Below are 55,222 nucleotides of genomic sequence, written 5' to 3'. Positions count from 1 at the left end.
AACACGGTGGAAAGCGGAAAGGTGAGAAAATGGATAGGAAACGCAGTGAAATTTGGACTCATTTCAATTTAATTGATAGTTCAAAGGCAGCGTGTAGACTGTGCAAGGTTAAAATATCCCATCGATCAGGCTCCACAAATAACCTGCACAGGCACATCAGAAAAGTCCACCCATCAGTACAATTTGAAGAGAAAAGACAAGCAAGGGAACCAGCTATTAATGAAGGTGCTAGTGTGTCTGCAACTGTTGCTGCTGCTGCAATGTCACAACTGCCTAGATGTACAACCCAGAGCTCTATGAGCCACTTTATGCAAAAAGCTATAAACCAGCAAAACAGAACACAATTGACGAGGAACTGGGTAAAATGATTGCAAGTGATTTTCAGCCATTTTGTGTTGGCTGTGTGTTGTCGCAACATCTGAGAGAATCTTCTCCACAACAGGGCAAATATTAACAGAGAGGAGAAACAGGATCAACCCCTCAAAGCTGAGGCACTTGGTTTTTCTTCATGCCAATCTTCGCGAAAGACAAGTTAAAACTTTTACCTGGGTGCTGCTTTCTTCTTTTTGTTTTACAAATTTTAACTTATAATTTGTTGTGTGGTATTCAAAGCTTACTTATGTTGTTTTACTGTAAATAGTTAAAAGCTTATAAATATACACATTCAGAGATTGGAACTTTTTGTTGACCTTGTTTTGATATGGGTCTTTGTACTTTGTTTTTATTTTTGTAGAACTCCATGTTGAGTATGTTCAGAAGAATATACATAAAGCCATATAAATAATAAATATTTGATATACTGTCTATTTTTTGCATTAGTAATTCATTTTACGCATAATATTACGTTATTTTTGGTAGTAAATTAATTTAAGCAACAAAAAAACTGAGGAGCCATTTGGGAGCCGAAAGAGCCGGCTCTTTTTAGGGAGCCGAGCCAAAAGAGCCGGCTCTCTAAAAGGAGCCGGAATTCCCATCACTAACGCACAGCACTGCTGCAGGCAGAGTAAGAGCGTTGGGTTTTAGTGATGGGAATTCCGGCTCTTTTTAGAGAGCCGGTTATTTTGGCTCGGCTCACTAAAAAGAGCCGGCTCTTTTGGCTCCCAATGGCTCCTCCGTTTTTTTTTGTTGCTTAATTTACTATTGTTTTACTAATTTACTTTGTTGCTGATTAATTAATTTACTACCAAAAATAATGTAAAATTATGTGTAAAATGAATTACTAATGTAAAAAATATACAGTATATCAAATATTTATTATTTATATGGCTTTATTTATATTCTTCTGAACATAATCAACATGGAGTACAACATGGAGTGCTACAAAAAATAAATTACAAAGTACAAAAACAAAAACACGTCTCAAAACAAGGTCAACAAAAAGTTCCAATCTCTGATTGTGTATATTTATGAGCTTTTAACTATTTACAGTAAAACAACATGAGTAAGCTTTGATTACCACACAACAAATTATAAATTAAAATTTGATATTGGATATTTTAACCTTGCACAGTCTACACGCTGCCTTAGAACTATCAATTAAGTTGAAATGAGTCCAAATCTCACTTCGTTTCCTATCCATTTTCTCACCTTTCCACTTTCCACCGTGTTGTTTGTTGTAGCGCTTTCGAGCTCTCTCTCCTCTCCCTCCCTGTCTTTCCTATTCGTTTGCTGCTCACAGTGGCTGCTGTGTCTCTAACTCCACCCTCTTCTCTTCACTGCAGCGTGTGTCACCCTCCCCTCCCTCTTCTACCACGGATCTTGACCAATCACGTGCGGCTTTGACCGAAGGGGGGGGGGGGGGGAACAGGAGAAAAAAAATTCGGCTCCTATTAGGAGCGGCTCCCTATGAGGAGCCGGGTCCCGTCGTTCACTTCAAAGAGCCGGCTCTAAGAGCCGGTTCGTTCGCGAACGACACATCAGTATTGGGTTTGTCTTCCCAGCTTGTTTGGGGGGAGAAGCAAGCCGAAAGATGCTCCAATCTACCTTGGTTGATATAAAGAAGCCTCCTCGCTAAACGGCATCGGCAAAGAGTTGAGAGAGCTCAGAGTGCGACAGACAGGTTAGCGATTGTGACACGTCCAAACGACATAACTTCTAATAGAAGTTGCAAGAGTTTAAATTATTCTGTGACAAGGAAGCTTGTTCCCAGCTGGTTTCATTTAACGAGGTCAGAAATCAATAGTGTCGTTTCGAGATGAGAGAAGTCACACACGTACCCAGCAACGACGGTGGCTGCCTGTATTTGTCATTTTAGCCCGCACAAGCCAAAAAATAACGATTTAAATGTTTCGTTTACCGTTAGATAAATCTAATGTGCCTAACAGAAGAATCTCATTCAATGGTAATGCTTATATGGGCCATTCAACCAAATTGGTGCCATTTGCGTCTCCAGGCAATTTCATGAAAATACATCTTTATAAAGCGTGTGGACATTGATCTGTTCTGTGTTTATAGTTAATATTCCATTTGCGTAAATGTCATGGCTATAGTGCCGTGTTTGCTAATTTTATGCTACCCTCCACCCCCCTAAAAAAAAAAAGGTCCCATTCATTGGAGGAGAGAATAATTTTGGAATAGCTGTCCACTGTGGTGACCCCTGTACCAAAAAAGGTGAAGAAATAATGATTGAACATCAAATCATGTGTGCCACAATTATGTGACGTTTTGAGCAGGTTAAATGTTAAATTAACTCAGTGGTTCTCAATTATTTTCTGTCATGACCCCCAAGGAAGAGGAAAACATCCCCCCCCCCCCCGCACGGCTATAAATAGTATCATTTGTCTATAAAATTGTTATAAGTACACCTTTGCATAACACTGTTTCCTTATTAACGTATAAGAGAATAAAAAAAAAGAAATATGGACCAACTTACAACAAAGAATAGCTTTAGTAACTGGAACAGAAAAGATTTAAAGTGCATCTGAAATTCAAAAATAACATTGAATCCTTAATTTAACAATACATATTTTTTGACTGACCATGTCAAACCATACGATACTGAAAAATAAAATGACATAAACTCAATAGCTAATAATGCATTCAAACTAATCACCAACATTATCTCAGAGCACAATATTAAAAAAAACTTTAACCAGCAAAACAAAAATATATAAAATAATTTGTGCTTTCTTTTTTTAAATCGAAGATGATGTCTGTATTAATGGCTACAATGAGCACATTTTGCAATGCACAGCTTTTCGAAGGGAGGTTTGAAGCAGGACACAGCAACTCTCGGCTCCTGCTCAAAGCGACATGATTGTTGGCAATACAGTATTCGGCACGTTTTCGCTGAAAAAAACTCAAGCAGCTTATCAGCGTGATTGGGGTGTAATGTCTTTAAGTGACGCCTTAATTTATTTGGCTTCATGCTGTCCACTACCAAAATTTTTAGACAAAGTAAGCACATCGATCTTCCCTCGTCTGCCACCGCAGGCACATTAGGGGTGCTCACACGGCACACATTTGCTCCGACGCTGCACCGATGTATTTTGTTGCGATATATTTTACACCGCAGCAAATTGTGTGGAGCGTTCACACGTACAAAGCCTCTGAGCGTGTCAGCACCGGCACAGCGTCGTGCAGCCCCACTTGCGTTCACACGGCAGTTTCTGCAGCGGAGCAAAACGACAGAAAACAAATGAGCTGTCGTGTTGGTTCTTTTTAAAACGTATACACAACTCAAGTGACTATTGGACAGGCACGTCCTTCTCCTTCTCGGTCTCCGTGCCTTCTGCTCGAGAGTGACCGCCCCCGAAAACGTAAATCAACGATGACTTCAATGACACTCAGAAAAGCAAACACGGAATGCGCCAAACAGAAAATCAAGAGAGGAAATCACAAAATAAATTATATGGGGGGCGGGGGGTTGTGAACACACAACAAAGGAACAAACTACACAAACAACTCCGAGACAGTCCAGTCTCCTACAAAAGGAAAGATGTTACGAGCCAAGTCTTGTGTCGTTATTAAACAAACACATGACGGATGTCCGACAGAGCGCGAAAGCAATGCATTCTCACCGTACGTAATCAACTCTTCACAAGCATTTGCTTCGGAGCAAATTTAACCCAGTTGTGTTCACACGTGCAGATTTACATCGGTGCTGCTTCGCAAACAAGCATTTGCTCTGGAGCAAATTTTTAAACCACCTCCGTGAGGTGGATCAAATTTGGTCCGGTGTAAGCTGTTTTCCGGGGCTACGCTGGAGCTAATTTGCACGTGTGAACGCTCTACTGGGGCAGCCCCGGCGTAGCACCGGACCAAATCTTGCCGTGTGAACACCCCTATTGAAGCCAAGCTCTACATACGCCTCATCATATTTCCTCCGTGAGAATGCTCCCTGCGTAAATTCTGCCAATGAGAGCGCCACTGCCCCCTAACGTTGTGGAGGTACAACTGCAAGTTATTTTAGGACAGTAAAAAAATAAAAAAGCATGGTCCCCGAGGTCAAACGCGACCACCCTGTCAGGGCCTCGTGCCCCACTATTTGAGAAACACTAAATTAACTACAGTGTATTGCAGTGGTCGGCAACCTTTGATCCTTGACAAGTACATATACTTTCTACTCTTTTGTCAACATGAGTTTGTTATCCAGTTCAACCTCCAGGGATGACGATGCAACGTAAGACAGAGACGTGAATAGAGAGGGGTAAAATTAAGGGCGGTTGCAACCCACGTAGCATCATTTCTAACTGCAACAGATTTGAAGAAGCAAGATACTCCCACCCTAACCATTGCCTTGTTTAAAAGAAATGTTTGACATTGTTGACTACAAGAATGATTCATGGTGAAGTGATGTGAGCCAAATAACCGTGTGGCTTAAAATAAAACATACAGACTGTTTTTTCACTTTCTATCATAAGGTAGTTTTGCTTTTTTTTTTTTTTTAAAGTCAGTTCACATCGTTTTGGTAGCATAAAAGTCGATCTAATGCTAGAATGGCTGTAGTTAAATAAAAAAAACGTGACGCAACACAATGTCCTACCAGAAATGTTCACTTTAAATTTGCATAATCATACAATGTATAAATAATAATAAAAGTTAAACTGACCATGGAATTAAAAATAATGGTCAATAACAATGAGCATTCAAGCTAAGTCTTGTATGACATAGTTCTTAACTTAAAAGCCTTTATTTCAAACCCTGACCTCCAAACACTGCAGGACAAGAGCTAAGTCAGGAAAATATGGCGCGAACATGAAAATGCCACACAGGATGCCCAGAGCCTGGATTCAAACACCCTATCTGAGAACTGTGAGAGAAATATGCTAACCATGAAACCACCTTCCTATAAGATTTTCTGTTATTTATATTTGAAAAGAAAATATGTATCTTTCAAATTGAAAAATAAATCCTCCTGGAAAAGATCACAAGCTACAATTAAAAAAAACATAAGTTATTCGTTTTAAGTGCAGCGTTTTAAGGCTTTTCGTGGGGACGGTAAAGCCAACATTAGTCAGGAATTACCCTTAATTCACTCCCAAAGACGTTTTTAAACGTCTTTTCAGACTTGGTCCAGAATTGGCTGGTACTGAATGAGTTAAGTAAGTCGCATTTTGAAGTGTTATTTCCCTCTACCATCCATATGTGCGGCGAGTGCGGTTTATGGCAACGTATGGAACTGGTTCATTACTGCGTGTGCTGAACCCCGGTTATTGTCGGTTCAGTTGATTGGTTGAAACACTGCCCCCTAGTGTTGTGGTGTAAAACCTACATTTGTCATCTGTTTCCAGTTCCTCGTCGTCTTTGTTGGCTTGTTCTTGTGACAAAACCTTGTGAGTCGTTATCTCCCCCCCGTGATTGCTTTCGTCCATCGAGGTGGCGCAGCTGCGGTGGAGCGAGTGCGGTGGGAGCTGAGCTCACTGCATGTTTTCTGCGGTTCGTCCGTCTGCAGGAGGATGGCGTCGAGTTTCTACCGCATCACCTCTGCCGCCGGTCCCCCGACCCCCACTTACGCCGAATGCTGTCGGCTCTGGTCCGAAGACAGCAGTGAGAAACATCACTAAGCGACCCGGGTACGTTTTGGCGAACGAGTGTTTTTAGAATGAGATCTTTGCAGATGTGAGAACCAAGGCTGCAAGAGGCGAGTGGCTTCCTGCGGCTCGGCGGAGGCCTACTTAAGATCCGGGGTCAGTTCTCCGTGGAGGCTCCCATCTAACGTTGGACCATTCAATCTTATGGTGGCCTTTCATGAAACGCGTTATCGGGGAAAGCGGCTACAGCTTTTCAGTGTCGCGTCTGTCGCTCTTTTGCCTTGTAGCCAAGGACAATGAATCGTGACGAAACCGTATTTAGTGGGCAAAGAAACGAACGCGGTAGTTATTTGAAGATAGCGATAGCAACATAATAGCAAAGAATGTTGACTTGCGTATAGTAACATTTAGGATGCATTCTAGCGGGTTAGCTGTTAGCTGCCACAGCAACTAGCTACGGCTATGGCCTCAAAATGGTGAAGATTTCGATTCCTAATAGTTAGCAGTTATGCATGGGCCACAACAGTTGCTAGTTAATTTAGCGTTGTGAAACGAAGCGCACATAATTACATGTTCGGCCAACTCATCAGTATATTTGGTGCATAGTTTAGTTCAGGAAATAGATGGAGCCCGGCTTGGTATGAAATTGTATTATTTGATAGCAACATTTTAGCGACATTCTTCCAAATGTATTCATTCAAGAATCCGTATAACATCGCTGTGTTGTGATTGCCCAAAGAGTATATCGTCAACAATCAAATTAATTTTGTGTTAAGCAAACGTGACTGACGGAAAGTCCCTTTTCCTGACATTTCCTGACGTTTAGATGCTCTACTTTTCCCAGACCAAAATTGTGTTGTTAAGTAATCATGCATTCACAGCCTATGAGCCTACTTATGTGCAATGTGATGATTTTGGCCAGTTAATCAACCTGCATCACACATACTAATTCTGTGATTGTTTTGTGTCCCTCCAGGTGTTCATGTTTATCTCTAAGAACGCGTGTAACCCACAGAAAGCTCACCATCCTGATTACTGCGTCAACTGTATCAGTGGACTCTGTGTCATTTCAAAACTCACCTCCTGAGCACTGAATATTTAAGAGGAAGAATGACAGAGGCGTGGCAGCAGCAGCAGCACACGGTGGCTCCACCTTCTGTAGTACACACACTTCCCCAGACGACGGACACTCTGGCCTGCACCGTGTATGGCGTTGTCCTCCAACCAGATTCGTCTCTGCAGCAGCAGCAGCTGGGCCAGCAGCATGTTGTGCAGGCTCAACAGCCCTCCATGCAGTTAGCGGCTGAAAGAGTGCATAAGTGTGGCGCCTGTGGACACGACATATCTCACCTGGCCAATCCCCACGAGCACCAGTGCATGGTGACCCAAGACAGGTCTTTCCAGTGTACACAGTGCATGAAGATCTTCAGCCAAGCCACGGACCTGCTGGAGCATCAGTGTGTGCAGGTGGAACAGAAGCCTTTTGTTTGTGGCGTGTGTAAGATGGGTTTCTCGTTGCTCACTTCCTTGGCCCAGCATCACAACTCCCACGGCAATGGAAACAACCCAATGAAGTGTTCCATTTGTGAGAAAACGTACCGTCCCGGATCCGGAAACGTCACTCCCACCTCATCGGCGGCCAATCCTCAGCAGCCCTCCACCGGAGAGACTTCTGGTGGTGGTGCGGCAATCAGTGCCTCATCCCCACCTACTTTTGAGGCCTCTGCGCCAGATAGGCCGTACAAGTGCTCTGTGTGCCATAAGTCCTTCCGGCATTTGTCCGAGCTGACTCGCCACGAAAGGGTACACACAGGTGAGAAGCCGTACAAATGTGACACGTGCGATAAAAGCTTCAGCCAGTCTTCACATTTGGCTCACCACCAGCGCACACACAGCTCTGAGCGGCCATATAAGTGCGCTGTGTGCGAGAAGAGCTTCAAGCACCGTTCTCACCTCGTGCGCCACATGTACGCCCATTCAGGCGAGCACCTTTTCAAGTGCAACTTGTGCGAAATGCACTTTAAGGAGTCATCGGAGCTCCTGCACCATCAATGCCAGCCAGAAGGAGAAAGGCCTTTCCGTTGCGGCTCCTGCGGAAAGAGCTTCAAGCGTCCGTCGGACCTGCGGCAGCACGAACGCACTCATTCCGAGGAGCGACCGTTCCAGTGCGAGGAGTGCCAGATGAGCTTCAAGCAGCAGTACGCTCTCGTACGCCACCGTCGCACTCATAAGAATCCGGCGGAGCGCCCTTTTAAGTGTAATCTCTGTGACAAGGGCTTTCTTCAGCCATCCCACTTGCTCTACCATCAGCAGGTGCACGGCATGGAAAGCTTGTTTAAGTGTGCATCTTGCCAGAAGTCTTTTAGCCAATCCGGAGAACTGCTGAGGCACAAATGTGGAGGTGAAGTAGAGAAGCCCTACAAGTGTGACGTGTGCGGCAAAGGTTACAAAAAGAACTCCACTCTGCAGCGCCACCAAAACACTCACTGCACAGAGAAGCCGCTGAAATGCTCTCTGTGTGACAAGCGCTTTGTGTCCTCATCGGAGTTTGTCCAGCACCGCTGCGACCCGACCCGCGAGAAACCCCTGAAATGTCCCGACTGTGAGAAACGCTTCAGGTACTCCTCTGAGCTGCAGCGCCACCGCCGCGTCCACACCGGGGAGAAACCTTTCAAGTGCGCCAGCTGCGACAAGAGCTTCAAGCAACGCGAGCACTTGGCCAAGCATCAGAGCGTGCACTCGCGGGAGACGCAGTTTAAATGCGTGTGGTGCGGCGAGCGTTTTGTTGACCTCGCAGCTCTGCAGGAACACACGGTCCAGCACACCGCCGAAGGTGAAAGTTTCCCGGAAGCGCCCTGTATCCCATGACCGCCGTGATTCTCCCGCCTTGGACAGCAAACGGAGCGACTGGTCACAGCCTCCACATTCACCTTGTTGCTTCGAACGCGCGCCCATTAAAGACGATTCCTCATTTGTAGTACAGCATCCCTTGTGTTAAGACTCAATTATCCTTCCTTGAGTAAAAGGCGAAACTCAGAATCAGGAATTCATCAGTTAGAGTGAAGGTAAGGAGCAAAAAAAAAAGGGGGGGGTTGATATAAAAGGTGGAGAGAGCTTGCTTTGATCGGGAGTGTGTGTGTGAGAGAGAGATTTTCTTTTTGGTGTTGCATGTGATGTGATTGCATCTGTTTTTTAATTGTTTACTCTGTTGCGGCTCGCAAGACAGCTGTCATATGTGTTGTATGATGTATTCTGCTCCTGATATGTCATTGTGCCTTTTTTTATTTACATATCTTGTTTTATTGAGTTTGATGTCCAGTAAAAGCCGACTCCCTCCCATCCACGCACAGCGTCTGCCCTGTGCAGCGGTGTATGTTGTTCACATACTAGACCTTAGATAGTATCGTCTGTGCATGAATATTTATCACACTTAATATCACAATTGTATGATAGCTTTGTTTTATTTAGAAAAACACAAGAAGGGGGTGGGGGGAAGTGGATTTGTGTAAAATGTATAGCCTATAAAACGTGTCGTTGCATCTTTGTATGGAAACATGACATTTGGTAACTAACGCATACCTATCATGTCATGAGAACACTTGAGATGTGCAATAGAAATGCACAGTGTAATATTTATAACTACTGATTTGTTGCATAGTCTACCCTGTTCTTATAGATTGTGTTTATGCGCTCATGTAAACATTGAAAATGTGTAGTGATTTTGTTACTTTTTATTTTTACTATTGAAAAGCTTGCTTATATTTTGCAAGGATTTAAGTTTCCGTTTGGATTACGACATTTAATCTGATAAAAGTATCATATTGTTCACTTGTAAGAAATTAGCACATTACTGTGTGGTAGATGAAAATTAAGTCCTGGGATTTATGAAATCCTCCCAGGATTCCTCATCTATACGTGAGTACTTGACTCCACACAGCCTCAAGCTGCAACATTATGTGTGTTCTGAGGATAAAAGTGGGAAAGTGTATGAGTTAGTTCACAGTGTGACATTTCTCTTCCAAGTCAAACTTTTTGCAGTATATTTACAGAATGATCTGATGAATTGCGCTGTCATGGATAAAGGGATTGACTGGCAGAGGGTGATCACACTTGAATTTGGCTTGAACTCCAAATGATATCGTTTAGACTCCTGTTCATATTGTACACAGACAAGAAAAATAAACCACATTGAGGAATATCGAAGTGTGTATGCATTTCTTGAATGTTGATGTTGTCATTTTTATTTGATTTTATCATTAGAAATCTGTGTATACTGTTGTCGCATGTACTTTTACAATCAGTAGTTTCTAAACGCAGAGGTAGATTAAGTTTACAATGTATCATTTTAACTTACTTTTGCACATATACGGATTTCATTATGTAAAATATCTTGTCACACACCTTGCAGGTAAATAATTTCATATTAAAGGGTGGTTCAAGGGTGTCATATACCCCTGAGCACCTTGATGATTTTATGCCTTGCATGTCCATCCATTTTCCGATCCGCTTTATCCTCACAAGGGTCGCGGGCGCTGCTGGAGTCTATCCCAGCTGTTTTCGGGCAGTAGGCGGGGGACACCCTGAACCAGTTGCCAGCCAATCGCAGGGCACAGAGACCAACAACCATGTTCAATCAGCCTGCCATCCATGTTTTTGGAATGTGGGAGGAAACCGGAGTACCCGGAGAAAACCCACGCAGGCCTGGGGAGAACATACAAACTCCACACAGGAAGGCCAGAGCTGGGATCGACCCCACGACCTCTGCACTGTGAGGTCGATGCGCTAACCACTGGCCCACTGGGCCGCCCCTGCCTTGCATGTATAGACCGTAAAATGCCCTTTGAACCAGGAGAAAGAAGGTCCTGAATGCTGATTTGATGGCCTTGAATAAATGGGGATTGGACTAACAATATTGCTTTAAAAAAAAAAAAGTAGGTCTTGAAATATATATTTTTTCATTTCATATTATGGAACACTTGAAAGGCTGAGTAATGTGCCATGACTATTACATGTTTGAATACACTGTATTAAAGCACCTCAACTGGGACAGCCATGTGTGACTGAAGCATACCTTTCAACAACGTGGGGTGACACAGCAACCAATGTGAGCAATCACCGAGGTTCTCGCTGTTGCCTTTACCCATCACAAAGAATTTGGAGATGATTGATCACAATTCACGGAGAAACAACGATCCATTCTCAATTACACCTGTGGACAATATACCGTTTTCAACCAACGTGCGTGTTTTTGGATTATGTAGGGAATTCCGAGTAGTCACAATTGCACTGATATAACTTGCAAAGTCCACACAGGAGGAAGGTCGGAGCGGAGAACCAAGGACAGATGCTGCCCAGGAATGTGGTTGGTAAAGACTGTTGTCAATATCTGCCCGTAGGGGGCGACACTGTTCTTGCATTCGGGTGCTGGCTTCGTGACCTTACCCAAGTAACCCAACATCCAAAGATTTGGAAGTTATTAATGCACGTTGAGTGTAGGTGTATTTTATATACACAGATGTACAAAGCTTTACAATTTAACTCCAGTACAGTTCAGTATTATACGGAGCCCCTAAGGCAGGGGTATCAAAGTCAAATGGACGGAGGGCCAAATAAAAATTTTTGCTGCAAGCCGAGGGCCGGACTGATCGAATGTTCATTTAACAATGACCACATATAGTTTATTGAACCAAATTTAATCGACTGAAAACCTAACAAATACATTCCAATATGATCAGATAAATAAAGCAACATTTTCTTATGGCTCTGTCAGTAAACTTTAATTTTCAACAGGCACAAAAAACAAATTTCCCTTGTATAAAAATACCCATAACATGAATGAAAGAAGCCGGTATTATTCAAGGCACCATCCATATTTTCTCTTTTAGCAAAAGTAGGCTAAATTTACTTCAAAGACAAATAATAGCAATTTTCGATCATTCACTCAAATAAAATATTTTTAAAACATCATTGGATTGAAATACACTAAAATAAAGTACAAAAATGTATTAACCAAAAACAACACTTTCTTCAAGGAGAAGTAACATGCAGTTAAAGCCAATATTATACTTTATTTTTTAAACTTGAACTGAGTAAAAACTCTTAATATGTGATTGCACAGTAATATTCACTTCTTTGAGGCTGAGGCTGATACTTGGTGGTGTCTCATCTTTTCTACAAGTTCATCAATATTTGGGGTCAGGCTCTGAGCTGAGCAACTCCTCAAAATTGAGTGAAGGTGTTCAGCGGTAAGTCGACTTTCGTTATGATGTTTTATTCACCTTCATCAAAAAAAAAAAAGTTGTTCACACAGGTATGTGCTGCCAAACATCGACAACGTTTGAGCAGCCTGGATGCGCAGCTGGGCCATTGTGTCGGGGAGGAAACGGGCAAATTGCGCAGCACCCACTGCCGTATCTTTTTCATGCACTATGTAGTTGTGTCATGCATTTGATGTAAAGCCAAAAATTTCTGTCACGCTTAGGCTGGAGTCCACTCCGCGGATGGAAATTGACAACTGGGCAAAGTCAGAAACTTCAGCGTTCTCATCCACAGCCAAGGAATATGCGATGACATATTTTCCGTTTTTCACAAGCTGCTCTTTTAGATAAATGGACAACTGCTCTACTCGCTCGGCAATGGTGTTTCTACTCATGCTCACGTTTAAAATGAGTTGCTTTTTTTCGGGGCAAACTTCGTCACAAACTTTAAGCATACAGTTTTTAATGAAATCCCCTCCGTTCGTGGCCGGGCTGATTTAGCGATCTCTTCTGCCACAATAAAACTGGCCGCGACAGCAGCCTGGCTTTGTGATTTGGCTTTTTTTAACAGAGCCTGTTGAGATTTGAGGCTTCGTTTTAATTCCTCAACCTTCTGTAGCCTTTGTTGCATGTCCATATTCTTGTTTTTGTTCGCGTTTCGTTTCATGATGTCATCTCAGATTACACTCTTTCAATACCGCCACACTTTCTCCGCACAGAAGACACACAGGTTTTCCAGCTACGTCCGTGAACATAACACCGTACTCCGACTCCCACCTTGTTTGAAACCCCCGGTTCTCAGTGTCCAGCCTCCGTTTTACCATTTTTGATGGGTATCTGAAAGCTAACGTCACTGTTATGCGAACGACTGCTGCACTAATAAATATTGAAATAAAGCGGCCGACTGCTTGGCGCGTCACCGTTGCATTGTGGGAAATGTAGTATTGGTGCGTGTAAAACATCTGCGGGCTCCAGGCTTGCTGCGGTCTGCGGGCCGGTTCTAATAATAAATCAATATCATCCCAGGGGCCACTGAAAACCTTCTCGCGGGCCGGATTTGGCCCGCGGGCCGGTATTTTAACATGTGCCCTAAGGGGACATGCTTCCATATCCCCTTAGGGGCTCCGTAGTATTACACATACAGTATGTTGAATGTATTACCTGTATCTGCACGCAAACATTTAGTTCCGTAAGCCTCATATGACAACCCTCACACGTATTTAATATAAATAAACAAAATGAAGAGGTGTTCATCCACAGACAATGTGGCGCTTTTTTGTTATTCGAAGTTCAAAAAAAATCAAGAGGCGACAAAACGCTCAACAGGTTTAAAGGTTTGCTTCCGGTTACGAGAAAAAGGAAGTCCATCCCCACGAAGTTATGTCGCAGCCAGTTAAATTAATTCGACAGTGCTGAGGAGTATAACACGGATACTTAGTTGCGATTCACTCTGGTGGTAAAACATCGCCGCGTTGAGAGAAAAGTTGTGTTGTTCACAACCTCACGTCGATGTTGGCCGGAAGCGACACTTCATCGACGAGGTTAGCAGGCTAATTTACCTTTGTTAATGATTTTGCCATTTGTCACCAGGTCTTTCTACGTCTCAACTTCCTGAAGGCGTAAATGATAAATTAACCCGCTCAGAGTATCGCTAAACCTTTCTGAACAAAGTCAATTTGTCCATGCCTGTTGATCGTAAAAAATAAATCTAGTAATAATAAGTCCTCCTAGGACTTGGCGTCCACATGTGTGGACATGACGTCTTTGGTTTTCAGGACTATAATGTTAAATTTTGGAGTATAAGGGCCTGTCGTCCACTTACGAGGACGTTACATCAAGTAAAAAGATAATTCTTTGTTTTTACACTCATCAGGTCCCAATTAGCCGAAATATCAAAGAGAAAATAAAAACAAAATAAAAATGCATGCCTTGCAAGAGTTCGGGTCTTAGGAGTTAAAGAAACATTTGTAAACAACCAAGAGCGATTATAAAGTCACCTTTTAGTTTAGTTTCATTTTGTTGTGAAAAAATGCCTCACTTTTGTTGGTGCCATAATAGATTTTAATTATTTTAGTTTTTTTTAACGCCATGTCCCGTTAGCAAGATAAGATTTTTTCCCCATACAGTCACATAAAATGAAAAATATGATCACTGTGAGCACATTAATGCTATTCCTTTTTTTGTGTTGTGTCATCTCTAAGTTTGTTTTAGCGTAACCTGATAACTTTAAACCAAGCCTAACATTTGATGGATGGATGTCTTCTTTTTCTACCATTATAGTGTCCATTTTCTCTTGTGTCTTTGCAGCTGGCAGCTCTTCATCTCATCCTGCCCAACATTCTACTCCGGGGCACCGCGCATTCCATCATCGTAGCTCTCTCCTTCTGCACATCAGCTGTGATAGGTCAGCCCGGCACTTTGAAATCAGCCAAAACCATTGGTAAAGCCAACAAAGAGACTTTAAAGCCACTTGTTTTGGAGAATCAGTGTGCTGCCTTCCAGTACTGGGTCAACCAAAATTCAGCGGAACATCTTAACCACCGAGCCTTAAAGCTTGCCATGCCTGGATCATCATCACCGGCCAGTAGCAAGGCTCGGGTGTACACCGATGTCAACACGTGGAAGAACAAAGATTACTGGGATTATGACACGCATGTGTCAAATTGGAGGTATCGTTTTAACACCAAATATTCTACGACGGGGATGCCCAAGTCCGGCCCTGGAGAGTCGCTGTTCAGTTTGTTTTTGATGTCTCCCTTCTCCAACACACCTGATTCAAATGATCAGATCATCAACAAGTTTTGCGGAGGCCTGATAACGATCCTGATCATTTGAATCAGGTGCGTTGGAGGAGGGAGAGAGCTAAAACTGAAAGCATATGGCTCTCGAGGACCTGACTTGGCCACCGCTGCTCTATGATAAACAGCAAGTGAAACCGTATAGACGCTTCTGGAGAGTAGAACCTCCAAATTCCTGTCGAAATGCCTTGAGGCTCATACAATTTGGAAACTGAATGCAATTTTTGTGGGGAATATGATGTGCAAATTTAAGATGTCAAACAGTCCTCAGAGTTCAGATAAGAGAACATTTACAGAAGGGGCGACAAACTCATTGTCATTCAGGGGTCACATATTTCAATGTTAGGTGAAGATATAGTACAGTATTACATTTAATTTATGAACTATGTTATTTTCATTCATTCATTCATTCATCTTCCGAACCGCTTTATCCTCACTAGGGTCGCGGGGGGTGCTGGAGCCTATCCCAGCTGACTTTGGGCAGTAGGCGCGAGACACCCTGAATTGGTTGCCAGCCAATCGCAGGGCACACAGAGACAAACAACCACGCACGCCCACACTCACACCTAGGGACAATTTAGAGCATCCTATCAGCCTGCCATGCATGTTTTTGGAACGTGGGAGGAAACCGGAGTACCCGGAGAAAACCCACGCAGGCCCGGGGAGAACATGCAAACTCCACACAGGGAGGCCGGAGCTGGAATCGAACCCGGTACCTCTGCACTGTGAAGTCGACGTGCTAACCACTGGACTACCGGGCCGCCGTCCCAAAGAATCAAAGTAGCCCAAAAAAAAAACGTTATTTTATGAAGGACAATTATGTTCCCTTCATTTCCCACGTGCACATCATAATACTCAAAACAAAAAATGAACGACAACAACAAAAATGAAACAAAACAGAACAACAGGCCATAGGACCAATGTTGAGTTCAATATTTAATTGTCTATGTGGTTTATTTATGCCAGCCATTTGGTCAACCTTCTACTTTTCTTGATACAAACGGGCTCCCTATTCCTTACCTCACACTTCAACCTTTTTTCACTCAAAGGAAAGTCAGGGCTCCACCCATACAAATTCCCACCTAACAGGCAGTCGAAAATTATAGAAGTCTTGAGCATACTTAAGTGCAATACAGTATTTTTTTTTCCATTTTCCTGATTGAACGCCCGAGTTGGGCCGACTTCTCTTGCACATCATCAGAGTGAATAGTGAGGACACAATTTATTTCATTAGTTTACACAATATACCATTGACTATGTTTTACACTTGTATGACAGTTAATCATCTAAAATGTTGCCTAAACAATTCCCTGTATTTTTTAAAGCTTTTTATTTTATTTTGACAATTAGGAACAACAATAATTTCCTTTTGCAGACAAGTATATTTCCATTTTACAGCTGTATGTATTTCTCCACATTGTTTATGCAAAGGTCAAATAAGCTGGATAAAATGGAAAATATCGACAGAGATAATAAAGACAACTGAATTTAAAAAAAAGGGGGTGGGGTGAGAAACAGAGGGGGAAGCAACTAAAATCTGTTTGCCCTTAACACTTCCACTCTTGTTGTAAGGCCGATGGTGGCATTGGATGACAGATGATTATCTTTGTCTTTTCTCCCAGCAATCAAGACAACTACCAGTTGGTACGCAAATTGGGGCGAGGCAAGTACAGTGAAGTTTTTGAGGCCATCAACGTGAGCAGCAGTGAAAAAGCAGTGGTGAAAATCCTTAAGGTGAGTCTTCGCCGTGTGTCTTATTTTGCTTAGCCTCTCTTTTGTCCCATTTGTTGTGTGGTTCACCATCCTTCCATTGCTTTCTCTTTTTTTTTTGACGTTATCACATCATGGAATTTTGACGATATTTACACACAAAGTCAATGGTTGATTTTCCACATTTTATTTTATTTTTGCGCTAAGATAAATAGTTGGGAATTTTATTCACTCTGCTTCAGCTGTTCTCTTGCTCATATGAATGCCGTTATTTGTCTTTCTACAGTCATAGCTTCCGTGTTCCACTAGTCTTGGGGCAGGATGTCATATGATTGCTTCAGCTTTCATCTTTGTCATGAGAAGGGGGTCAAACGATTCTACAAAATGATCAGTGTCGTGTAATCGTTTTTGCTGAGTTTACTAATGAGTGCCTCTTTACTGTTGCACTCGTAGACTTTTTACAAGGGAGGGTTGATTTGCTTACAGTATCAGTGCACAAACTATGCATTTGTGGAAATGCCCTTTTGCGATAATTTCATGCAATGTCAACCATGAAAATAATGGGCATTATAATCCGCCTCTGTGTTCAACAGCATTCTCGCGCATGATTCTACAGCCATGATTGTACTTCAAATTATAGCATTGTCTTACAAGGTAACACGAAGCAAAAGGCATTGATACACTTTATAAATAAATAAACAACAAATTCCAAAGGTTTTATTTGGAACACTAATATTTCATGTGCTTGTAGCAGCACTTTACCATCTTAAGGTGTAATGCTGTGTTATCACTTTCGTTATTTTAAATGATATAAAAACATTTAAAGCGTTGAATTTGTCCGAACGACACGTTCTCTAAATGCGCCAGCAATTTTCGTATGTTATGAGTGATGGAGTGGGCAACACCAATTGCAAGACAACTGAAAATCACATGGAGCAAATGCTAGCATACGTGTCTTTTTCTTGGCCCAGAGCTCAGTGATCAATCACTTCCCTCACACAAATATTTGTTTTGAACCCAGCCTGTCAAATGGAAGAAGATCAAACGGGAAATAAAGATTCTTGAAAATCTACGCGGAGGGACAAACATCATTCTTCTGGTTGACACGGTTAAAGACCCTGTGGTGAGTTCGAGTTTTATTTATGTTTCTTTTTTTTGTTGTTGTTGAATGGCAGCCTACTGGCAGTTGGATGTAAAATGCAGGTCACACTGTTGTGTTCTACGCGCTTACAGTTGTTCTCATAAGGCATATAAATTTATGAGCACAACTGTATGTCGTGTCTACTTGCTCCTGTCCTCCACTACAGTAGATATAAGAAGTCGGCAACCCCTGTGCAATAATGGGATTATGTCATGAACAAAAAAAAAAGAGACCAAGTTAAGTAATTTCTAAACTATTTCCATCATACAATGTAACCTGTAACCCGTAAAGCTCAAATGTGGGGGGGGCGTGGGGGTGGCGGGGGGCGGGGGGGGGGGGAGAAGGAATGTTTTAGAGAGCCTAAGTACCGTCTTTTTCGGATTATACGTCGCTCCGGATTATAAATTGCACCAGCCAAAAAATGCATAATTAAGAAGGAAAAACCATACTGTATATAAGTCGCACTGGAGTATAAGTCACATTTTTGGGGGACATTTATTTGATAAAATCCAACACCAAAAACATACATGTCATCTTGAAAGGCAATTTAAAATAAAAAAACTAGAGAACAACAGGCTGAATAAGTGTACAATATGCTAACGTTACATGACGCTTAAACAACGAACTGTGAATGTGTCTGGTATGTTCACGTAACATATTAAGAGTTATTTAGACAACTATAGCACAAAGAACATTTACCAAACAACAAATTTACCAAACTATCAGCGTCACTCCAAATCACGAAATCCAATGAAATCTTCATGCTCGGTGTCACTTTTAAACAACGGAGGTAGAAGATGCAGTGCTTCCTCTTCTACGTCGCTTACGTCAGAGTCATTGTCAGTTGTTTTTCTCAGTTACCGCCAACGTGGAAAGTATCAACACAGGCCGAGAGCACCCTCTTGCGGTTTAATGTTAAAATAAACATGTGATGTGTACAATGTGTTAACCATTTCACACATAAGTCACTCCAGAGTATAAGTCGCACCCCCGGCCAAACTATGAAAAAAAACTGCGACCTGTACTCCGGAAAATACGGTAACAGTGCTCTCTGCAGACCAATTTATTTTTACCAACCCTCTGGGAAAGATATATTGTTGACATAAGTTATATGTCACACTAATAGTGGAAAAATAATGTTTCTTTGTCTCATTTTTACACCACAAAACTGCATTTCAAACTGGGGTACATATCCACTGTAAGGCTTGTGGTTGTTCTCTCTTTGCAGTCCAGAACACCAGCTCTTGTCTTTGAGTACGTTAATAATACGGATTTTAAGGTACATACTATAAATACCGGGTCCATGCTTTTTATGCTAACCCTTATGCAGCATACATGGCACCTCTGGTACTGTTCAGGTCGGTTGCTGACTTGGTCCATGTTCCACAGGAGCTTTACCAGAAGTTGACAGACTATGATATTCGTTACTACATGTATGAGCTTCTCAAGGTAAGATTGTCTTGTTGTCTCAACGTATTGAGCGGACTAAATCGTGTATTTTGTAATGGGTGTGTTGTTTTGTATGAGAATCATTTTCCTGTGGAAGGTTTTTTTTTAAGACTGTGGTAGGAATTAGTATCATGAAATATTGGATTTTTGTGAATGATGAAATATTGGATTTTTGTGATATAAAGAAAAAAAATTAGACCAAGATGAATCATTTTTAAAAAACAATTTCAAACATGAATGTGACCTTTAGTCTGTTACGTTTGGAACTATTAGTTATTGGGAACAGCAACTCAAATTCCTGCTTGTTGCTCTTAACTGCTGCTCTTTAATATGACCAAAACTTTCCTTCATAAGTCTTGATCTTAAAAAACAAAACCAAAAAATGTTTTGCTCTCTTAGTCACAGACAAATTAAATAAACGGTACCAATAATTGTCTTTAGACGTGCGGTATTTTTATTTCATTTCACAAGACGTTGGTCTATTCGACCAAGAAACATGCTTCTTTTTCCCATTTTGCATAAAAACCGAATGGCTTTATAATTTGGAACAGTCAACACAATTGTTAGGTTATTACATATTTTGTGTGCGACTATGGCTTCCCGGCCTCCGTGAGAAATATGCACGCAGTTGGTGGACAGGCCAGCATGCAGTCTTGGCCTGCTGCTGTTAGTACTGTAGTTTTGTAATTGTGTGTGTTTATTATTATTTTTTTTTTCCACCCAAATCAAATATCAACATTAAATGTATATTTTATGATTGCATGTGTGCATCCTGTGTGTCCAAAGGCTCTGGACTACTGTCACAGTATGGGCATCATGCACAGAGACGTAAAGCCTCACAATGTGATGATCGACCATCAGCTGCGAAAGGTGGTTCTTTTTACCGCTTATTGTAATTAGTTTAGTAGTCATTTTGTACGTATCGGTTCTGCATAATTACGATGATCAAGAATGAGTATCTTAATCTTACTGTACATACAGTGAACCTCCTCTACAACGAAACCTGCATTGGCGAAAATACCCCCTAGTGTGAAAAATCTTAATGTATGAAAGCCATTCTCACTTTTCTGCTCCCCCTTCAACAAAAAGTCCCCGTTGCATAATACGAAATCGTTATCTTCACCCATGCCTCGCAACGAGGTTCACAACAACGAAAACAGCCTTCTGCAAAAGTCTAATCCGACCTCAGCCTGCCACCACACTGATTTACACATGCACAGTTGTACAGGAAGTATTTGTTATTGTTAGTTTCAGACGCAGCACAAACGTTGCATTGCTAAAATGGCTACAAAACGGACCTTTGCAGACCAAGGAGTTAAGAAAAGAAAAGCATTCACGCTTGAAGACAGGATAAAAGTAATAAAAATGAAAGATGGAGGAAGTAAAGTAAATTCTTGCATGTAAAAGACATGCACGAAATTGATGTAAGTGAAAGTGAATGCTGATCGTAAATTTCGCAATTTCTTTCCTGTTTTTTTCTTTCTAAACTGGCTATATGAAGTGTCAAATAAGTGTATGCTCATACTTATGCACAATTGGAATAAAAATAAAGAAAACACATACAGTATATGTGTGTGTGTGTGTTTACATCTAAGATTAAATTTGCTATAGTGAAAAGTCCCCTGTTGTGAAAAGGTTCTTGCTGCAAGCATGATTTTGTTGTAGAGGAGTTTCACTGTAGTTGATTGTGACTATATTTAGCTGTTATTGTTGCTTTTCATATTTGACGACCCCCAAAGCACCAGTTGCTCTTGGAATTTGTATGCTTCTTAAAGATGTAGATCATTTCGTAAATAAAGTCTCAAATGTGTGAATCGAGCATGGTAACATTGTGATGTCTAATTCATTCTGTTTAGCTGCGTCTTATAGATTGGGGTTTGGCAGAATTTTACCATCCTGCTCAGGAATACAATGTCAGGGTGGCCTCCCGTTATTTCAAGGGCCCAGAGCTGCTTGTGGATTACAAGGTACAGTAGCCGCTTTTATGGATTCACAGTGCACAAGGACAGATTTTTATTTATTTTTTAATATTGATCAATCATTTGCTGCATCAAGTGATGGTGTTTATGTTCTGCAAGCTGATGTGTCATTTCTTCCCCTCTCCCAGATGTATGACTATAGTTTGGACATGTGGAGTCTTGGGTGTATGTTGGCAAGCATGATCTTTTTGAAAGAGCCCTTTTTTCATGGCCAGGACAATTACGATCAGGTAACAGACCAGCAGAAAAGTAATAAGAGGGATTAGTTGCCTTTTACCGCACCAACAATTCCACCTGCTCTCTGGGTCAACAAATCGGGAACTTTCTTCATTTATAGAAATCTGCCTTACCATGCATGAACTGATGAACATCAAGGTTTTTTGAGATATTTTTGTGACTCTTTACAGCTTCATGCAAGTTAATACCGTAAAATCCTGTAAATAACACACACCCGTGAAAAATGGACACCCCTCAAATCACCTTTAAAAAGCAGTTTTTTTCCTCTGTACTTGTGTGTAATACGGTCCCCTGATTTGCCGGCATTTTATTACACTGGCCAACAATTTTTTTGGGGTGTGGCAAAGATATGTTAATGATTTCTGAGTAAGTGCGAGCACTTGTCGTTTATGCTCTAGTAAAAGATAACAAGCTTGTTTACTGCTAATATTGCCATTTTTTTCAGACTTTTGCTCAGGAAACATGATTTGCATATTGAAGGCTCACTGTGATAACGATTGATATATTTCACGATTTGGCATCACAAATGAAAGAATACAATATGGACATGCTTGAAAAGTTAGACACAGCCTTGCAGTTATAGGATAAAGAGACTACCAATGGCAGAATTTATGTAGTTTTAGTACTTTTGTTAAATAAAAAAAATTGAATATCTCAAAAACTAGAGCCAATTCAGAAAACAAAACTGTCATTTTTGAGTTTAGCGACATCAAAATTCTCTCTCTCTAATGAATCACTGTACCGTATAATACAGTGGGCCAATTTTGGTTCAATTTATATGGAAAAATGCATCGCTTTTCTTTTTTTTAATCGCTGGGCAACTTTAATCAACACCTCCAACTTTATCACATGGATGTTAAACTCAAGGTTGGCTCACTCCACCTATGTCATGAAAGTCTTTAGCCTGGGGGTTCACATATTTTACTACCATGCACTGCAAACATTTACATGGTTGCCAAATAAAAACATAAAGATAAGATCACATTTATTTATGGGGGAATCCATGTTGTAGTTCCGAAGGGTTCACATACTTTTTCTTGCAACTGTAAAAATCCGTAAACTTACTTATAGCTGTTGTAATTGAAATAAAATGCCAAGCAATATGTGGGGGGGTTGGAGAAATCCCAACTCTTTAATGCTGTTTTTCAGTTGGTTCGCATTGCTAAAGTTCTTGGCACCGATGACCTTTTTGGCTACCTGCACAAGTACCACATAGAACTGGACACTCGCTTCAAAGATTTGCTGGGACAGTAAGTGTTGGCATGATTTTCATTGTTTTGTTGGATAAATTCATTGCCATTCATTTGAACACGTTAGGGTAGCTCACTTTCCTAATCATTATTCTAGAATCTACTACTCTCACACATTTCCCATTCTCTTGAACACTTCATAACTCATTCTGCATCGAACAGGATTGTGAGGAGTCCTTCCGTCTCCGACAAACTCTTTTGAGGCAAAGGCAAGTTTGTGTATATACATGTAGCTCCTAATCTCAAAGGGCTTCGGAGATCGGCCACATCCCCTGGTCTAAACCCCTCAACCAGGCAAAGAAAAATTCAAAAGCCTACTGTGGGGGGGCAGTGCTTCTGGGAAAATGGTTCTTCCTCAGGATCTGAGCCGGTCAGTCTAATCATAATCCTCCACACATACTAGAGTCCATCCTTGCTGACTGAGGACAGACTGTGCCCTCTCCCTGGACCGATCCCCCGTCAACCACATTGTGTGGTAAAAGATAGACCAGTCAGCTACACATCTTCTGCGCCACAATCAGCTCTCTGAACCCGTAACACTACTAACGGCCCTGCAGGATTGTCGTTTGGTCTTTAATTCGCCTCCAGCTTCATTGCCACCGTAATGTTAAGCACATCCCCTGCTCTGTGTGTTCAGGCAAACACGCAAGCGTTGGGAGCAGTTCATCCAGTCTGAGAATCAACACCTGGTGAGCCCCGAGGCTCTGGACCTGCTGGACAAGCTCCTGTGCTACGACCACCAGCAAAGATCAACAGCACTGGAGGCCATGAAGCATCCATATTTTTGTGAGTAGCAACTTACAGATGTCAATCAGATGATGCGGAAACATTAAAATAATAATAATGTCATTAGAAATATATAAATAGACTGCATGCGGTTACAATCACACTGTAAAAATCAGTTTCATTGCAAATTCCAACATAGCCGAGATGAAGTGACTGTGTCTTTTGTCTCTTAGACCCTGTGATAAAACAATCCAATACAGTCAGCACAAAGGCAAGAAGCACCTCCATTGCGTCATGATTACCAGCAGACACGTAAGTACACAGTATCGTTCATGCAAGCAAGGACAGATTTTTATTTATTTTTTAATCATGCTTCATGCAAGCATGAATGATACTGGCCAAAACCACTCTGTCAAATAATGCACCGCTTCAGCCAGAAAGTTGTTGCAATTCTGACTACTGGTACTTTGGTATTTAAAGTACTTTGGTATTCACATTTGCAGCAAGCTAAAATGAGGAAGGGGTGATTCAGCCTTTTGTTTATGTGTCTTCATATAGCACAATAAGCATGGAGAAATGAAAGGGCAAAGGATTGTCAGAAGATTTGAAAACCAAATTTGTGGAAAAGCATAGACAATATCAAGGCTACAAGTCCATCTCTAAAGATCGGATATTTCCTGACTCGACTGTGCACAATGTCATCAAAAAGTGGACATCTTAAACGGATCCATCTCCAACTAAATTCAAGCTCACCTGTAGATGACAGTGTACAGCAGTGTCAGCTCGCATAATCCGTCGCCATTTGAATGAAAACGGGACTCCTTTGTAGGAGGCCCAAGGGGTCCTCTCTGTTGACACACACAAACAAGTGAAGCCAAAATCCTGTCCTGTTGACAGATGAGACCAAAGTTGAGATTTTTGTTCAAGCATATCACTGTAGACGTTACCGAATACAAAAAGAAGCCTTCAAAGAAAAGAACACCGTCCTCTGGGAGAAGTGGTGCATTATCTGACAAAAGCACCTCAGTGCCAATATTTTTGCCCATGACTGGATGGTACGTCATGTACATGTGTGTCATCTTGCATATCTTATCAAGGTACACTGGGTTAATAGCTGTCTTGTCTTCACCCAATGTATTTTTGTGTGCCTGATGCAGTTTTATTTGTGGCTTTGTATGTAAATGTTATTGTTGTCCAAATTCAGGACCGTATTTTCTGCACTATAAGGCGTTCCTGATTTATAAGGAGCACCTTGGCGTATTTTAAAACCGTTTTCATATAGAGGGCGCACTGCATTTATAAGACGCATAGAATAGAAGCTACAATAGAGGCTGCGGTTGTGCTGTTCATCCACTAGAGGGTGCTACACTAAAAGGAATACAACACCATACAATGCAATTTATATGGAGCCCTCGCAACTGCTGTAGCTGTAACAAAGCAATGAGAACTGGTCACAAACACGGACATATCAATACAAATGGCATTAGAAAATGTTGGGGGGGGGGGGGGGAGCGGCCTTCTTTCAAAAATCCTCAACTTGCCAGACCTCTGTCGTTGCAGGATGGGGGGGTGATAGATTTCTAACTATGCTACATTATGTTGAATGAGTGTTTTTTTTTCTCTCCCTTCTAGGAAGAATCTGTTACCTCAACTAGCAGAGAACTCTACCTCCAAACCAACCGTCACATGGGAGCAAGATGTCAATTTTGCAGCGCTCACCGATCCTTTATTTTTTATTTTTTTGCTGCCTGGAGTTAACGTAGAGTTCCAGACCGAGACCAAACCTTAATTTCCCCCAGTCCATCCCCGCTTGAACCAGACTTTTGAGCAAATGACTGTTGTATCAGAATGAAGCAGGTGTGATGCTGCAAGCCTTAGTCTGTCATCTGCTGTGATCTAGTTCTGATATTAGCACTGAATGTTTTAAAAGTTATTTTCTGCTATAAAGAGAACAATATATTGGAAGAGAATAAACCATTTTTAGGTAAACGTTTGTTGGGATTGTCACCATTTGGGAACATTTATTCCTATTGGGAAAAAAAAATCAAGCTCATTTGCAAGTCATTAAGACAGTCTGTATTCTTGAAGCTGCAAGCAAGATAGCCCCGCCCAAAGAAAGGCCCCAAGTTCACTAATACGTGGTACACCAAGGCTGCTACATTGCTGTTATGACCTACTAATGTGGGCCTATTCCCAAACATGAAAAGTCACCAGTTTGATGTTGTCTTTTTGGGGATGAAATTGAAACATTAGCGAGATGATCAATTTACCTGATGCCCCGATGGGAACGTCACGTTGATACCGGTGGTCACAGCCATATACGGCTGTCAAAATGCAGCGGTCGGCACCTCAAACACCAACTTTATATCCCTTGTCATGAAGTAGAGGGCTGTCCAAGTCCTTTTTTTAACCTTTGGGATAACTGGAATTGCATTCATTTTCCGAACCGCTTAATCCTCACTAGGGTCACGGGGTGTGCTGGAGCCTATCCCAGCTGTCTTCGGGCAGTAGGCGAGGGGCACCCTGAATCAGTTGCTGGCCAATCGCAAGGCACACAGAGACGAACAACCACCCACGCCCACACTCACACCCAGGGACAATTTAGAGTGTTCAATCAGCCTACCATGCATGTCTTTGGAATGTGGGAGGAAACCGGAGTACCCGGAGAAAACCCACGCAGGCCCGGGGAGAACATGCAAACTCCACACAGGGAGGCTGGAGCTGGAATCAAACCCGGTACCTCTGCACTGTGAACTCGACGTGCTAACCACTGGACTACCGGGCCGCCCCTAACTGGAATTTAAATAAGTTAAAGAAACTATAATACTCACTTCTTTAAATCCTGTGTCTCCGCCTGAGCAAATGATTGCTGTATTCCTCGGTCACACCTTACATACCAGATGAGTTACAGTAAACAAACACCAGGCTTTCCACAGATTATTTTTTATATCCAGTGTATGTGCACATGTGCCGTAGTGGAGGGATTGATCCAGGGAGCTCAGCATTCTGGGGTTTTATGACCCTGGTGGGCTCACCCATGGCAAAAAAGGTCCTGGGTCAGGGACCAGACAAAGCACGGTTCATATGACGCTGAATATCGGCTGGGCTCAGCCCGAAGAGGCAACATATGTCCCAATTTCCATGGGCTCACCACCTGTGGGATGGGGCAAAGGAGGTCTGATGCTTTGTGAGCTGGGTAGCGGACAAAGGCAGGGTCCTTGGCAGTCTGATCTCCAACTACAGATGCTAGCTCTAGGGGTATAGAATCTCAGCTCTCTGTCAGAGAAGATGCCCAAGCTGGTTGTGTGAGGCAGAGAAGTTTCGGTTTTGACATAGTCGAACTTGCCTCCACACACAGCTCGGGCGCTCATACCGGTTCTCTCAAAAGGGGTTGGAGACTCTTGCACTCTGGAGATGCCTACAGTGAGAGGCGCAGAGCAGGTGGAGGCATACTTTTTGCTCCTCCTGGTCGGTAAGTCTGGGGACTGTGAAGGCCATATTTTTTTTCTCTCTCTCTCTTCGGGTGATGTGCACTGATATTTTTATACCAAACATCATATTTTGCATTCAGCCCGAAAAGTTACGTTTTGTTTCATCTGGCCAGAGCACATTGCACTTTTGGTGCATCTCCCAGGTTACTTATGGCAAACTTCAAACGGGACTTATCTGGATTTCTTTGAGAAATGGATTTTTCTTTTTATTAAGGCCAAATTTTTGTGCAGTATGCGAATGAATTTTTCTTCTATGGACAGATTCACCAACCTCCGCTGTGGATCTCCGCAGTTCATTCAGAGTGATCGTGGGCCTCTTGGCCTCATCTCTGTTCAGTGCTCACTTTGTTTGGGCTGAAAGTTTAGAGCGTGGGTGTCAAACCCAAGGCCTTGGGGGCCAGATCTGGTCCGCCACATCATTTTATGTGGCCCGCGAAAGCAAATCAAACATGTCAACTTCCATGATGCTTGCTAACATTTCTACCAAAATGTAAAATTCATTCACATATTGTAAGCATTTTCTTGTGACCAAACCCCTCATTACATTAACAAACAAGAGCTGAATAAACCATTATTATTGACTGTTTTTATTTGGTTTCAGTAATAACGGCTCTCGAAGGGAACACTAAAATGTGGCCCACAACAAAAATGAGTTTGACACCCCTGGTTTAGGGGGACGGCCGGGTCTTTGCAAGTTTGCTGGGGTCTCAGATTCTTTGCGTATCAATATAATTGCTTGAACAGTGCTCTGCAAGATGTTCAAGCGTGTCAAATTCTTTTATATCTTAATCCTGCTTTCAGCTTGTCCACAACAGGATCTCAGACCTGCCTGGTCTTTGGTCTTCATGTTGCTATTCGCACTTGAAACCGACCTCTGAGATTATCACAGATCAGGTGCAATCATACTGAGATTTATTACACACAGGTACATTCTATCATTGTCATTCTTTTTATTTATTTATTTTAAGTCAATATTTGATCAGTCAGAAATCCTCGGGGAACTTCCGGAGTGAGTTGGCTGCACTTACAGTAAAGGGGGTGAATAATATCTCACGCCTCACTTTTCAGTTTAAAAAAAAAAAGCGCTTTGAATTTCGTTCCACTTCACGATTGTGTCCCACTTGGTTTTGATTCTTCACAAAAAAAAAAAAATCCCATTTTATATCTTTATGTTTGAAACCTGAAATGTGGCAAAAGGTAAACTCAAGGAGGCTCAATACTTTCATACGCCATTGTATGTACATGTACACACGCGCGCGCACACAATAAGATATAGTTCATCAATCCATCTGTTGTCCTGTCGAGTGTCACCTTTCAATCACAGGACTGGCACTTAAAGGCCAACAATACCTTCACATGAACACTTATGGACAAGCTAAGCAGCTGTTTTAACATTTCGACCTGTTCTCGAAAACAGGATTGCTTTTTTCATGTCCTTGCTGTTTTTTTTTTCATTCTTTTCAGTGTCTCTCTCTAATTCCTTTTTGAGATGATGGCGGAAGTAGCTGGAGTGAACATATGCAAAGGAAAACAGCAGAAGTAAACACCACACAAAAGGCCCCAAGTTTTCAAATTTTTGCTGTGAAGTATGGGTTAACTGTGTTGTAAAGAACACATGCAACATACAGTACGTTAGCTCATTTAGGAGTTTAAAAGAAGTGCAGGGAAATTCTCGTTTTTTTTTTAAATAAATAGGACATTCGTTTGTCTTGCCATGTTGATGTTGATGAGTGTGTGTTAAAGGTTGATGGAGTTTAAAAAACAAACAAACAAACAAAAAAACATGTCTGTTTGTCAAACATGGAAATGAACCTGCTCTCGGCACAGTTTACTGTAGAGCAGATCTGGCCGTCATACCATCCCGAACCTGGTTGTCGTGTCCTGGTTTACCTGCCAGACATTAACCAAGGATTGATTGAATCAAACATCAAGTGGCTTGAGACATATATAAAATTCAAAGTGTTACGAAGAGTAGAAAGCAGGACGAACACATGACCAGCTAGCGCAGGAGTAAAGCCATCATGGCATGGCAAATGAGAATGCCTTGTTCACTCAGCCACTATTGATGGAGCACCGGCCGCTGATTTAAAACAAAAATCACTTCGAAATTTGAACGCTCTCGTTTGATGTATGCACACAAGATACATGAGAGCGTGAATGATGACGTGTTAAGATAAGATAAGATAAGATAAGATATCCGTTATTTGTCCCGCAATGGGGAAATTACAATCAGAATTCAGAAAGGAAAAAGATAAGATAGCAGCATCCTTATTGGTGGCAGCGTGTTTGAGGACCGGTGTCCTGTGCCTCTTGTTACTTGCAGAGGGGTGCTGCCTGAGTATTTGGGGGGCCCCGCTTCAGTGTTGCAGATTGAAAATATTTTCCAGGGCGAATTGTGAGTCACGGGCCTTTAGAATTGCCATTACTCATCTCGCCCACTTACAGCCCCACTGGCTGCATGACATATTTTTATTCTTATTGTTAGCGATGAGCGCATCCTTAAATTTCGCTGGTCCATCATTTGTCATTCACCAGTGGCAGGCCCACCAGTCCATCATCTGTCCCTCATCATTTGAGGCCAGCGCAGTTGGTCATGGTTATTTTCACCACACTGCCATCACCGCTATTTTAGGACCATGAGTATAAAACTGATTACAAGGGGAAGAGTAATTTTATTCATTTCCACTCAGTTTGGAACACGTTATACACCCCTCGCCCCCGCCCAAAAAAGATCTTAGAATATTCCTGCTACTCTTTCCCAAAACTGAGGTTACCCCAACAATGACGTGTTGCCCTTGCCCTTGGGGAACACCAGCTTCTGGAAATTGGTGCTGCTCAGGGCGGCCCTCTTCGGCCTAAGGATGTCACTGGCTTTGGAGAACATCCTCCCCATGGCAGTGGACGGTGTTGTACTTGAAGAGCAAGTCGACCCAAGAGGGGCCAGGAGAGTGCTTCCCAGTGGAGCTTCCAGTCATGGATGCTGACCCTCAGCACAGAAGAAATGGAGAGCTCGCAACAGACAGCCTTTCATTACGAAAGCGAAAGGCCAAGATCTACGTTCTTACCCTCACCTATGATCAGGAGTCATGGATCGTGACGTAAAGGTATATAAGCGGCAGAAATGAGTTTCCTCCTTGGTGTCAGACGCTCGGCCACCAGGTAGGGGCTCAGGGTAGAGCCGCCGCTCCTCTGCGTCAAGAGGAGCCAGATGAGGTGGCTCTGGCATCGCATCACGATGCCTGCCGGACACCCCTTTGGTTTCGCTATTCCAGGCACGTCCCACTGGGAGCCCATAGGGATGACCCAGGACAAACTGGAGAAGCTATGTCTCCTGGGAATGCCTCTGGCTTCCACCTGGAAGAGCTGGATCAAGTGATTCGGGAAATCTGGGGTTTCCTGTTTAAGCCGTTGTCCCTGCGAGCCGATGCCAGATAAGTGGTAGAGGATGGGTAATCTCTTTCAGGGCGTTTTTCTTCCGTTGTTGTTGATCTCACTTTGTAAAAATGACACAAATCCTCTCATCTCCAGTTGTCCTACAGTGTCGAACTCATGCCACAGAATCTTTTTGATAAGAATACAAAAAAAAACATGTGAAGACAAACGACAAACAACATTGATACTGTAAGTAAATCCTTCTTGAGGCCACTGGTACTTGATTTCAAAGATTCATGACCTGCTAGGATTTTAAATTGGTATCCTTTTGCATTATTAAAAATGCTCTCAGGCAAAGAACAAAACAATATATACTGTACATATATGTGTATAAAATAATGTTTAAAGCAAATGTCTGTCTGGTGGAGATGCAATGAACAAAGGTGAGTGTGGCAAGAGTTGCTAGTGCGTACATCCTTTTTACTTGTATCATTCAAGTTTTAAAAAACATGCTCAGAGCTTTGCTAAAATGGAATCGCTTAAGTGCTCGTCAGGCACCCGCAATGACCGTCAAGACCTCAAGCGCCTCCTCCCCCATCTTCAGGTGGTGCGGGAAGCAGTTGCTGCAATGTTGAATCATCCACTTTGTTCACTGCGACGATGTGATCCAGATGTTGAAGGTACCGCTCCTGGTCTTGCATGAAATGTGGGATCCTGGCGTTGTTGATCACTGCCAAGTTCCGCAGTTTCTCCACATCTTCATAGGACACCTAGACGCAACCAAACCAACAAAGAATATATTTGCACGATCACTTAAAAATAAATAAATTAAAAAATTAAGCTATGGGGAGCATCATTTTGACTTAAAAAGGTTGCCGGCCCAAGACGCATTTTTTTAAGACACGTCAAACCAGGAAGAGGTGGCAGCTCTCACGGCATTTCAGCGTCAGAAAAACTGTTAGCCTTGTGAAAAATATTTCAACACAAGAAATCTAAAACTTGAAATGAGGCCTGGTCGAAGCAATTGACTAATCAAAACACACTATGACCCATTACAATATAACTTGGTCCCCATCCATGCAGTCCATCCAGTTTATTCCTCAATGCATTATTTTATGTATTAATTTTTCTCTCGTTCCGTTCTTCTCCCTCGCAAACAAATTCCCCAAACTTCCAGCTCACCAAGCATAACTCTATCCGCCGCAGCCAGACCTTTGTTTGGTGTGTTATTGGTTTTGGTTCCGTGAACTTGTTTGTCCCATGCTGTTTTCATGCCTGTCTCATTAGCAAGGTAAAGCAATTAAAACATTTTAAAAAGCGTTTTCTGTGTGAGGGAGAGAGAGATTTCCAAGAGAAATGACAAGTGAAATTGTGACGTGTGGATGCGTGCGTCAAGGTACTGACACAGACCTTTCCTAGGGAAGTCAGCATCTTGAAGTCAATATTCTTTCGATGCCGAAGTATTCGCAGGATCCCGTCCAAATAAACCTGGTCTTTACTGAAGCAGCCTGCAAAAGCAACACACGGCATCCAGGCTACATCAAGATCAAGGCCTTAGAAGAGCTACAAATTATTGACGAGCTAACTTGATTTGAGTTGAATAAATAATTTTTTTTTTTTACATATTTTGTGTATCTATGTAAAGATAGTGATTACGCCTTATACGCTGCAACCAGTAGTGGAAAGTACAAACACTTGATTACTGTATTTGCCAGTGGTGGGCAGCGCATCAGTACAGACGGAAACACCGTCAGTTTGTCACTGCGGACTCTGACGAAGTGCAGACGGAAGCGATTTCAAGCCACTACTCGAAGCGTCACTAACCTGAAAATCAAAAACGACTTTTGGCAAATTGTGTTGCGGCACATCGTCCACACGAGAGAAATCTCTGTGCGACTGCGCTACGTCATATGCGTCATAGCCTTCATTAAAGGTTGTTGAGAGCTCTCGGCTTCGGTGGTGCCTGAGGACCAGCATCCAGGACTGGAGGCCCGAGCGGGAAGCAGTCTCTTGGGCCCTCTACCCCAAGGAGAGCAGTGAGGCATGGGTAGACTTGTGGTTGACGTGGTGAGGATGTTCTCTACAGCTGGCAAAATCCTCAGGCTGACAAGGGCTGTACTGTCCAGTGCCAACTTCCAGAGGCTGCTCTTCCTCAAGGGGAACATGTCCCCGTGAGGCTACTCCAGCTACAAGGGGTAGCTTGACGAGGAGAAGCAGTAGTTGTCTTGGTTTTGTTCTGTTTGTCTCCAGCAGGTCGGATCGGAAGGCTTCTCCTCCAGATTCGCACCCGTGTCTCACCATGTCATCAGATTTCGCCTGTTAAAATGACCGCCAAGTTGTCGCCTGTTGTCAGCTAATTCTGCCTTGCTCACGACTCGTACCGAGTGCTTGATTTTTCTCAAGCTTCCACGTTGGTGCTCATCGGCTCGTATTTGGTAAGTCCTTGTTCTGCTAATTTTTGCTCCTTTTGTAAATCTTTGTGCTTTTCTGTAATTGGCTCTTCCTTGTCCTTTTCGCAACAAGAGATTTTGTGTTATTGCTACCTTGGCAAGTTCATCTCGTTCTGATCCTGGTTCCTGGTCACCGGCGTTTTACATTGTACTTTGTCTTGTGTTTTATTCTTTAATAAAACTATTTTTTGTACTCAATCCTATCTCAGTCTGCATTTGTGGGATCAGGTTCTGTTCCGGATTCTTCCGGAACCATAATATATTGTGTGTATGTGGGTGTGTGTGTGTGTGTGTGTAAAGTGGTCCGAACTGTTTCTAAATGAATGAAATTTTGTGCCGTTAACCCCTGTAAACAGTTTTTAATGATGCGCCTAAAATAACGGTGACAAATTCTAATTTATCGATGGTGGAAGAGTGGTTAAAATAGTGATGACGGTGTGACGGACTGATGAATTGGGCCGGCCTGAAATGATGACGGATTGATGAGGACTCACTGGCAGGCCGGCCGTTGGCGAATGACGAATGACGGACCAATGATATTTACTGGCGCACCCACGACTGGTGAAAAGTTCTTACTTATTCGCAAATTTAGCATTACTTTATTAGTCAGTTCACAATATGAGCAAAGCAATGGGAACATATTTTGATAGTGTGTGTAATGTTTTGATTTCTTCAGTGTGAACACGAGGGCTGAACAATTGCTAGAATTCAAATTGACATTGCAATGGAGTAGAATGGAATTTTTAAATCGGAAAGGCTGCAATTTCAGAGCAAAAAGGTCAGTCAATAGACACACACGAATACACACACACACACACACACACACACAACCGTCCATTTTCCGATCCGCTTATCCTCACAGGGGTTGCGGAGGTGGGGGGGTTGTTGGAGCTTATCCCAGCTGTCTTCGGGAAGTAGGCGGGGGACACCCTGAACCGGTTGCCAGCCAATCGCAGGGCACACAACCATCCACATTCACACTGCGGGACAGTTTTGAGTGTTCAATCAGCCTGTCATGCATGTTTTTGGAATGTGGGATGAAACCAGAGTATCCGGAGAAAACCCTCGCAGGCCCGGGGAGAACATGCAAACTCCACACAGGGAGGCCGGAGCTGGAATTGAACCTGGTACCTCTGCACTGTGAGGTCGGCGCGCTAACCACTGGACACCGGGCACTTGTTCACGGAATGTTGTGTTAAACATAAATACAAACAGAATACAGTGATTTGCAAATCATATTCAATCTACCGTATATTTAATGGAACACAGTTCAAGTTCCCACTGATACAACTTATTGTTTTTAGCAAATAATCATTAACTTTATGGAGTCTTATGGCTGCAAATAAACTGGGACACGTGTCGAAAAAAGACTGAGAAAGTTGAGGAATGCTCATCGAACACCTGTTTGGAACATCCCATAGATGAACAGGCTAACTTGGAACAGGTGCATGCCATGATTGGGTATAAAAGGATCTTGCTCAGTCATTCACAAGCAAAGATGGGGCGAGGTCCACCTCTGTTTGAACAGCTGCGTGAGAAAATAGAGTTTATGAACAATATATCATCCAAAAGTTCAGAGACTCTGGAGAAATGACTGCATGTAAGCGTCAAGGCCAAAAACCAACAGTGAAAGCCCGTGACCTTTGATCCCTCAGGCGGTACTACATCAAAAACCAACATTAACGTGTACAGGATATCACCACGTGGGTTCAGGAACACTTCAGAAACCCACTGTGTGTAAAGACAGTTTGGCACTACATCTGTAAGTTCGACTCAGCACATCATTTAACAAAAACACCCAGAAAAGATGCTGACTTCTCTGGGCCCGAGCTCATTTAAGATGGACTAATGGCAGGTTGGAAAAATGTTCTGTGGTCTGACGAGTCCCCATTTCAAATTGTGTTTAGAAATTGTGGACGTTGTGTCCTTCGGGCCAAAGAGGAAACTATATATCCGGACTGTTATGAACGCAATGTTCAAAAGCTAGCATCTGTGATGGTATGGGGCTGTCTTAGTGCCGACTGCATGAGTAACTTCCACATCTGTGAGGGCACCACGCTGAAAGGTATATGTGGGTTTTGGAGAAACATATGCTGCCATCGAAGCAATGTCTTTTTTAATGGACAATTTCGAACCACATTTTGGCTTCTTAGTCAAAGAATACGAGTACTATGCTTGCCTGCAGTCCAGACCTATCTCCCATTAAAAATGGGTGCCATATTATGAAGAGTAAAATACGGAGACTGCGAACTGGTAAACAGTTGAAGCTGTATATTGAGCAAGAATGGGAAAGAATTCCATCTGCAAAGCTTTAACAGTTAGTGTCCTAAGTTCCCAAATGTTTATAAATTGTTAAAAGGTGAGAACACAGTGGTAAACATGACCCTGCCCCAGCTCTTTGGAAGGTCCTAGCCATAAAATTCAAAGTTAATGATTAAACAATAAAGTTTATCAGTTTGAACAGCAATTATCTCATCTTTGGAGTGGATAGATAGACCTCGATTTGCAAATCATATTTTTTTATTTAAACAAATGTTCCAACTTCAGAGTAAAAGAGGGAATTAGTTTGTTTGCACCGCGCCCTTTTGTGTGTGCGTGTGTGTGTGTGTGTGCGTGCGTGCGCACGTGTGAGTGTGTTTGCACGTGTGCGCGCATTTGCGTGGATTCACCGGGTTGCGACGTGTCCGTCTGTCCTCTCTTGGCACGCAGGCAGTATTCCCAGCGGACGTCTGGATGCTGTACAAAGCGTGCAACGTGACTGAAAAGCTGGCTGAAGCTCATGCTCCCAGCATGGAAAACTGTGTAATAAAGAAGAGCCGCACGCCACAGGTATGGCTGCTTCCGTAGCAACACACTGTGCAGGCTGGCCAGCCCCTCCTCAGTGGGGTTAGCTGGCTTGAGGCCAAACTGCTTTCTGCCTTCTGCCGTGGCCCATGGCTGAAAACTGTTGTTGACCCCTCGCAGATAATGTGTGCCTGAGGAGGTACAAACATTGATAACCGAATGAGGTTACATTTTAAACCAAATAGATTGCTCTGCAATACAAACAGCAATTAGACGAGCACACATCAAATAACGGTTTTGCTACACGCAAAAAGATGATGCCATCTAGTGGTAGATGAATTCTCTGTCCCAAGCCAATTCTTCCAACTCTTCTGGGGGAAGGTGTTCCCAAGCCAGCCAGATGATATCGTCTCAAAAGTATCTGCCGGTGGGATATGCCTGGAACAATCACTACGGAGGCGTAATAGGAGGCACTCGAAGCAGATGCCCGAGCCACCTCATCTGCCTCCTCTCAATGAAGAGGAAAAGCGTCTCAATTCTGTGACGACTCTGTAGGGGAGAGCCCGGACACCCATTGGAGGAAACTCATTTCTGCCACTCATATCCATTCCCACAGCTCGTGACTTTAGGTGAAGATAGGAACAGAGATCAACTGGTAAATCGAAACCTTCGCCTTTCGGCTTAGCTACTTTTTCCTTTATCAACAGATATTTCTTTCTTTTATTCACACTGTGTATAGCAGCAAACATTCTGTACCTTTCACATTTAAACCAGTTCTGTTCCAATTCAGTGGTGGATGCTGGTCTGTCTAGGAGGGGAACCTCAATTTCAGCCTACATCATAAAATGTGTCCGTTTATTTTGTACGTGAATTATGCTCGCGGAAACTGTGGTGATATAAGTCAGTCTGTGAACACAAGCAACTACAATAAAGCCCACCAGAAATAAAAGATGAATTTGTCGCTAGTCGTTTTCAACAAAGAGAGCGTCGCTAAAATGATTAGAAGAAGTCTCCATGGATGCCTACACCAAAAGATCGGTGAATGGCTCATTTCGCTGTCAATCAAAAATAGATTCCACCTCAGACAGACCATCCAATCATCATGCAGAAAAGCTGAGCGTCCGGGCCAGCCGATAAACGCCCACTGTCCATAGATTCCCAGAGACGCCGAGTGTCCGATGGGCGGGACAAAACCAGCATTTATCCAATGACTCGTCTCGTTTCAATGCATTGGGACAACCTACACTGAACTCTCAAGACGCCCAGCGTCCACGCGGTCGACGCTCACTGTCCACACAGTTTAAAGCATAGTGAAGCTGCGGGAATGAATGAGAAGAGGGTCGGGTCGTAACCAGTAATAAAAAGCTGATTTGAAACAAAAGTTGAGCGTGTTGTAGCGCATATTTAGTCAATGACATGTCCACACAATTGTACGCACACACATATATTTGATCGCTTACTTTTTGACATTTTAGGGGAAGCTGAGCTTCCCTTGCAGTCTTAGAGCAATCGCCTCTGTTCCAATTCTCTGTATGTGGCAATAAATAGTGGCCCTCAACGGTACCAATTTTTTGCTACTTTTGTTCCGTTGTTTATAATAGTAAATGATAACATCTGATTTTATTTTACAATCATTTTTTTTGAATCTAACAATTATTTTTCAATGTATAATGTTTGTTTAACAATGGAACCAAGTTAAAGAGTTATACAAGGAATGTAGAGTCGATAAATAATTATTATTCGTGTTATCTTGGTTCCAGTTGTTTTTCAAGAACGCAAGGCGTGCTTGCACGCCGCACAATGAGTTCAATCCCACCTTGGACTGAAATATAGCAAAAAATGTCAGTTGGAAGAAGACGTGAACAAGAACAAAGAATGATTGGGATCAAATTCATCATTTGAAACATGCCCGACGCCATACATTATCCAGTACTGTATATGCAACATTTTGGTCGCAAGCTTTTGCTGTTTCATCGTCTAATCACTTGTGAGGACAAAGCGGATCAGAAAATGGATGGATGGGTGGATGCATCATCCAATCAGGAGAGCGCTTGTGAAGGCTCACCTATTTCGTGTCTCAGCATCCCCTCCAGCCAGTGCTGACGGGCTCCAGCCAGGTTGATGGTCAGAGTGGGACGACAGCTCTCTACCATCATGACTGCCTGAGAAAGCAACTCGTCGGAGAGACGTACCACAACCTAGAGGCAACACAACACACACACATCATTATGATCTCCTCCAAGAGTGCAATCAGACATACAAGTCATGAAAAGTTGCTCTGTGCGCAACGCAGAAGGGAAAACTCCCACAAAAAACAATTTCACATTGTTTAAAAAATGATCTGAATCAAGCTACGCGCTCAATCTATTGGAAAAGCACTTATTGAGGGGGGCGCTGATACTGATTTACAGACATGGGCATTCTGGTCTTGGGACGGACCTGCCCGTCCGTCTGTTTGTCTGTCATGAACGGACACCCATTTTGGGGACGGAGGATTAAACTAGGACGGAAGTGGGTTTTCGTCCATCCCTTTAATAATCCGCATGTACCTACGGACACCCATTTCAGTAACGAATGACAGAAACACGCCCAGCCTCTCTTGCGTGTGTAATCTGCCAATTCACTACTTCAGACAGAGTGTGAAATAATCACGGTTCGCCTCATGTCTCATGCGTGGAGGGAGTGACTTCACTTTGCTTCAAGCAGACAAGAGGAGCAGCACTCCTCCTCCGTCCAAAAATGTTTACACCTCGCCAATCAGTGTGGTGAGCGACAGTGGTTGTGTTGGCAGCGTAATGCAGTTGTAAACAATTCAGCCAGTAAAGAAAGTTGGCTGTGGTGTAACGTGGCAAGACATGTCATGTTTTTTTGTATTTTATGGACAATGCGTTTCTCTCATGAAGTGACAAAAGCTTTGTTGTGTGCGCCTCTATGAAGAGGAAAACACAATACCTGGGCGATGAGTCAAATATTTTCATAGGTTGATGTGAGCATAAGAAAAGATGTCAACCTAAATTTTGGTGACCACTGACTGCAGTTTTCGTGCATTAGGAAAGTTTAGATTCCGTCATAACAGGTCAAGACTGTCATGGTGCGCCGCTATACGGCAAGTGATGACGGACATATTGTATTACATGAGTGTCGGCAACTAAAGAGCCATCTGAACCCTTTTATACAAGATTATTAACCTGAGCCACAAACTCTTTGGAAATATAAAATGAAGATACAGGTTATTTTTCTTGTCATTTCTGTAGCTGACAATTATTGAAACGGGCCGAAGCGATATGTCAGCCCATCCACCATATTGTATATGGCTTTAATATTAACTTCAACTTCAAAATAAAAGCATACCAAGGCATTTATGTTCATATATTCTTTGGTAAGGTAAGGTTTACTTTGAGGGTGGCTTCTTACCCAACTGTACATATATGCAGGTACTCAAGGCAGAAAAATTGCCTCAAGCATTTTTTGAAGTGAGGTATTCGAATAAGTCGAGGACATATTACAGCCCTATTTGATACACGGAAGGTTATCTAGTGATGTGCTTAACGAATATGGCGTTCCACTTTATTATTTTCATTTTTAAATGTTATTACATAATGTGAATAATAATGAAGATAGCAAATTAAATAGATGAAATGTTTTCTTGCTGCTGGAAATGGCATGCATATGTGAAGTATTTCTGTAAAAGGCAGCTTATCTTGTGCTTGGGAAAGGGTTGCGACATACTGTAAGGGAGCTTTGCACTTACCTCACCCACGCAGCCTTCCTTTTGTAAATATTTCCTCACAATGGCCCACACCTGACTCTTAGGAAGCACAGTTCCACCTGTGACCTCCTCAAAGGTTTCATAGGAGCCAAACTTCTTCAGCACACACTCCATGATTCCAACAGCCTGGAGTCACAAATAAAGAGCCCGAAGTGAACTGTAATGATTGACTGATAGCAACTTTTAGTTAGTGTTCTTTTTTTTTTTTTTTTTTTCGAAGACTGTGACATACCTGCTCAAGAAAGAGGCCAGACCCCTCGCTGTACTTGTCTAGCACGGACTTCGGCTCTGGCTGGGCATACTCAAACTGGGGCTCATACTTGTAGTCGGACTGGAAGAACTTTTGCTTCTCCTGCTCAAGGTTCAGAGGCCTGAGAGCTACAAGCAGACACGGCTTGGAGGAGGGCGACATTGTGCTGCTTCCCGTGCCTTTAGCGATGTGTGGTAGGGAGGTGGCAGGTCGCAATTGCCCTTTTTTAGCTCGCAGGCCTGCGGATTGGTTGACTGAGCATGTGCTCTCACTGCGTCGCATCCAGCCACTGGAAGCCAGGCCGAGGCTAGTCAGGCAGCGAGCAGGGGGCGACGGGGCGGCTGACCCGCTGCGCCAAGGTGGTTGCATAAGCTGCCTGTCTGTCATCTGCTCCTTAGATCTTTGCAGACGCTGAGGTGTCATGTCAAGGCTGAGAGGGCGACGGAGAGGAGGCCTGGGCTTGGCACCCGCTTTTAGGACCAACTTTCTCTCTGCCACCTGGTCAGTGTCATTCTGAGCCAGGAACCCGTTTGTGGGCGCCTTCGCCTGCTTGGAAACATTCTGCCTTCCAGCCTGAGGTCTCAGCATCGTTTTAGCACTGCTGCCTGCTTTGACGGCTTTGGACTTGTCCAGCTCCAACAGGTCCCTGCTGCCTTCAGAGTGCTCATCCTCGACATGATCCATGAAGACTTCACCTGAGTCCAACACCATCACCACAGCCACCAGCTTTGCCTCACTTGGGCTAAGGCAGACACAACATTGAGATTCATATTCATGCATTTTTGGTGTGAAAGTGGGAGATATTAATAGTGCTGTCAAGTGATTAAAAATTGTTAGATTAATTAATTATGGACTGTAATTAATTGATCTAATTAATCTATATTTTAATCTCATTTAAAAATTACTAAGAAACCCCCCATTTTCATTTTAAATTCATTACATTATTGAGGCAGATCAAAAGATCAAAAAAGTGGCATTATGAAGTATTTTGTTTTTCAGCAGACTTGGACAGATGCAGTCCTAGCCATTTACTTTCTGCTGTATTTGAGACTAGTGAAAGTCCTACCTGAAACCTTTCATTTCATCACAAGGGGGAATATCACTGTTTTGTCTGTTTTTGTAAATCTCCAAAGAATTACAAAATAAAAATAAAATAGAAGATCAGGTCCTTAAAAAGTGCTTAGGTTAACATATCAAAAACAGTAAGAACAATTTTCTGAGCAATTCAAGTACTCAACACTGAACTTGCTTCAGATAATAAACAATAAATAAAACAAACCCTTAAATCCCGGTGATGTAAATTAGCACTTCAGAAATAACACTGTTCATCATGACATAATAAAGTGCTAAAATAAACATCAATCACTTCTAGTAGTCTACAGAGGACACAGCAACTATGTCTCGTATGTGGGGTGTTTTGGAGTTTAGTTTGCCGAAGAGCTTCGCTATGTATGGCTCGCTCGCTATATTGCTATAACGCTTTCTGTGCTAACGTTAGCTGTGGCTGCACTCACGACTGGGTGCTTTGCATTGATCAGGGAGGCTAAATTTGAGCTGCTTTGGTGGTAAGCAAACTCCTTCTTACAAATTAGGCACAACACTCTACCTTTATCAATAGTGTCGTCAGGGCATTTTTGGAATGTAAATTTTTTATTCATTGTGCCAAGAACTCTCACATGCTCCTCCATTTTCACCTCTCCACTCCTCACCGCTGCTTACTCAGCCCGCCAACTCCAATGGGAGCCTATCAGCTTCGGCTAAACAAGCCCAACATAATGGCAGCCAATCAATGTCTGCTTCAGGCTGTGACTGACCATTGTTTCCCCACCCTCAACAACTCGAACACAGGAAGCCAGAACATAAAAAGAATATTATCAAAAGGCAACCCACCTACAGAAACCATAAAGTTAGCAATTAAAATTTAGATTAACGCGATTTTAAAAAATCCGCTAAATATGACTGTAATTAATTATTCGCAATTAACTCGATAATTTTAAACCTCTAGTTATTAATGAGAGGATGAAGTCTGTGTCATCCCCTACACTTTCTCAACTTGTTCCATATGTCCTACAGCAAACTTGTCTTGTCATTAAAAAAAGTTATTTTTTTAACATTTCATATTTTTCCATGATGCCCATGAACGCACCATGAATTCGCAGCGCAGACGACCATATTACACACACAGCAGATGAGACAAATACGACGTTTGTACAAATTGTTCAGATCCCCAAAACAGATTTTTTTCAAACAAGCAATGCAAACTGAATTAAATATTTCCACGGTGTTAATGTAACAAACTCATGACTAACTAAGAGGTCATGCAAATGCTCAGGGCTAATATGGAGGAAGTTGATCCATTCATCCATCCAATCAACCATTATCCAAGTCGCTTAGGCTCACGGGCATGCTAGAGCCTATCCCAGGCAGTAGGCGTGGTATACCATGAACTGGTTGCCAGCCATTCACAGGGCACACAGACAAACAACCATTTCCACTCACAATCACGCCTATGGACAATTTAGAGCAGGAGTCCCTGTGGACCAGTACCGGGACCTCTGCCCATTTGGGACCGGGGCGCCTGCGAGCTGTGAGCAAATTTTCTGACGTGGCGGAAATGTGTGTGACTCTCGCCAGTCGGAGTCCCCCTTCTAACATTGCTTTGCAAGTTGAAATAAACAGAATCCACCAATAAATGAAAGAAGAAGCAGTAAACAGAAAGTAATTGTAACAAACTGACCAAAAAAATTGCTATACGCGCAGCTGAGGGGCATCCATGACTTCCGAAGAGGAAGCTATTTTGACAAGGGAAGTTCCTCACCTAGCGGTATCTCCAGAGCGACATGGGGGAGGACACTGTTGTGCATGATATGTCATCACAAACAAGGCAATACAAGACACTTCTTGAATCAGTTGAACAAGTAGCACCCAAGTGATCAAGTGGAAAGCATGAAAAAGCAAGCAGTTTGCACAGCCTGCCCATATATACAGTGTGTGTATACTGTATGTATGCCTTTGTGTGTGTGCGTGTGTTTGTGTATGTGTGTGTAAATATAGTGTGTATAAACACAGATCCTTCTCAAAAAATGTGCATATTGTGATGAAGTTCATTATTTTCCATAATGTAATGATAAAAATTAAACTTTCATATATTTTAGATTTATTGCACACCAACTGAAATATTTCAGATCTTTGATTGTTTTAATACTAATCATTTTGGCATACAGCTCATGAAAATTCCTATCTCAAAAATATGCATATCATGAAAAAATACTCTAAAGGGGCTATTTACCTAATCATCTGAATTAACGAGTTAACTCTAAACACAGGCAAATGATTCCTGAGGATTTTAAAAACTCCCAGTCTTATTTTTTTTTATTTAGATTTTTGTTCAAACATGTTCCTTTGGCTTTACTAAGGTTGTAAACTCAATAAGGTGTAAACTTAATAAGAAAAAAATAATAATAATCAAAATTATAATAATAAAAAAAATCTAAATATTTCATTGTCACAACTGAAAAAAATAACGGTACATTTATGTGCTTTTTCGGTTGGGACATTAATTGTGAATGCCGGAAGGTGGTGATTTTTAGGCTGGCAAAAGACAGCACATTTGCCAAGAATCATCAGCTGCCACTCACAATTCTCTTAAAATAGGTCAGCGATGGGGAATATCTTGCAACTTCAAATGTTCTTTCAATTTGTCGTTAATACTCATTGGTTGACATTCCTCCTACTGCCGAAGGTATTTTTTTCCATCCTCCAACTCCCCAAGATCTTAATGAGTCAATAGATCAACCCAACGTTGCCTTTACCTGACTATATTTACTTCTTTGACAAAGTAATGAATCGAACATATCTAAACATATCAAAACATATCTATGTTTTCAAATGTAGAAAGTAACAGGAAAAAGTTGTCTGATGAATAAATACTCATGTAATGTATAGATACATAAAAGATCTACTTAGGTACAGTAACTAAGTATGTGTACTTCGTTCCATCCCACCGCTGCTGCCGAGTAAATTCTCCAGAGAAAATATTCCGCAAAAATCTGATCACTCCCAGAAACATAATACACGTAATTAATTGGGAAAAAAACATATTTTGAATTTAATATGCGATACAAACTCATTTAAAATCAGTTCAATATTGATTCTTCAGACCCTACAAACAAATGATCTCACCATCATTTCCTCCACAAACTACATCCAACCAAAGAGCCAATCAGCGGTGCGAAAGGTTTTCCATTCTTCCCCGCCGTTCACTTGCACATGACGACCGCAGACTCTTGGCACCGGGGAGCCGACTGGTTCGGGAGCAGGAGAGAGCAGAAACAAGGCGAGTAACGGTCCGGGTAGAAGCGGGCCTGAGACGCAAGCCTTGGACCGGCCAGGAAGCGGCGGTGGCGTTGGAACATATGACGTCACATGCCTCTGCGTGATGACGTCTGACCCCGGAAGCGTAACACCACTGTATTCCGGTTCAAATGTCGATAAACATCACTATAGTTTGAAAATAGCAATTGTGATAGCATAATTTTCGTTCACAGATGATGAGCAATCATATGATAGAGTTTTCCTTTTCAAGAAAAAAATTGTTTAACAGCATCATCTTTGGATGTGCCTTATTGTTAAAAATGTTTTTTTCCCTAAATGTTAAAACGATTATTGTAATAATACTTTTAATGTGTTCTAAATGACACGATTATTAATAGTAGAGTAACAATTCTATTTACAGCAGGTCAATCAAAATTTATTTAGACAGCATCAAAAGCTCAACAGAAGTTCAAGGCACTGAACCCACCCTAATTGAACAAGCTCAAGGCAACGGAGACAAGGAAAACCTCCCTCTATAATGGAGAAATCTCGAACCACCACGAGGCTCAGGCTGTGTCCGAACAGCCCCGCAAAGTATTGGCATACGTATCATTATCCGTGCGTGTGAGGGCGGAGGCAGTTAGGTGTGGATGATGTCAGTGAGAGTGGAAGAAAGAGTCTTGAGCAGCTCTTTTGTGTGAAGGTCTGGTTTTGTTCATAATTTACAAGGGCAAAACATCTGGTCTCTTCCATACAAATATCTTCTGACTGATAAAGGAATGGAAATCTCTTTTAAAATTATACACAGGTACTATGCTACCAAGCATTGTCTTCTTAGGTTCAAGAAAGACATCTGTGTTGATAGTTTGTTTTGTGGAATGTCCCCTGAAACGTTGTACACCCTATATGCCAACACATTTTAGAAACATACTGTATATCCCGATTTATTACTTATTATGTTGACTCTGACATCACTCTTTACTGGAAAAATATACTGTTTGACTTCTTCAATAACGATGATTTTTAAAAAACAACTAAATAAGTCTTTATTATAAATTTAATAAATACGCCATCAAAATTCCATATCCACAAATCTAAATGTAGTCATTCAAAACCTTTTTTTTTTCTTAATCTTTGAAGCAGAAACCAAACAATACTTGAATTCTATGATGGATTCCAAAAAGAAGAAAGCAGTTAAGACTCTGGCTTTATGTTCTTTGTTTTTGTTTAAAATCCCCTGGCTCTTCTTTTTGTTTATCTCTCTTTATTCTGCACATGTATTAATAACTTGTTCCTTTTGTTTACTGTGATTTGTAATTCGGCTTGTTCAATCAAGATTTTTTTTAAGTTCTTCTGTGAATGTCCTATTTGTTCTCATTTTGTTGATTAAAAAGCAAACAGATTGCATCAGCGACTGTGTGCATCCTTGAGCACGCGGAAATGCATTACAAAATGCAGTACAATCTGTATTTGCAGCGGTTCCCTCATTTGTTTTGGCGATTCGGACAGACAGCTTTTTTTTATCTTAATTACAGCAAAAAAAGTACAGAACAGTAAACTATGTTCATTAAATTAACATATTTGAAACATTAAATAACAGTATACTCCTGTACAACTTACAATTACATCATTTACACATTGACGTTGGTATTTCATGCAGTGCCGCCCGATGGACCGAAGGTCACGGCATTTAATGGAGGCTTTCCGCCTGGCCTCTGACATGCAGTGAATTATCCAGAGTCTCTGACACCTTTTGATGATATGGATCATAGATGATGAAATCCCTAAATTCCTTGCAACTGTACATTGAAGAAGATAGTTCTTAAACATTTTGACTATTTTCTCACGCATTTGTTCACGATGAGGTGAATCTCGCTCCGTGTTTGCTTGTGCATGATTGAGCAATTCAGGGAAGCTCCTTTCATACTCCTCAGCCTTACTTGCCACCTGTTCCAGCGTTTTTGGAACATATTGCAGCCGTAAAATTCAGTTCATGGTTATTTGCTAAAAACAATCAAGTTGATCAGTTTGAAAATATCTTGTCTTTGCAATGTATTGGATTGGATGAACATGATTTGCAAAGCATTGTTTTGTTTTTATTTATGTTTAACCCTTTCATGCAACCTGTAATCTAATCGAACATGATAAGGTGTCCACTGTCGTAGCCGCTGCCCCTGCAAGGGTACTGTCAGAGATGTTCGCTCGGACAGTTGAACAGAGGCTCAACGCAGGAACAGATTGTCTTTCACTGCCGGCAGGAGTTTTCTATGAAGCCACTCTGTGTTCGCTTCTCCAACTCTGCAGACACTCGACCTCTGCAGCCTCTGCCAGCTTTTTATTGATTGTGTATGCAAATTACAAGTGATATATCAGAGAAACGCTCCCTTCTTCATTTACATACCACACCCCTGGATGGCCCCAACGGGTCGTCCCGCAGTGGACCCCTGAAGGCCAAGGCATTCCCTTGGTACAAGCACCAACATCCATAAACCAACAGAAACATGGATATTTTAATGAGTGGCCTTTCCATGAACTGATACATCTGTCTCCTGGTTTCGTGACCTCTTTTCATGATGGAGCGTACCAAGTACTCCCTATCGCCCAGAGTTAAATCTCCCTTTCCAAGTTGTCAGTTAACAGGCGCCTCTGGGTCTATTCACCGAAGTTGAATCTTCCTTTCTGAGATGTAGTCAGTTGACAGGCGCCTGGGGGTCTATTCACCTCAAATTGACACCTGATTCTCTGCGCTCCATTGTGTACAAGCTGTATGAACACACCCGTTTGAGGTCAATCAAGCATGTAACAAAATGAACTTTCAAACATGATAACATTGTGTTTGTCTATTCTCCATCAGGTACCGGTACACACAACATTCCAACTTACCGGTAATTGGAAATGGTTCGTAAATCGGACATGTATGCGATGCGTTCATCCTTGCGCATCTGCTTGGGACGGAGGCTACTGACAATAATCTTCTGTGAATTAATTGTTTTGAGTAGCATTGTCGACTTGACATTTATATGGCGCTTTCACAACAGCTGCAGCTGTAACAAAGCATTTTCCAGAATATTTAACATAAAATAAGAAAAATAATGCAATAGAACACAACATAAAACATGGACAGTCATACAGTCGTGCATACCTTGTTGTTTGAAGCAGTTATTGATGAAAGAGGAGAGAGTCAAAGAGTCATTTCACCAGTGGATCAGAGAGGTCATGCGCAAAACATGCATGACGTCCCACATGTCTACTACAAGCTAAGTTTGAAAGTAAACAATTAACTGTAGTGTCCATTGACGAAAAAGAAAAAAAAAAAGATTGGTTCACTTCTAGGGCGTTGATCCAGTGTTTAGCACGTCAACCTCACAGTGCAGAGGTCGTGGTTTCGATCCCGGCTCTGGCTTTCCTGTGTGGAGTTTGCACATTGTCCCCAGGCCTGGCTGGGTTTTCTCCGGGTACTCCGGTTTCCTCCCACATTCCAAAAACATGCATGGCAGGCTGATTGAACACTCCAAATTGTTCCTAGGTGTGAGTGTGAGCGTGGATGGTTGTTCGTCTCTGTGTGCCCTGCGATTGGCTGGCAACCAGTTCAGGGTGTCCCCCGCCTACTGGCTGAAAACAGCTGGGATAGGCTCCAGCCCTCCCATTTAGATCCGCTTCAATTTCAAGCGCCTGTGAGTTCCAAATACAAACCCGCGCTCTGCGCTGATGCTCCTCTCTCGCCATCCTCAACTGCACCAGTCATCATGCCAGCCACACCAAAGCAGACTGGACGACTGCCAATTACAGCACCATCTTGAATAGGCCCAGGAACGTAAAGAAGCTACATTGGCAGGTGTGGGGGGCACCTAGTATTGCTGTGACATGGGAGTCGTTACGCTCCAAGCCGTCAGGTGATCGACTGAAACCCAGAAAGTCAAGCGCAACAGGTATTTTTCCATGTTACGTTTCAAACCTGCCTCCTGAATGCGGCATAAAACATGCAGGTTAACAACATGTGTGATGAAAGCAGTCGGTCCGCTACTTTCTTGGTGCAGATCGAACTGATGTTTGACACTTTTCAGATCCAGGGTGGATTATATCTTGGAACCACGCAGCTCTGACAGCAGGTCTTGCAATCAGCGGTAAGGGCACCACCGCCTTGTCAGGTTCCCTCATATCCACACGCGTGTGGATTCCCCAGTTTGTCATTTTAGTCACAACAATGGGGGACACCCACTCAGATGAGTGAATCAGGGATGAGATTTTTCCGCTTTTTTCCAGTCAAAATGGACCTTTTTTATATTGTTCCAAATCCGTTTGAAATTTTAGTGAGGGGGGGGGGGGGGTAGGGTCTGGTGTTATTTCTGGGCTGCCGGACTTACTTGTCTTCGGCAGACTGTCTTCGGACTCGTAATGTTTACAAATAAGGTTTGCAAGCATCCATTTTGAATACCGTTTTTTCTCGCGAAGCGTTAGTTTGTCGTTACTTCGTATCTGGGCTAAAACCAATGTCTTACTTGTTGTGATTGGTCGCTGTTTTTGGCAAATGCAGAATCACAACCAATCCATGTTCGCCTTCCTAAACCCCTTTCCCGCAAATTCTGAATGGTTTTGTATTGAAATTACTCGTGTATGTAGTCTGTATTAAACAAATGCCGAATGTTATCGAGACTCGTGACGAAGCTAACGTGCATCAGATAGATGCGGATCTGAAAAACAAGTTTCAATGGGACTGGTTGGATAGAAAGCTGACGGTGTCCCCAGTAGGAACCAGCAAAGAGGAACCATTGCCTGTGCTTGTGTCGGATTTCGTGAAAAAGCGCGATGTCGCTGGTAAAGCTCTGTGTGACGATGTCATTCTATACGGAAAATGCATTCATAACCCATAGATAGTAAACAGTTTGGGACTTCACTATCACTATATGAGGTAAGAATCAACAGCTTTTTATCACATTTACACAACATTTAATGAATACAAGTAATGAACAAATCTTAAATATGGCAGGGAATGTGTTTCCTTTTTTCGTTTTGATTTTGAGCAGCAAATTTGAAGTTACATGTTGGTGCTCACCAGGAATGCAGAAGCAAAATTGCACAAAGGCATATGTCAAATTTTCACTTGAAAGAAAACAATCTTGGGGTTTTTTTCTGTGAAAGTTTCAAGTAGTGTGTACATTGAATACACTTCATCTTGAGCATGTTTAGTATAAAGTGCCAATTTTGTAAGCAAATAGGGAATGGCATTTCAACAAAAATTGTAACATTTTGTTGATAAAATTAATGGTTTTAAGGCTTTAAAATCTCTAAAACCCATTAGGTTCCGGGGGCGTTGCCCCTGGACCCCACTGGAGGCTTCTGGCCCCCAGACCCCCGGCTGATTTTCTGATTTTTTTCATCACTCTCATCCCCGGTGAATTTTCTCAATGAGCCCTTGCTCCCCCGGTCGATTCAATTCTCTGGTGACAGCTTCATGTACTGAAAGAGGCAATGCTTTTGTTGTACAGGTTTTACCTCAGAGCAGATTTGCACTTTGTGCACAAACTTCTTAGTGTATCAAGGACGACGTCTATATGAAACACTCGAGAATGGACAACTCAACTCAACTGTATTTATAGAACACTTCACAACAGCCATCGCTGTGCTGTACATGGAGCAAATATCATATATACAACAATAAAACAAGAAATTAATAACGACGACCTTAGAAAGCACAAAAGAGTAAAACCAAGATCAAGTCTGAGTCATGCTGAGTCAAATGCCAAAGAATACAAAAGAGTATTGAGGCAAGTTTTAAATATGGGCAGCGAGGGGGCTTGCCGACAAACACGTTACTCTTTGGACCAGTCAAAGTGATACGAGGTTCGATTCATGGGAGCCAATGATGTCGACACTGAGAGTGGCAGAAGCAAAGAAAACAAGACAACACTCGTAAAAAACAAGGGAAATTTTATATTAAACATAAATACATGACGACTTCACAAAACACAGTAGAAATGAAATGAATACCAATTGACCTCAATTGGTATTCATTTGTGGAATTCACTCCACAGAAAGCACGTTAATTCCAGCGCTGTCCTTAATCAGAAGATCCACAAAAGACGGGCCGAGAGTACATCAGCGTCGACAATAAAATAACTACAGTAAGTAATGTCAGCTAAATTCAATCCACATACTGTGAGATATTATTCACATCCATGTACACCAGGGGTGGGCAAACTTTTTGGCTCAGGGACTTTTGAAATTTGTCAGCACAAGACCCGGCCCAGCTGTCAAATTTATATAATATAAAATATATATTATGTATTTTATATTTATACATATAAAATACTGCATTTGTTAACAGTCCATATCGAACATCAGCAGAACAAAAAGCATGAAAGTATTAACACTTTTTAAATGAGACCAATGTTGTTGATCACCCATTTTAGCCAGTGCATTGCCGCAGATGGGTTGTAGCTAGGATCCTGGACGTTGTCATGCATGGTTTGCTTTCACGGGCCTCATAAAATGCATGGCGGGCCAGATCTGGTCCCCCGGCCTTGAGCTTGATACCTGCGATTTAACGGCAATGTTAAAAAGCAAACTTCTTTTGTCAGCATATCTAAATTGTCGATGAAGTGGGGGTGGCATATAAAAATCTCACTAAGGGCACCACATTGTGTAGGACCGGCCCTGCACAGGAAAGTGATCAGAACAAGTGGAAACGATACCTTAACCACCAAGGCAAGACAGGACTATGGGACACGGGACAAATCTGGCAAAACATGAAACCAAAGTAAATGTAATTAAAATAAAATAAACCAAAACACAGCTAACGGTACAGTAGAAACTTGTTACAAAGTACCTCTAGAGACATCATGAATCTTTATGTTATAACGGTGGTTAGTTGTAACCATCTCCAATAAAATGGCTGCCAACCACGATGTACTGTACTGTATAATACAGTATGAATATTAAAGATGCAAAAACATGAATATGTAATACAGTATAAACATGTCAATTACAAATTTACAGGATGACAAAAAAAATGGTTTTATAATAGACGCAACAAACAACCGTATAGCATTCCTATTTCTTCTCTGAAAATATTCAATTGGCAAATGAAAAGTGCCTTCTGATGATTTTGTTGCCATTGTGAATGATTGTGGAAATCGTTGACTCCCGATTCGTAGTCTCGGCTGAGCTTCGTCTGGGAGACTCCCTTTCGAAAGTGAGAGAGTATTTCAGCCTTCACAGACAGTGAGATTTGCTTCGGTTTACAACACACGTTTTCAGACCATTTGCTCATGAACATGCCGTGCATCCGGAAGTATAACAATGTGCTGAGTCATAAGCAAGAACGCGGTGGCAATTAGCTTTCCACGCTTCATTGTAACAAAGGCCTTTTGTGGGGAGAAATCGGGTCGTTATAAGGAAGTGCACATTACAAGCGTGTTTGCTGTCGGCAAAATTGGCAAATGGAAAATGAATTGCGTGAAACCGGGACTTTTGAAATGTGAACGTTGTAAATGGGGTATGTTGAAAACATGTTCGACTGTAGTAGGTTATCCACTCCTGATTTGGATGACTAACTGAAACAGGATGTCATAACGACAAATAAGCCGGCAAGACAAAACTATCAATACGGTAATTGTTTTGATCTGCAGACTCATTTTCCAACTTGTGAACTATTTGCATGCATTTTCGACACCACTTATTCAATTCAGGGTCATTGGTGAGCTCCAACCTCTCCCAACTATTCCCTGAACTGGCTACCAGTCAATCCCAAGGCACATACTGTACAACAGGGGTGTCAAACTCATTTTTGCCGCGGGCCACATTTTAGTTACCATTTCCCTTGTAGGGCCATTATGACTGAAATCATAGAAAGAAGTCAAGAATACGTTTATTCAACTATTGTTTAAGTTACTCTCATGAGGTGTTTGGCAACCAGAAAATGCTTACAATGTCTCTCACCAAAATCGTGAGGCTGTGGGAAGCAAATGACTGACGTGGCAGTCAGGCAGAGGAAAACTAATTAGTGTGCTTTGCAAATAGAAACTCCTCAATAACAAGAATGACGAGCCTCAGTCACTGAAATGTGTAAACAGCAACTGAGTCTGTCAGTTGCAAATATGGTAATAAACACAACTCCACTCCTGAAAGTAAATAGACACACGTCATAGGCTTGTCATTTTATTACACTCGTTAATGCTTATTGCCGTTGAAGTACAGTACTTCTCCTTTTTTATCCCGTTTACAAAGTGTGGAGGAGTATCGGAGTAACACACGGACAACATCTGGGGTTCATGGTTCTTATACTGTATGTTTATCCCTCTCCTGATTTGAGTGTATCAAATAAGTTTGATTAAAACCTTGAAAATAACTTGGGTTAAAACATTGAGAGAACTTCAGTGACAACTTGTTATCCCGTTTTCCACACCGCAAAACTGAAAAAGGTTTTGCACCTGTCTTCAGGAGCAAAGATGATCTTATCCTTTAACTTGAGCATCCTACAAAAGTTAAGGATAGTGTCTTTGTTGCTGTTTTTTGGAGACAACGGCTGCTGAAGGAAAATAAATTCATGCTTTTGTGACCTGAAGCTGGATTTTTTTTTTCACTTTCTTCAACTTGAACAACACGCCGATCATTGGTGTCCATTTAGTCCAAAAATGTGGCGGCCCGGTAGTCCAGTGGTTAGCACGTCGACTTCACAGTGCAGAGGTACCGGGTTCGATTCCAGCTCCGGCCTCCCTGTGTGGAGTTTGCATGTTCTCCCCGGGCCTGCGTGGGTTTTCTCCGGGTGCTCCGGTTTCCTCCCACGTTCCAAAAACATGCATGGCAGGCTGATTGAACACATTAAATTGTCCCTAGGTGTGTGTGTGTGTGTGTGCGCGCATGGTTGTTCGTCTCTGTGTGCCCTGCGATTGGCTGGCAACCGGTTCAGGGTGTCCCCCGCCTACTGCCCGATGACGGCTGCGATAGGCTGCAGCTCCCCCCGCGAGCCTAGTGAGCATTAAGCGGTTCGGAAAATGGATGGATGGATAGTCCAAAATGTTACTGCTAGAATATGGACGAGAGCTCAAAGAAGTCACCACACATTTCCTGTGCACTACGATCACTGCGCTGATCACCAAATTGCCACACAGTTCTGAGGTTCTAGATTAAAATTTCATCTTAGTCCTTCCTGTGCCAAGTTTGCATGTTCTCGTTGTGACTAGGTGATATTTAAAAAAAAATTTTTCAGTCTTTACCAGGGGTGCCCATTATGTCGATCACGATCGACCGGTAGATCGCGGACTGGTCCCAAGTCGATCTCGAGGGGTGTAGAGGAGAAAAAAAAAACAAAGAACCATTTGTATGTCTTGTTAGTAATGTTTTTGTGTGTGTGTGTTAATATACACTGCACCCTAAAGATCCTATCAAAGTATTCCTGTGTGGAGGTCTGCACAGTCACTCATTGCCAAGCGGTTCTTTTGCACTGGAGCTTACGATCGAGTCATTTTGAGGAGAATTCCGAGTAGCCATCCAGTATACCAAACCAGATGCTCATAGGATCAGTTAAACATGCTCATTATTGCAAAAATAAGGGAAATCACTTTAGGCGGAAAAATCCATGCCGTCCATGAAATGCATATCCACACTGGTAATTGTTAATTTTTAAAATTTATTTTATTTACGGTACAGTACTGCCCTCTCCATCACAGGTTGCGGGTTCCATTTAGCTTTTTCCCTCCCAGTTCTTTATTTTTTTGGAGGAGTGTAATTTCATTTTTGGCCACTAGTTAAGGGCACAGTGTAAATTTGAAAGGACGTGAGAAAATAGGACTTATCTCAAGTTTAGCCTCATTTTTGATGAGGATATGAGAAATGATATGATTCAATGTCTCAAGCCTCTCGCATCCTGCATTTCGCGCCTACATTAAGCTACGGCTCAGGTTCATTCTGAAATGTACAACATTGTAGATGATTATTGAGATGTATTGTGAGATGACCAGTTCAGTTTGTTAGTTTGGGGGAAAAAACAATTTGTTGACTGTAAACACATAGGAACACCGTTCCACTAATGTTTTTGTCTTATCCATTGCTCTTTGTGCCCTCTCTCAGGATATTAACATTTTTTTGCATGAGTTTGCACTATTTTAAATTAATCATTATAGGCAGCAGAACAGCAACAGGCTACATCGAAATAGATTAGTAGCACTCTGAGTGAACTGTTTTTCATTCTGATGTGACTGTATTTCGTTGGCCGAGTCAACCTTAAGATTTTTAGTGGGGAGACACAATTGGACCAAAGGTTTGTTTGTTTGGACCATTGTGTGTGTGTGCGTGTGTGAGTCATCTCCCCAGCTGCTCTCGTGTTTCAAATAGGCAACCGAGCAACCAGTGTTATCGTTTTGCCTGCCAAAACGAGACCATTTTGGAATGGGGCAAACTTCCAGAACGTGAGCTTTCACTACCTCAAGTAAACACGATGAGCGGATGAGGGGGTGGGAGGGGGGACGGTATCAAGATGTCGACTACTTGGGCGTTATCTGCCATGTTCGATCATAGAAGCTTCACGATTGTAAGGTCTAACCTATCGACGTAGCGATTGGCAGCTGGCAGCCGCGCTGATACTGTAGTAAACACGGTGGAAATCAAATTGGAAGGGAACAATCATTCCGCCCTTGGATCTCATTTTTGGTGGACAAGTGGAAGTGGAGTCAAGGTTGGCGTGTTTGCTGTGGCTTCTTTGTCCGAGTGTGTTATTCCAAGGCTGCCGAAGAATAATGAAGGATATTTTACAGGGCATGTTTTTTGCCCTTAATTTTCTTCCTTGGACTTTTTTTTTAACCTCAACGGATTTCTCAAAGTAATAAACAGAGCCAAGTGAAGACAAATTCCATTTTTATTTTATGTCTCTCCAGCACAGTCGGAAATGATAATGGCTTGTGTGGACTGTATCGGCTTTTCCTTTACCACGCAACAAAAGGATATTCATGATGTATACAGCAGCCTCGCTTGGACGCATTTTCATACATTTGCAAGCAATTCAAATGCATTTAGTCTCGATGGGAGAAACCGTGAATATGAAATGAAAGCATGCGAAGAATAACATGAGAGCCATGATGAAACTAATCCTGCTGGGTTGCTTACCTATAGGCACAGCGTCCTCATTGGCAGGGATCTCGCGAGCTGTCCGTGCAAGCTATAGACCAGTCTCATTTTCACAAAAAGTATTAAAAAAATAAAATAAAATAAAGCAGGTGGTGGCCCGGTGGGCCGGTGGGCCAGTGGTTAGTGCGTCGACCTCACAGTTCCGGCCTCTC

At 42.2% G+C, this 55,222-nt stretch overlaps 3 protein-coding genes across 5 annotated transcripts; 2 read left to right on the top strand and 1 right to left on the bottom strand.

The window, feature by feature from the left end:
* Positions 1–5,691: 5,691 nt before the first annotated feature.
* Positions 5,692–10,170, top strand: znf319a (zinc finger protein 319a). 2 transcript variants are annotated; one of them, XM_086107676.1, is made up of 3 exons: positions 5,692–5,774; positions 5,894–6,014; positions 6,949–10,170. In XM_086107676.1, exon 3 carries the CDS (start codon positions 7,083–7,085, stop codon positions 8,838–8,840), a length of 1,758 nt encoding a protein of 585 aa, XP_085963802.1. In that variant the 5' UTR covers positions 5,692–5,774; positions 5,894–6,014; positions 6,949–7,082; the 3' UTR covers positions 8,841–10,170. The 2 variants fall into 2 exon arrangements, with proteins under 2 accessions (XP_085963802.1, XP_085963800.1); XM_086107674.1 differs by having other exon boundaries at positions 5,715–6,014.
* A 3,416-nt stretch (positions 10,171–13,586) lies between these two features.
* On the top strand, positions 13,587–25,508 carry LOC147207221 (casein kinase II subunit alpha'-like). Of its 2 annotated transcripts, XM_086106707.1 has the most exons (13): positions 13,587–13,770; positions 14,537–14,898; positions 16,650–16,761; positions 17,759–17,860; positions 19,107–19,157; positions 19,268–19,327; positions 20,114–20,197; positions 21,184–21,294; positions 21,435–21,536; positions 22,693–22,793; positions 23,431–23,579; positions 23,753–23,831; positions 25,152–25,508. In XM_086106707.1, the coding sequence occupies exons 2-12, from the start codon at positions 14,789–14,791 to the stop codon at positions 23,815–23,817; spliced, it is 1,047 nt and encodes a 348-aa protein (XP_085962833.1). In that variant the 5' UTR covers positions 13,587–13,770; positions 14,537–14,788; the 3' UTR covers positions 23,818–23,831; positions 25,152–25,508. The 2 variants fall into 2 exon arrangements, with proteins under 2 accessions (XP_085962833.1, XP_085962835.1); XM_086106709.1 differs by lacking the exon at positions 19,107–19,157.
* Positions 25,509–27,372: 1,864 nt separating this feature from the next.
* Positions 27,373–44,029, bottom strand: kiaa0895l. The gene is made up of 7 exons (XM_086107785.1): positions 43,818–44,029; positions 39,618–40,377; positions 39,368–39,511; positions 37,682–37,814; positions 35,502–35,807; positions 31,793–31,890; positions 27,373–31,152 (listed from the first exon to the last, which is right to left on the bottom strand). Exons 2-7 carry the CDS (start codon positions 40,344–40,346, stop codon positions 30,961–30,963), a joined length of 1,602 nt encoding a protein of 533 aa, XP_085963911.1. The 5' UTR covers positions 40,347–40,377; positions 43,818–44,029; the 3' UTR covers positions 27,373–30,960.
* Positions 44,030–55,222: the final 11,193 nt, after the last annotated feature.

The sequence above is a fragment of the Hippocampus guttulatus genome, chromosome 3 (assembly GCF_054856545.1).
Source record: "Hippocampus guttulatus isolate MCC_2025c chromosome 3, RoL_Hgut_1.0, whole genome shotgun sequence".
NCBI lineage: Eukaryota > Metazoa > Chordata > Actinopteri > Syngnathiformes > Syngnathidae > Hippocampus > Hippocampus guttulatus.
The sequence above is the reverse complement of the archived record's forward strand: the minus strand, read 5'-3'. Positions and strand labels throughout refer to the sequence as shown.

Excerpts from the sequence above, each read along its gene's own strand:
- kiaa0895l (XM_086107785.1), bottom strand. The coding sequence starts at position 40,346 with ATGGTGTTGGACTCAGGTGAAGTCTTCATGGATCATGTCGAGGATGAG. Across the intron at positions 31,891-35,501 it reads GACGGACACGTCGCAACCCG|GCTGCTTCAGTAAAGACCAG; the intron begins GTGAATCCACGC and ends TTGCTTTTGCAG. Across the intron at positions 31,153-31,792 it reads TGCTGACTTCCCTAGGAAAG|GTGTCCTATGAAGATGTGGA; the intron begins GTCTGTGTCAGT and ends GGTTGCGTCTAG.
- znf319a (XM_086107676.1), top strand. The coding sequence starts at position 7,083 with ATGACAGAGGCGTGGCAGCAGCAGCAGCACACGGTGGCTCCACCTTCT.
- LOC147207221 (XM_086106707.1), top strand. The coding sequence starts at position 14,789 with ATGCCTGGATCATCATCACCGGCCAGTAGCAAGGCTCGGGTGTACACC. Across the intron at positions 21,295-21,434 it reads AGCTGCTTGTGGATTACAAG|ATGTATGACTATAGTTTGGA; the intron begins GTACAGTAGCCG and ends CCCCTCTCCCAG. Across the intron at positions 22,794-23,430 it reads TTCAAAGATTTGCTGGGACA|GCAAACACGCAAGCGTTGGG; the intron begins GTAAGTGTTGGC and ends CTGTGTGTTCAG.